The sequence below is a fragment of the Rhinopithecus roxellana genome, chromosome 7 (genome assembly GCF_007565055.1).
Source record: "Rhinopithecus roxellana isolate Shanxi Qingling chromosome 7, ASM756505v1, whole genome shotgun sequence".
NCBI lineage: Eukaryota > Metazoa > Chordata > Mammalia > Primates > Cercopithecidae > Rhinopithecus > Rhinopithecus roxellana.
Genome location: NC_044555.1, coordinates 15185111 through 15257199, shown reverse-complemented (window position 1 = coordinate 15257199; position 72089 = coordinate 15185111). Strand labels below are relative to the sequence as shown.

General features: G+C 41.0%; 3 protein-coding genes across 3 annotated transcripts; all 3 read left to right on the top strand.

Moving 5' to 3' along the window:
- The first annotated feature begins 17762 nt into the window (after positions 1-17762).
- On the top strand, positions 17763-19726 carry LOC104657003 (melanoma-associated antigen B6-like). The gene has a single exon (XM_010356714.2). The coding sequence runs from the start codon at positions 17763-17765 to the stop codon at positions 18858-18860; it is 1098 nt and encodes a 365-aa protein (XP_010355016.2). The 3' UTR covers positions 18861-19726.
- A 24037-nt stretch (positions 19727-43763) lies between these two features.
- On the top strand, positions 43764-46222 carry MAGEB6 (MAGE family member B6). Its single transcript, XM_010356711.2, has 3 exons — positions 43764-43850; positions 44802-45319; positions 45446-46222. Exons 2-3 carry the CDS (start codon positions 44842-44844, stop codon positions 46189-46191), a joined length of 1224 nt encoding a protein of 407 aa, XP_010355013.1. The 5' UTR covers positions 43764-43850; positions 44802-44841; the 3' UTR covers positions 46192-46222.
- Positions 46223-68989: 22767 nt separating this feature from the next.
- Positions 68990-71088, top strand: MAGEB5 (MAGE family member B5). The gene is made up of 2 exons (XM_010356713.2): positions 68990-69019; positions 69909-71088. Exon 2 carries the CDS (start codon positions 70126-70128, stop codon positions 70846-70848), a length of 723 nt encoding a protein of 240 aa, XP_010355015.2. The 5' UTR covers positions 68990-69019; positions 69909-70125; the 3' UTR covers positions 70849-71088.
- Positions 71089-72089: the final 1001 nt, after the last annotated feature.

Below are 72089 nucleotides of genomic sequence, written 5' to 3'. Positions count from 1 at the left end.
GTAGGGGCTGCTGTGGAAGTCTCCACAATGCCTTCAAGGCCTTTTTCCCAGGGTCTTTCTTGGCTATTAGCACTCGGCTCCTTTTCACTTATGCAAATTTCTGCAGCCTGCTTGAATTCCTCCCCTGAAAATAGGCATTTGTTTTCTACCACATGGCCACGCTGCAAATTTTCCAAACTTTTATGCTCTGCTTCCCCTTTGAATATAAAGTTCCAGTTTTACATCATTTATTTGATCACATATATAAGCATATATTGTTAGAGGCAGCCAGCTCACATCGTGACTGCTTTGCTGCTTAGAAATTTCTTCTACCAGGTAACCTAAATCATCACTCTCAAGTTCAAAGTTCCACAGATCCCTAGGGCAAGGGCACAGTGCCACCAGGTTCTTTGCTAACACATAACAAAAGTGACCTTTGCTCTGGTTCCCAGTACATTTCTTATTTCCATCTGAGACCTCCTGAACCTGAACTTCATTGTCCATTTCACTATCAGCATTTTGGTCACAACCATTTCACAAGTCACTAGGAAGTCCCAAATTTTCCCTCATCTTCCTGTCTTCTGAGTCCTCCACAACCTTCCAAACTCTTCCCATTACCCAGTTCCAAAGCTGCTTCCACATTTTCAGGTATCTTTACAGCAGTCCCCCACTCCTCAATACCTTGGGCAGCCCTTCTTTTATTTATAAATGATCCAGTCTCAGATATTTCTTTATAGCAAAGCCATTATATTGTTCTAAAGAAATACCTGAGACTGTGTAATTTATAAAGAAAAGAGGTTTAATTGGCTCACAGTTCTGTAGGCTGTACAGGATGCTTCTGCTTCTGGGGAGGCCTCAGGAAACTTGCGATCATGGCAGAAGGTGAGGGGGAAGCAGGCACATCTTACATGGCTGAAGCAGGAGGAAGAGAGAATGGAGAAGTACTACACACTTTTAAACAACAAGATCTCGTGAAAACTCAGGACAGTACCAAGGGGGAAATCTGCCCCCATAATTCAATCACCTTCCACAATGCCCCACCTCCAGCCCTGGGGATTGCATTTCAACATGAGATTTGTAGGAGGACATAGATCCAAACCATAAGAAGGCCTAAAGAAGGAAGGTAAAGATGAGAATAAAGCATACATTTGGGATTATTTGTGGGATTCATTTTCTGAGGATCCTCCTGTCCCAAGCCCAAGGTTTCCTTGAGAGTAGATTCTGCCCAAGTGCTGGGACATGAGTCCTGATTCAGCACTTTCTTACATTACAGCACCTTTCCCCTAAGTATTCCCCAGTGTGCCTTCATGTACAAAATGGCACCTTGTCTTCTACCGAGCTCTTCACTGCCTTCTCTGAAGACTGCACCCCTGTTTTCTGTGATATGGACAGACCAGAATCACTTGCCTGCCTCTAGACTTAGAGAATTCTGCTCTCTGCAGATGCCCCTTGGAGGCCCCATCCCTCTCAGTGGAACCTCTGACAGTGATGTTTTGATATCTGATTACCACAAACTCCCCTTCCACCCCACATCTTTAAGTAGTCTTAAAGTGTATTTCAAATGAACCAATTATTAGAGTCTGGTTCTGATTTTTCACAGACCATGTACTGGTTCTTGGGATGTAACTGAAGTGTGAGAGAAGACTTTTTAAAATAACCCAGATTTTCAGCAGGATTTTTAAAGGGTGTGCTATTTGAGACCAGCCCCTGAACAAATGCACTGATGGGTGAGCCTACCTAGATGGTCAAAAACAAAGCTACCCTCATGAGTTGGAGGTGAGGAAAGGCCAAGGAAATCACTGTGAAGCAAACATCGACTGAGGCCCAATTCCTCAGTCCTCCCCCGATCAGTCTGTCTAAGAAGAAAAAATGGCTTTTTGGCAGACATGCTGTGTTTGAACAGCAAAGACAAAAATAATTCACCATTGTTGTGCTGCCTCTTATATCAGTACTTATCCCAGAGGAAAATCCTGATTTTTCCCTTGTGCCAAATGGCACTTGTAAGTGTCCTGCATGTTCAGTCATGTCGAGGTTTGCAGAATTCATAAGTCAACATCGTTACCATGCAGAAATAGAAAGGTGCATATTCTTATCCTATTGACACTCAGTGCCGTGAGATCAGTGCAGAAAGGTGCTACTGAATGAAAAAGGAGAATTCTCCATGCTGAGATTTTACAGGGTCCTTTTGAAAATGAAATGTGATCCTGTATTTGAAAGCAACTGTCATGTAGGAGGCTGACAGAAATTGTTGAAGAACTGCAAATTTGCCTCCTTAGAAACTCCACCAAGAAATGAAGAGGGTTGTTTTCATAACAAATTCTAATAATTATTCCTTTACCAAGCACTTATTATGTAACAGTTAATGAGAGAGACTGCAAGTGCTCATCCACATGGTGTCTTACTCTCCTTTCTGGACTCATGGGAAGACTACATTACCTAGTTCACCTGTAGTTAGGAAGGATTATGTGACTTCCCTTGCCCCTGAAACATAAGCTATCAAGAGCTCATGCTGAGATGTAAAGCAACATGTTGGAGGCAGCCTGTATCTCTGGATCACCTGTTAGTGGAAACCTCTGCCTATTTACATCAGATTTTATGTGTATGAGATATGAACTTTTGTTGTTTTAAGCCATTCAGTTGCAGGTTTTGTATGTTGTATCAGCTAGAAGTTACTTTATATAAGTAATGCACAACTACTATTTTTGTGGTTAGTTGTATTAAAGTATTTTCATTACAAAGGTAATAGTACATACATTCTTGTTACCAAAAATTCTAATGGTATGGAAATCACAATCTCCCCCTTTCCTCAAAATTCAGCCCCCTCTCTGGAGGTAACCACAATTAATCTGGTATGTATCATTTTAAAGCTGATACTAGGCTTTTTCATATATAGGTGTGTTATAAAAATATATTGAATTTTTAATATACATAGGTAACAATGTCCATATTGTTCTGCCTCTTGACCTGATGATTTAATAAAATGAGTTCAGGATATTTCCATGACAGCGCATTTAGACCCACCTTACTTTTAAACTACTCTCTAGAATTACTATGTTTGTACAATAATTAATTGTTTCCTGATGGACATATGAATTGTTTACCATTTGTCACTATGATTAATGAAACTAAAATGAACATTTTTGAACATGAAATCTTGAGGAAAATGTGCACACCTTCTCATAAGAAAGACACAGAGAAGTACAAATTGGATTAAAGTGGGAAAGGTGTGAAGACTGAAATGTTTTACAAATGTTGTACTGCTAAAGTTCTGTTTCCAAAATGCTATACTGCAGTCCCTAGTCTCTTAATGTATATGAGTGCCTTATATTCTCAGAGACATTTACTTTTATCATTCTTTTATATTTTATTCAATCTTTGTGGTGAAAAATATTGTCTCATTGTTATTCGAAGCACATGGAACAGGTCTTCGGCCTTGAATTGAAAGAAGTCAACCCTATAGTCATTCTTCTTATGCCTTTATTAGGAAGCTGGATTTCCCCCAATGAGAGAAGTCTGAGTGGTGATAAGTGGTTATCTAAGACCAGTCAGTTTCCTAATAACTCTCCTGGGTGTGACCTTCTTGAAGGGCAACTGTCACACTGAAGAGAAAATCTTGTAATTCCTGAATACAATGAAGGTGCAGGATAGAAGCTAACGCTTCATCTACAGACAGCCAGAAAGCTCATTACCAGAAATTTGGTACAGGAAAAGTACCTGGAATACTGGCACATGTCCAATAATTATCCTTCACTCTATGAGTTCCTGCAGGGTGAAAGAGCCCATGCTGAAACCAGAAAGATTAAAGTCCTGGAAGTTTTGACCAAGATCAATGATACAATCTGTAGTATCTTCCCAAATCTGTAAGAAGAGTCTTCAAGAGATGAGAGAGAGCAGGAGTGAGACTGGGACTCCTATCTATGAACAGTGCATGTTCTGGGGCTACTGTCCCACTGCTTCTCCCATCTGTAATGAATAAATCTGAGTTAGTTTCTCCATTTTGTGGTTAAAGAAAGCAGTCAACAGTCTAAGTAGTGAGGGACTGGTATTGGACTAGAGGAAACACAATGTGTAACATTTTGTCTTCCTGTTTTATGTGGCAACACAGAGTTTACCTTTCTTTCTTTCTCTTTCTTTCTTCTTCCTTTCTTTTTCTTTCCTTTCCTTCTTTTTCTTACTTTCATTCTTTTATAGTTTCTTTCTTTCTAGTTCATTTATAAATGTTGCTCATTTTAACAGAAAATGTGAATAGCCTTACAAGTATATGAATCACCACTTCAATTATTCAATACATTTGTTGTCGTGTATCAGGTTTAAGAGTAGAAGTTTTCTATTTTATAAAACAAATGTGGAAATTTTCCATCTCATTTTATCATTTGGAACAGGATAACAAAGCATCAAGTAGGTGTTTCTTTGGAAATATGAAATAACTCAGTTGTAAAGTTTTGAGGCTCAAAAAATGGAGATCAAGTGAAATGTGTACAGATGTTATCCTATGCCTATCCCACCACTGTGCACCGGATGTGTTAGGACTGATGACTAGTCTCTTTCATTTCACAGGTCCACAAATAGAGATTTATTGTCCCCAGCTGGTATGCTTAATGAACTACTCTCCACACAGCCTCATCATGTGCAGTTGGACCTGATTTAGATGATGAGACTTGAATTTTGAGCTGATGTTGTAATTGAGTCAGATTTTGGGGGACCTTGGAGGAAGTTAAATGTATTTCGAATAAGGTAGGAACATTAAACAATGGGACCTAGCTGACAGAGTCTCATGGGTATCCCATGAACTCTACCTCTTGACAGTCATGCCTTTGTGTGTGACTATCCTTGAGCATTAGTAGGCTTGTGACTTGCTTCTATGTAATCAGTCATTGTAAAGATGATGAAATGACATCCTCATGATTATATTACATGTGTTGAGGAAACAGTTAGAAACAAAATATCCTGCTAATGCAAAAATACCTCTCCACAAAATATATGGCAAATAAAAAACAATTCAGACTTAGTAAGAAGAGACTTTTCTCAAAAATAATTATTGCAAGAGAGACTTTTGAAATAGGTGGAGACTACTGCAATAGGAAGAACACTGTGACTATAAGATATGCAAGTATCTCAAGAGTTAGGCAAAGCTTTTCTTTTATAGAGAGAAATAAACAAAGCTAGAAAGAACCAGGTGTGTGAGGAAGTGGGATGAAAGGCTGTTGTGACTTGATAGCTGATTAGAGAATTTTTACCCTGAGGCCAATCTATCCTCAAGAGGGGTTGCATACTGGCTTAGTTGAGAGTGGGCCAAAGTTCACGAGCGTGGAGGAAAAAGAAAATCCTAACCAAAGTTTGCCCAACAAGTATTTTGTTTTGATTGATTAGTAGAAACAAGCAGTTTATTTGTCATGTACAAGGAAAAGAAAGGGAATATTGAGGATCTTTGTCTGGGCTTGTCATCGGTAAACCAGAGAGGCTTCCATGAGTCTTGTCTAAGTCACGTGGTGAAGAGTGGTTCTTTCCAATAAACCTTTTTCTGCTAGAAAACAAAGTTGGGGATTCAAGGGGAGAAAGAAAGTTTCTTAACCTGCACTGTTTCCCAAGATCACAGGGCTTAGGTAAACGTCAATATTATATAAGAAAGAAAAACAAGTTTTATTGAATAATCATTAAACTGGAATGTGATGCACATCATAGGTAATCCACTAAAGAGATAGCAAAGACAGAAAGCAATCTCCACCTTTTATGTAGTCAAGCCGATACAACCTGTTAAATACATATTCTTCATATAAAAGATAATTAGTCCTCAAGGAAGAGAACTTGATGGCACCATTTGTCATGCAGAGTCCTTTCTAAATTCACTTAATAATTAAGGTGGCCTTCTGTGTTGGCTAATTGTTTTCATCAAAAGGGAAAACAATCCTGAGCTATAAAACTGGCAAGTGGCTTATTTAGCTTATAAAAGAAAATATTTTATATTTATAGTTTCTCTGAAGTAAATGCTCTAAGAAAAAAGGGTGGGGAAAATTCTCCTTTTTCTGTACCAGGAGAGAGGAATTAAAACAAAGTCAAAGTATCAGTTTTGTATTGCTCTTTAGTTTCTGAGGCTACCAGCAAATCACTGAAGTATTAAATAATTATAGAGTCCCCTAATGGGACAAATTACTCCAAGTTTTCCTAGAAATGGCTAGAGAAAATTGTAGGAGAGCCCTAAAGTTCTTGAGGAATCCTTTGCCATAAATACTGGACTTCTGTATAAGCAAACACAAGACTATAGACTTGTGTGCTAGAAGAACAGAAAAAGAGGGAGAATAACATCAGATCATAGATCAACTACAGAGAAAAATAAACATTGCAAATAATGGTACCAAAGTAACAAGTCAGAATAGTTGTATGATTATGGGTTAATGGAATGACACATTTATTGCTCTAAGATCTTATACAAATATATATTGTGGTCAACTCTCTTTATAACATTTACTTTCTTTCTTTACTGGAAATATGGTGGTATTATATGGAGAATGACTTTTTTCTTTTTGATTCTTCCCCCCTTCTGTGTCATTCTTTTAAAATTAGTTTTATTACTTCTAAATGAGCTCTTAACAAAAGATATGGTTTTACATATGGCCATGGCTTATTGTTTTGGTAAGCTATTTTTCACGGTTCTATATGTTTAATTAAACAAGTTTCATTTTTCTCCATAGCCCAAAGTGATGCATAGGTTTATTTCAGCTTAGAGCGCTTTTCCAGCATGGAGTGATACTGCCATATTCTGCCATACCCTTTGTCGTTCAGAAGGCACATCTTAAAATCAGGAGTCTTTTCTTTTTCCAAGGAGCTCCACAGACACTTCATCCAGTGTATAGAACATGGTAACTTTACATTTGCACAGCAGGTTTCTTAGCTCTATTGCCAACATAGTGACACAGTGAGTGAATTTAGATTTTTCTCCATTTAGCATTCAGATGAGAACACAGATCAGCTGATACCTTGAATGCAGTCAGGTAAAACTCTAAAGCAGAAACCTCAGTTGAGTTTTGCCTGGACACTTTACACACAGAAAACTGTGAGATAATAAATTTGTTTTTCTTGCCTTGCTAAATTGGTGATACTTTGTTATGCAGCAATAGAAAATGAATATAAGAAAAATAGTCTATTATATTTACCCAGATAGTAACTCTTCCTTCTAGTTTTTCTTCATTCTTTATGTTCCAAGTTTCTAAGCCAAAAGTGTTACCTGTAACAGGTAGAAATAAGTTAATGAAATGTTCGAGTAAGGAGTTGTTCTTATCGTCAAAGTTGAGGATAGCTGGAAGGAAGTATGTAGAATAGAGGTGGAAACCAGCCTTGCTCTGGGCTGGGAAGTACCCATGATTGATGAGGCAGGCAAGATAGCACCCATCCTCCTCCAGTTCCCCTCAGATTATGATCCTTTGGACCAATTTCTGGGTGACTTCTCCACATTTAAGCACAGGTTATCAGCCTAAATTCTTTCTCTCTGGAGACCCAAATACCACTTACACAGTAGAGAGTCCTCATTTAGGCACTTGCAAGGACAACCTGCCCTGTGTGGTTGTATTTGTTAGCCATTACTTTTAATGGCAAAACCACGATTACTTTTGCACCAACGTAATAGTTCACTAGCCAGAGGAAGAGGCCCTCACAACGGGATCATTCTAAGCTGCCTGCCCACTGTGGAATTAACTTGATGTTACTCCCTGCTTTCTGACCTCTTTTCATTCAGAGTAGTCCTGAAAGCAACACAGAGAAAGACTCCTCCCTTGCTCCATTAAGTACTCTAAACCCCAATTATGAGCTTCTACAAGAGGGTTTCCCAGCTAAACACAAGAATGTGCAGGATGCCTCCACTTGGACAAAAGCGGGAGAGGGCTATGCTCCAAAAAAATTTTTTTAACCTTACATCAGAAATATTGATCTTGCTGGGGAATGAGGTAGGATACCGCTCCTGTCATATGTGGATAAGTTGGCACTGCCTCTAACTCAGTAACATTTTGGTTCTCTTCAGTGTGTCTGTAATCATTCCTTAGTCACTACTTTCTATAACACTACTGTCAAATTTATACTTGTTGGGAAAGCAGAGATCCACTGGTCAGTGGGGAGACTGGTGCTGGTGTGCAGGCAGATGGAATGAACAGATCTTTGGCCCAGGTAGCTTTCTCCAAAGCCAGCAACATGTCCATCCACTACTCTTTGAAAGTAAAGGTCCATCATGGTATCAAGGACAACAAATGGTATTGAGGGGGGAAAGGGGGAATAATGGAGTTGCCATTTATTAGAAGGACTTGCCATTTCTTCTCTAGCTCACACGTTACCCAGCCAGCCCTCCTGTTATTCACTTGACTAGTGTCACCTGTCTTTCAGTACTTTACTTCCATACATCCTACTTGCCCAGTGCTGTTGTGTCCCTAGTTGAGAAAAACATATATGCAAAATTATTTTTATTCTTCTTTACTATTTTGTAAGTTTAAACATTTTTATCATGAAATATTTAAAGTAAGGGTTTAATCCCTCCTAGAATTGAGTTTTGTATAGTGTGAAGAAGTGTTCCACTTTTTTCACATTTGTATATCCGGTCTTATTTTAGTAAAAACACTCTTCTTTATCCACTTCCCTGAAATGACATTTTTAATAATCAAGAATCCATGTATAAGTAGGTCTATTTTAGGACATTCTATTCAGTTCTCCTAATCTATTTGCTTATCTCTGTAAGTATAGCATAAGTATAGCATCAATTTTTAATTACTATAGTATTTTGAAATTTATTTTACTTGGTAAAAATAATTGTGTATATTTATGAGATACAATGTAATGTTTTGTCTGTGTATACATTGTAGAAAGATTTAATCAAAGTAACATAGCCATCATCTCATCAACTTATGTTTTTTGTGGGGAAGACTTTAAAAATCCATTCTTTTAGCAATTTTGAAATGTGCGATATATTATGATTAATTGTGGTCACCATGTAGTGCAATTGAGCACGAAAACTTACCCCTCCAGTCTAACTGAAACTTTATATTCTTTGATCAACATCTCTCTATTCCCTATCCCCAACACCCTGGTTTCTAGTAACCTTTTACTCTCTGTTTCCATGAGATCTATGTTTTTAGATTCCACATATAAGTGAGATCATATCGTATTTTTCTTTCTGTTCCTAGCTTATTTCAGTTAGCATAATGTCCTCCAAGTCTATCCATGTTGTCATGAATGACAGAATTCCCTTATTTAAGGCTGTATAGTATTCCACTGTGCATATATATGTGTGTGTATATATGTATATGCATGTATATATACATATATGTATACATATATTTGTGTATATGTGTTTATATGTATATATACATATATACAGATATATGCACATATACATATATGTTTATATACACATATATGCATATATACATATGTGTTTATACATGTTACATGTATATGTTACAGTTATGTGTATTAATAGACATATATGTGTAACATATATGTATATATGTACATATATACGTATATATACATATAAACATATAAACGTTTTCTTTATCCATTCATCCTTTGAGGGGCCCTTACATCACGTCCATATCTTTCTTGGTTATTGGGAGTAATGTTGAAATGACTGATTTCAATTTCTTTGAATATATACCCAGAAGTAGGGTTGCTAGATCATATGGTAATTCTAATTTTAGTTTTGGAGGAACTTCCATAGCATTTTCCAAAATGACTGCACTAATTTACATTCCCACCATCAGTGTACAAGGATTCTGTTTTCTTCACATCATTGCCAACACTTGCTATCACTTGTCTTTTTCATAAAACCAATTTTAACAGGTGTGGGGTGATATCTCACACTGGTTTTAATTGACATTCCCCTACATATTGGCCTATATATTGAGCATTTTTTTCCTATATCATTTGATCATGTGCAAGGGCAGAGTTGAAGCCTTTGATAAAAATTCAACACAATCAAAACAATTGAATTCATGGACATGGGGAGTAGAAGGATGATTACCAGAGTCTAGGTAGGGTAGTGGGAGTTGAGGGGGATGTGGGGATGTTTAATGGGCACAAAAACATAGTTAGAAAAAATGAATAATACATATTATTTTATCACACATCAAGGTGACTATAGTCAATAATAACTTATTTGCATATTTAAAAATAACTAAAAGACTGTGATTGCATTGTTTGTAACATAAAGGATACATGCTTGAGGGGACTGCTACCCCATTCTCCATGACACTCTGATTTCACATTGCATGTCTCCATCAAAACATCTCATGTACTCCATAAATATATACACCCACTATGTCCACACAAAAATTAAAAAATAACTAATAAAAATTCAAGACAAGTACATAGCAATAACTTTTAGCAAACTTACATAGGAATGAAACTTCCATATGGTAAATTGTAGCCAAACCTTTATAACTTTGAAATTAGAAGCATTCCCAATAAAGTCTGGAAAAACACACAGAGGTATGATACCACAAATCTGGATTGGCATATATAGCCAATAAAAATCCACGCATAAAAATACCAAAATAAATAAGAGGTATGAAATGGAAAAAAATACCATTCACAACAGCAACAATGCCTAAAACATACCTAAGTTGAAACCTTACTGAAATATACAAGACCTTTATGGAGGTAATTATAAAAATTTACTGATACAGTTGGGGAAAAGGTGCCAAATACAGCAGTATTCTATGTTTATTCAGGAAAATAGACTATAGGCACACTTCAGAAATATTGTAGGTTCAGATCCAGACACCACAATGAACTGAATATTGCAATAAAGTGAGTCACAATTTTTTGGTTTCCTGGTCCATAAAAAAGTTATGTACACCCTATACTGTAGCCTATTAAGTTTTCAATTACATGATTTTTTAAAAAATGTACATACCTTAATTTAAAAAAATACTTTAATGCTAAAAAATGCTAACAATCATCTGAGCCTTCAGTGAATTGTAACCTTTTTCACTGGTGGAAGATCATGCCTTAATGTTGATGGTTGCCTATTAATAAGAGTAGTGATTGCCAAGGGTTGAGTTGGCTGTGGTAATTTCTCAAAATAAGGCAACAATGTTGTCTTAGTCCATTCTCACACTGCTATACAGATACTAACTGAGACTGTATAATTTATAAAGGAAAGAGGTTTAATTGACTCACAGTTCCACATGGCTGGGGAGGCCTCGGGAAACTTACAATCATGGTGGAAGGTGAAGGGGAAGCAAGGACCTTCATCACATGGTGGCAGGAAACAGAAGAGCAAGCAGGGGAAATGCCAGAGCTTATAAAACCATCAGATCTCATGAGAACTCATTATCAAGAGAACAGTATGGGGGAAACCACCCCCATGATCCAGTCATCTCCTGCCCTCAACACATGGGGATTACAGGTCCTTCCCTCAACACATAGGAATTACAATTCAAGATGAGATTTGGGTAGGGACACAGAGCCAAACCATATCATTCCGCCAGCCCCTCCCAAATCTCATGTCTTTTCACATTTCAAAAGCAATCATGCCTTCCCAACAGTCCCCCAAAGCCTTAACTATTTCCAGCATTAACCTGAAAGTCCAAGTCCAAAATCTCATCTGAGACAAGGCAGGTCCCTTCCACCTATGAGCCTGTAAAATCAAAAGCAAGTTAGTTACTTCCAAGATACAACTTGGGTACAGGCATTGTATAAATGCTTCCATTCCAAATGGCCAAAACAAAGGGTCTACAGGTCCCATGCAAGTGTGAAATCCAGTGAGGCAGCCATTAAATCTTAAAGTTCCAAAATGATCTCCTTTGACTCCATGTCTCACATCTGGGGCACACTGATGGAAGGTTGGGCTCCCATGGCCTTGGGCAGCTCCTTCACGGGTTGGCATTGAGTGCCTGCTGCTTTTCCAAGCACATGGTGCAAGCTGTTGGTGGATCGACCATTTTGGGGTCTGGTGGATGGTGCCCTCTTCTCACAGCTCCATTAGGCAGTGCCCAGTAGGGACTCTGTGTCGGGGATCCAACCCCACATTTCCCTTCCGAACTGCCCTAGCAATGGTTCTACATGAGGGTTCCACCCCTGTAGCAAACTTCCAGGCATTTCCATGCATCTTCTGAAATCTAGGTGGTGGTTCCCAAACCTCAGTTCTTGCCTTCAGTGCACCCACAGGGCCAACACCATATGGAAGCCACCAAGGCTTGGGGCTTGCACCCTCTGAAGCAATGGCTCAAGCTGTTCCTTGGCCTCTTTTAGCCATGACCGGGCCAGGGGCAGCTGGGAGACAGGAAAATGAGTCTGGAGGCTGCACAGAGGGGCCCTGGGGCCCGCCCTCAAAACCAATTTTTTCCTTCTAGGCCTCTGGGTCTGTGATAGGAGGGGCTGCCACCAAGGTCACCTAAATGCCCTGGAAACATTTTCCCCATTATCTTGGCAATTAACATTTGACTTCTTACTACTTGTGTAAATTTCTGCAGCCGACTTGAATTTCTTCCCAGAAAGTGGGTTTTTCTTTTCTTTTGCATCATCAGGCTGCAAATTTTCAAGCTTTTATGCTCTGTCACATCTTGAACACTTTGCTGCTTAGAAATTTCTTCTGCCAGATACTCTAATCATCTCTCTCAGGTTTGAAGTTTCACAGATCTCTAGCACAGGGGCAAAATGCTACCAGTTTGTTTGTTAAAGCATAGCAAGAGTGACATTTGTTCCAGTTCCCAATAAGTTCCTCATCTCCATCTGAGACCACCTCAGCCTGGACTTCATTGTTCACATGACTATCAGCATTTTGGTTAAAACCATTCAACAAGTCTCTAGGAAGTTCCAAACTTTCCCACACCTTCCTGTCTTCTTCTGAGCTCTCCAAACTGTTCCAACCTCTGCCTGTTACCCAGTTCCAATGTTGCTTCCACATTTAAGTATCTTTATAGCAGTGCCCCAAACTCCTGGTACCAATTTATTGTATTAGTCCTTTCTCACACGGCTGTGAAGATACTACCCGAGACTGGGTAATTTATAAAGAAAAGAGGTTTAATTGATTCACAGTTCCACATGGCTAGGGAGGCCTCAGGAAACTTATGACCATGGTGAAAGGTGAAGAGGAAGCAAGGACCTTCTTCAGATGGTGGCAGGAGAGAGAAGAGCAATTAGGGGAAATGCCAGACACTTACAGAACCATCAGATGTCATGAGAACTCACTCACTATCATGAGAACAGCATGGGGGCAATTGCCCCCATGATCCAATCACTTTCCTCCCTCAACACTTGGGGGTCACAATTCAAGATTAGATTTGGGTGGGGACACAGAGCCAAACCATATCAAAGGAAATCTGCCAACATTGATTGATTCTTCCTTTCACAAAATATTCCCTGTAGCATGCCATGCTGTTTGAGAACATTTTACCCACAGTAGAACATCTTTCAAAACTACAGTCAATCATCTCAAACCCTGCACCTGCTTTATCAACTAAGATTTTGTAAGATTTAAAATATTGTGTTTTCATTTCAACAATGTTCACAGCATTTTCACAAAGAGTAGATTCAATCTCAAGAAACTACTTTATTAGCTCATACATAAGAAGCAACTTCTCATCCATTCAAGTTTTATCATGAGATTACAGCAATTCAGTCACATCTACAAGCACCATTTCTAATTCAATTCTCTTGCTATTCTACCATATCTGCAGTTACTTCCTCCACTGAAGTCTTAAACCCCTCAAAATCATCCGTAAGGGTTAGAGTCCATTTTTTCCAAGCTCCTATTATGTTGATATTTTGACTTCCTTCCATCAATGACATGTACAATGGTGAATCCTTTCCAGAAGGTTTTCAATTTACTTTGCAAAGGTACATCATAGAAATCACAATCTTTGGCAGACTTTTAAAATGTATTTCTTAAATAATAAGACCTGGCAGTGAAAATGACTTCTTGTTCCATGGGCTGCATAATGGATGCTATGTTAGCAGGCATAGAAACAACATTAATCTCTTTGTGTAGCTCCATTGCAGCTCTTGGGTAACTAGGTACATTGTTAATGATCTGTTAATGAGCACTCATATTTTGAAAGGAATCTTTTTTTTTTTTCCTGAGCAGTAGGTCGTGACATTGAGCTTAAAATTTTCAGTAAGCCAAGCTGCAAAAAGATGTGATGTCATCCAGGCTTTGTTGTTCCATTTATGGAACACAGACTGAGAAGATTTAACAAAATTCTTAAGGGCCTTAAAATTTATGGAATGGTAAATGAGCACTGGCCTCAAACTAAAATCAGCAGCTACATTAGCCCATAACAACAGAGTCAGCTTGTCCTTTGAAGTTTGGCACCAGGAACTGACTTTTCCTATCTAGCTACGAAAGTCCTAGATGGCATCTTCTTCCAATATAAGGCTGTTTCATCTGTTTTTGAAAATCTTTAGTGTAGTCATCCTCATCAATGATCTTAGCTAGATACTCTTGATAACTTGCTGCAGCTTTTCCATCAGCACTTGCTTCATCTTGCACTTTTATGTTATGGAGAGAGCTTCTTTCCTTAAATCTCATAAACCAACCTCCCCTGGCTTCAAATTTTTTTGTGCACCTTCCTCACTTCTCTCAACCTTCATAGAATTAAAGAGAGTTAGGGTCTTGATCTGGATCGGGTTTTGGATTAAGGGAATGTTGTGAGTGGTTTTATCTTCTACCTTCTCCAAATCAGCAATAAGGCTCTTTTGCTTTCTCATCATTTGTACATTCACTGGAGCAGCATTTTTAACTTCCTTCAATAACTTTTCCTTTGCTTTGACAATTTGGCTAATTGTTTGATGCAAGAAGCCTAGCTTTCAGCCTCTCAGCTTTCAACATGCCTTCCTTACCTAAGCTTAATTATTTTCAATATTTGATGTAAAGTGAGAGGCATTTGAGCCTTTCTTTCACTTGATGACCTAAAGCCCATTGTACAGTTATCAACTGGCCTAATTTCAATATTTTTGCACCTTAGAGAAGAGGCAGGCCCAAATAGAGGGAGGAAGGGGAATGGCTGACCAGTCGAGCAGCCTGAACACACATAAGAGTTATCAATTAAATTTGCTATCTGATATGGGTGCTGTTCATGCTTCTCTAAAACAATTACAATAATAACATCAAAGATCACTAATCACAGATCACCATAATAATAGTCATGAAAATGTTTGAAATATTGCCATAAATACCAAATGTGACACGAATATACAAAGTTAGCACATACTGTTGGAAAGATGGCACTGAAGGACTTGCTTGAATCAACGTTGACACAAAGCTTCAATTTGTAAGAAAACACAATAACTGTGAAGTATAATATATCAGATTGCAATATAATGAGGTATGCCTATATTGCAAAGATATCCATTCTCCTTAGGTTATTTACAGATATAGTTTTTATCTACAGCTTCCAAGATGACAACCAAGCTAGTGCTTCTTTCCCATGCCCAAAATTAACCATGGGAAATCTAAAGAAAAAATAAAGAACAATGCCATAAACATCAGCAAAATAACAAAATGAGAACCCTGAGAGACAATAAGTCTCTGTTGAACCAGTGCTTATATGGTGGCCCGCCCTGAAGTGAAAACAGATCCATAGCCTGCAGTAACAAACATGACAGCATTAGTTGCAGGAATTATTTTAAAGTTCTGCCTTTGCTTCTTTCTGCGTGCCTGGGACAACGATTTTCTACAACTTCATTTACAGAATCTGAGGCAACATCTCAGGTGCCACATGCTGGAATCATGGGGTAATAACAAACATTTGAGTTGGTTAAAGCAGTATGAGTTCAGACATTGTGGTAATAACCACCTAAAATCTCTATAGTGAATGAGGGCTGATTTTTTTAATGATCATTATAATAGAATATAAAACATATACTAAAATAGAAGTGTCACAGTGAAGCACATGTAATAAGAATATTAATATACTCCTGAAACATTTGATGATGCTGATGTCAGCCAAGAGAAAGCACTGACAAAGCTGCCATGATAAGGAGTCCCCTTATTTTCTCCTTGTTGATTTTTGAAGGCTATGGTTGGGAGAAAGGGATGAATTCATAACAAAAAAGGGAAAAATCGCAAGGCCTGACAGCAGTCAGTGAGTGGACCTTAATTGACTGCTGAAAGACCGCACATCTTAGAAAAGAAGAGGGCTCAGCATGTCTCCTCCTTTGCCCTAACTCCACAGCATAACTAACTGGCTGCAGCTAGGTCTAGGAGGCCCCAGGCAGTAGTGCAGGTGAACTGCACATGAGGAGTCTCAGGAAGTTGAAGTTTAGTCTGAGAGGGTGTCCTCAAGTCAGTAGAGGGAAGGAACATGGCAAGAATGAAGTGATGACACTGAGTGAGGGCTGAGGGCAAAGTCCATTCCGGGAAAGGGTGTCCCACAGAGCCCCATCCCTACTGTCAGTCTTGGAAGAACCTGGCATGGGTTCCCGGCTCAGGCTCCACCTTACTTCCTACTCAGGACTCTCAGGGAATGAGATCCTCCATCTCCTGTTGACTGATTCAGCTCAGCAGACAGAGAAGTCTAAGGGTCCACGAAGAGCACCGGAAAGAATTTTATGTGAGTTTTTCGGCAGCCACCCAGTCCACAGAACACATGGTGAGTGACAAAGCCCCACCCCTGCTGTTATGCTGGGAAGGCCAGGTGGGCATGGCCGGAAGTGGTTCCTCCTGACTTCCGCGTAGAAAAGCGGCCAGGCAGGAGGCCTTGGTCTTAAAAGTGCTGCGTCAGGTCAGCGGAAGGGGGCATCCCAGATCTTCTCAGGTATCTTAGTGGGTATCTTGACCTAGAACTCGGGGGACATTCCCCAACAACTACAACCCTCTACCCCCTAAAAAAGGGCAGCTTCAGAGAGCCCTGCCCCATCCTGCTCCTAAGATGGTAACTGAGGAGTCCCGAAGCATGGCTGTTAGGCCTAAAGTCCATTCGCTTTTTCTGTGGGGTCGAAGAGCGTAAAGTCCTCAGTCGAAGGCTGGTGGACTCAGGTCAGTAGAGAGAGAAATCTCAGGCACTGCGTAGCTAAGAGGAATACTCTGCTTAAGACTGAAGGGACTCCATGCCGCAGCACGGGTTGCACTGAAATACGCCCCTGATGTCAGCCTGGGGGTCCGGGCAGGTCTCTAGAGAGAGGTGCATTCTCTCTTTGTCCCCGTGAGAGTCAGAGAGGTAGGTCCCTGGTTGTAAGAAGGTGGCAGCAGGTCAGCGAGGGTGATTTCCAGGTTGTGGGAAGAGTCTGGGTGCTGAGTCTGATTACCATGGGGACCGTTCTCAATATAATAGCAAGAGCACTCAAATGCCTCCGCTGCTGTCAGCCCTAGGCGGTCTGGGTGTCCCGGAAAGAAGTGTTGGGCAGGAGTGCTTCTATATTTCTTCCTCGTTAGTGCTGTAAAAATTCCTAGTGTCAATTTCAGAGCGGCAGAGGGGAATGGGCCTCTGGGACTTGACTGCAATTTTTATGATGATCCAGAATAAAAACGGAGAGGACCGCACCTCTGAACAGAGGGGCCCCCACTGCCCGTCCCTGCTGTCACCTCAGTAAGCCCCAAAATGGGCTGTCATGCTATAGTCTAACACTCACTCTTAACTTCCTCCTAAGTTCGAAGGAGACAAACAGACCAGGAGAACAGGAGTCCTGCGAGTTCCTGGAGCAATTGTTTCATGGAAACCTCCAGAAGGGACCCTGGTTAAAGCCAGGATAGTTGCTCTCTGCCGAAGGTGTTGACATGATGTCACTCTCTCCCGTCCAGGTGCCAACCTTGCCAACCTTCATGTCCACACTCCTACCTGCTGTCATAGGCCACAGCCACCATGCCTCGGGGTCAGAAGAGTAAGCTCCGTTCCCGTGAGAAACGCCGAGAGACCCATGGTCAGCCGCAAGATCTCACGGGTCCCCAGGTCACTGCAGAGAAGGAAGAAGAGTCTCGCTCTTCCTCATCCTCTTCTGCTGTTTGTCGGGGTGCTCGTCGTAGGTCTTCTGATTCCTCTGTTCCTCAGGAGTCTCAGGGAACTTCACCCACTGGCTCTCCTGATGCAGGTGTTTCATGCTCAAAATCTGATGTGGCTGCCAAGGGTCAAGATGAGAAAAGTCTAGGCACCTCCCCTGATGCCTCCGTTCCTCCAGAGACTCAGGGAGCTTCACCCACTGGCTCGCCTGATGCAGATGTTTCAGGCTCAAAATCTGATGTGGCTGCCAAGGGTCAAGAAGAGGAAAGTATAAGCCCCTCCGTGAGAACTGCGTTTTTTACAACCACAGACCGAGATCCTCTAAACAGGAAGGCGAGCAAGATGGTGCAATTCCTGCAGGAGAAGTTTGAGAAGAAAGAGTCCATTTTGAAGGCAGACATGCTGAGGCGTGTCCGCAGACAGTACAAGCCTTGCTTCCCTGAGATCCTCAAGAGAACCTCCGAACGTTTGGCGGTGGTCTTTGGCGTTGAATTGAAAGAAATGGATTCCAGCGGCGAGTCCTATACCCTTGTGAGCAAGCTGGGCCTCCCCAGTGAAGGAAGTCTGAGTGGTGATAATGCGCTGCCGAAGTCGGGTCTCCTGATGTCGCTCCTAAGTTTGATCTTCATGAAAGGCAACCGTGCCACTGAAGAGGAGGTCTGGGAGTTCCTGGGTGAGTTGAGGATATATGATGGGATCCTGCACTCAATCTATGGGGATGCCCGGAAGATCATTACTGAAGATTTGGTGCAAGATAAGTACGTGGTTTACCGGCGGGTGCACAACAGTGATCCTCCACGCTATGAGTTCCTGTGGGGTCCACGAGCCCATGCTGAAACCACCAAGATGAGAGTCCTGCGTGTTTTGGCTGAGATCAATAAAAGCAGTCCCGGTTTATACCCACATCTGTATGAAGACGCTTTGATAGATGAGGTAGAGAGAGCATTGAGACTGAGAGCTTAAGGCAGGGCTGGCACTATTCCCTTGGCCAGGGCACCTTATGGGGCCACATCCTACAGATCCTCCCATTCTGAAGTAGAAATTTTGCTTTATGTTAGAAGAGAGTAGTGAGCTTTCTAAGTAGTGCAGTATAGTAGAGGCTGGAGGGAACAAGATATGTCTCTTTCTTTTGTCTTGTTATACATGAGTAACTTGTAGATTTATGTTTTATTTCTTTGTCAATTTTCAAGATTGTTCCTGTTAAGTGAAAGTTTATTTTGCTTCAGATTATACAATTATCAAAAACGTAGCTCTCACATTCATGGTTGTTTAACCAATTTGAAAGTTACAGTTTGGGTATTAATAAAACAAAATCACACAACATATTTTCGTTGTAATTCAGAACTAGATAACATGGTAATAGAAAATGGATTTTGATATGAATCTTAAAGAACTCCACAATAAAATAGTTGACATCATAATATGATGAGAAAGAAAAGGAAAAACAGAAATGTAAAAGTTGTTTAATTCTTGGTTTGCCTAATTCCTTTTCCTATTTCTTTTAGTATTAATAAAGGATACCTGGATTTATTTAGGTTATTAAGACTGCCGTTTGTTTTGTTCTAGTGCACTTCATATTCTATGTTATCTACTGCATCAAAAAGCCTTTCTGATTGCAGGGTGGTATTTTCTGGGTTTAAAATAATCACATGAAATGCAGTGATCAATAGAAGCCAGAATGAGTTCACTAAAAACCTTCTTGAAAAAAGGCGGCTACATTCAAAGAACTTGCATAGGCTTAAATTCTCCCAAATAGTTTCAAGATGTGGTGATTTTGTTTCTTAATACATCTTTAGGAAAATTAAAAATTAATAATTTATGTAAAAACACATATTATGGTAACTGTAATTTATGACAGACTCAGTATTTCCTACTTAGTATGCCATATTTTTTATGGACAGTACTTATACCCCCAAATTCCTACAAGATGGGGTTTAGCAGACTCACTTCAAAATGAATAAATTGCACATTTCTAAAAGCTCACAAGCTTATGATCGACAGAGCTGGGATTAGATCTCTGGTCTGGATTCATCTAGAGCCCACATTTTCCAATCCTCTCAGCCTGAGCCAGACTTTGTGTCTTTTAATTCATTTTTCCTCTCACTGCCCAAAATGCTTATCAGAGCATTAAAAGGACACCGTACCCAAAGCACTTCTTTGGAATATACAACTAGAGTAATCACAATGCTGAATAAATGAGTAGTATGAATTACTAAAAGAAAAAATAATACACAGTGACAGTATGATCATCTAGATATGCAATATCAGATAATCCAATAAGATCAGGAGCTCCCCAAATCATCCTGCTCTGCCCTTTCCCCATAGAAATTAAATATCCTCAAAGCAAAGTACATAATAGGCTAAGTCTAGATGGCAAAGCAAAGAATAGATCAGTGTGCTTTTTTCACTGACAGCCCACCACCTGTCTGGAGCCTCCTGCCTCGTGGTACAGCTTCCCTATCTCATACAGAACCTGAGACAGGGAGCCATTGTCTGCAAGGTTCGCAGTAGGGAACCTGCTCAGTTATTTGCAGGTGTGTGACATTTCCCAGCAGGCTTAAAAAGGAGGCATGATGAGAACCCCCATAAATGAGGATTCTGGAGATCACTGCCTCAGAATATCGGGTTCACTGAGAGACCAGGCCCTGCCTACTCTCAGATCTAGAAGGCCCAAGCTATAGCAGCAAGCTAAAATTTCTCTATTTATTCAAGGTTCTCAGGTACATAAGAGTCCTGGTCTAAGGGTGGTGTGCTCTGGTTGTTGGAAGGAGGATCTCAGCCTCTGAAAACTATCAAGAAGAGGACTCTGAATGAGAAATGAGGAATGATCCACCCAGAACAGTAGGGGCTCTTAAAGCTTTATCTTGCTTTCTGCCTTGGGTGGCCATAGGCAGGGCTATCTGGTTGAGGCTCCTCCTCATTTTCTCTAGGGCTTCTACTGGTGCCCCAGGGAGATAAAGGCTTTGATCTCATGGCAGTAGCTCCGATTCTGCCCATGAAGGAGATCCTCACAAGCCTGGATTGGATTTAAGGTGAGGACACTGGGGTAGCCAAGGAGTAGCACCCTGACTTCCCCCTCTGGTTTCTCAGTAAAGGAAAAGCTTTGGCTTGAGGCTGGCAGACTCAGCTTAGTAGAGGAAGGAGTTCCACATCCCCAAATCAATGTTAGAAACCTGAGTGAGAACTGAGGGAGCCACTGACTCCAAAACAGTGGAATCTTGTCGGATTCTGACCCTGCTATTATTCCTCAGAGGATCCTCAATAACTGTGGCCAGATGTGGCTGTTCCTGACTTCCAATTGGGAGATTCCAGGAAGATATGGCCTTGGTCAGAGGAGTGCAGCCTCGAGTCAGTGGAGGGTGGAGTTTCAGATTTCATTAGCTAGGAGTCAAGGTAAAGATGCTGAGGCAGGATAGAGGAGACCACTCACCCAAGAACAGTGGGAATGCACAGTGTCCTGTCCCTATTGTCAGCCCTAGGAGGACCAGGGCAGAACTCTCAGGCTGAAGTGCCCCCTCAGTTACTCTGGGAGTGGTCTCAAGGAAGTGAGAGCCTTAGTCTAATGGGAACAACCCTATTCAGCAGAGGATGTTTAATAGGAGTCACACTGCTGACCCTAAACAGGGATGATGGTACTCCTCCCAGAACAGGTGGAGCCACACGAAGCCCTGCCATTGATGTCTCTCCCTGGCAAACCAGGAAATTCTGAGATGATGAGTCCCACTCATTTCCTTTTAAGGCATCTCAAGGAGGTAAGGCACCTTCTAAGGGGTCAGCCTGAGGTTACCACAGGGATAAATTCCAGGTCATGCAAACAGTTAAGCTGAGGACCGTGAGGATGGAAGGAACCACTCAAATCATAACGGTACAGACAACGCAGAATCCCTCAGGTACTGTCAGCTGTAGGTCACCATTTGGTATATTAGGGAATTAAAGGCCGTATATGAGCAGACAGGCCTCTAGGTGTTGGGAATGTTCATTGTGAGGACCCTGAGCAAGGACTTAGGGGAGCAACCAACCTAGAAGAGAAAGGAACCTACATAGCTCCACCCCTTTCAGCCCTGGAAATCCCCAGGCACGAATAACCGGATATGTCAGCCACTCTCTCCTCGCCCTGTAGGTCTCGCATCACTAGAGGGAGAGGTCAGAGATCCTGGCTGAGTGAGGACTCAAGGAGTCGCAAACCCTTGAACAGAGAAGTCCCATGCAGTCTTTTCTTGCTATTAGTTCTCAGAATCCCCTAATAGCTCCAGCGTGATCACTTTGACTTCCATATCTGGGGACTCTAGGTGGTGAGGAACTTGGTCTGAGGCTGGCCATCTCATCATAGAGGACATTACCAGGTTGAGCCAGGAGTCAGGGTGAGGATCATGAGGATAGAGCAGAACATGAAACGTATAACAACAGAGGCAGCATATAATCTCTCCCCTACTGTTAGTCCTGGGATATTCAGGGATAAATGTCAGGCAGAGCAGAGGCGCCCCTCAATTCCTCCTCAGGGTGACAGAGAAATGAGGCCCTTATTCTGAGGGAGATGGTGACAGGCCACGAAAGGGAGAAACTGTGGGCACTGTCATGAGTCAAAATGAAGAATCTGGGTGAGGGCTGGTGAGACCAATCCTCATGAGGCCCAAAAGTGCCTGCCACAGTTTTGTGCCTCTGGAGACTACAGGCAGGTATGGCCCAATAAGGCTGCCCTCCCTTCCTCTACTAGGTCTCAGGGAGTTCTGGGCCTCGCTGTGAGGAGATGCCTTCAGATCAAACAACAGAGGAGCTGCAGGTCCTTCTAGGAGTCAAATTGAGGACTTCTGATGAAGACTAAGTTGATCATATTCCTTCCCCCAATAGAAGGGACAACATAATGCCCAGCCCTCACTCTGGCTTTCAGCATTTGAAAACCCAAAGCAGGACTGCCAGGGAGAGGCTGCCCCAATGTTTTATATTGGGTCTAAGGGAGGTGATCTCCTTAATAAGAAATTGAAGCCATGACACAGCAGAAGAGGGGGTCCCAGGCCCTACACGGAGCCAATATGAGAACTCTGAATAAAGACTGAGTGTCCATTGATCCCAAGACAGAAAGGATCTCCCAACGTTGTCACCCCATTCAAGTGCGAAGTCAGGAAACAACTGATGACCCTGCTTGAATGAAGTAATGAGGGAGAAATTTTCTCTTATTCAAGGAAAAGTTATTGTTTTTGTCTTTCAGGCCTTCAACTGATTGAATGAGGCCCATACGCATTGGGGAAGGCAATATGCTTTACCCAGTCTACTGATTCAAATGTTAATCTCATCCAAAAACAGCCCTACAGAAACACCCAGAATAATGTGTTTGAGTAAATATTTGGGCACTCCATTGCTCAGGCAAGTTGACATGTAAAATTAACCATCACAATACTAATAATGAATACACATCCTCTAGGTTTTTATTGTTGCTTTTGTTTTTTTAATATTGGTCAACCTCTTGCCTGACTCTATTCAGCCTCTGGTTTACTTGCTGTTTTTCTAACTAGAGGAAAACATTAAAAGCTAAGTATAGGCTATGTCTATTCAACCAACTTGAAAGACTCCCTGCAGAAAAAGTTTCAAATTATATTTTAAAAGCAGAAATTATATTTACAGATTGTCTCCAACTTATGAGGTTCAACTTATGATTTTTTTGGTTTTACAGTGGGTTTATCAGGATGTAACCCATTGTAAGTGGTATTAAATGCATTTTCAATTGATATTTTTGACTTATGATGTTTTCTGGAATGTAGTCCCATCATAAGTCGAAGAACATCTCTGTATCTAAAACATAGGCTCCTTGACATGACTGGATTCAATATTTATATGAAGGACTTCATGCAGCTAAACTTTTTATTGTGTCTTCAATCTCGTTACTTGTTATTCGTCTGTTCAGGTTTTGAATTTCTTCTAGGATCAAACTTGGTAGGTTGTATGTATCTAGAAATTTGTCCATTTCTCCTAGATTTTGTAATGTATTGGCAGATAGTTGCTTACAGCTGCCACTAATGATCCTTTCAATTTCCTGAGCATCAGTTGTAATGTCTCCTTACAAGCTGTTTCTGCTTTATGGAGCATCCCAAGCCCAGTAACCTTGTGATTCTTGCAGACTCATAGAGGTACTGCCTTGATGGTCTTGGACAAAATCCAAGATAATTCTCTGGATTACCAGGCAGAGACTCTTGTTCTTGTCCCTTAATTTCTCAGAGACATACAGAGTCTCTCTCTCTCTGTTCTGAGCCACCTAAAGCTGCAGGTTGAGTGACACAAGCACCCCTGTGGCCACCACCACTATGATTTCACTGGGTTTGACCTGAAGCCAGCATAGTGCTGACTCTCACCCAAGGCCTGTGTAACAATTCTCTGGGTACTGCCCATGTTTGCTCAAAGCCTTGGGGTTCTACATTCAGCATGTGACAAAGTCAACCAGGCCTGTGTCCTTCCCTTCAGGGCAGCAAGCTGCCTCAGGCTCCATGTGGGTACAGAAGTGCTATCTGGGATTCAGAGGTTAGAGCCAAAAACCTTAGAAGTCTACTTCATATTTCATTGTATTGTGGCTGAGCTGGCATTCAAACCACTAGACACAGTTCTTCCCACTCGGCAGTCCCCTTTGCAAAGGCGGATTAACCTTACCCCATAGCCACCACCACCCCTGGCCATGAGCTGTACCACCATACTAACACTGATGTTCTCTTAAGGCCTAAAGACTCTCAAGTCAGTTTGTGGTGAATGTTCCTGAGCTGGGACTCTTCAGAGCAGTGGGCTCCCGTCTGGCCAAGGGCAGGTCTAGAAATGCCGTACAAGAACCAAGTCCTGGAACTGAGGACCCCAAGAGCCTGCTTGGGGCTCCACGCCCTTGTGATGGTGCTGGTACCTAAGGTGCAAGACAAAGTTCCCTTTACTTCTCCCTCTTCTTTTCTCAAGCAGAAGGAGCTTTTCCCCATAGCCAGCACAGCTGGTAAGGTTCCAAGTCTAACATGAAGCCCACAAGTGTCAGAGGCTCACCATGGCCCTCCATGTAGTACCTGGGTATTACCACTGGTTATTCAGGGCTTCAGGGCTCTTCAGTTATCAGGCGACGATTGCTGCCAGGACTGAGTCCTTTTCTTCAAGGCAGCGGGTTCCCTTCTGGCCCAGCGTGTGTCTAGAAATGTCACCTGGGAGCTAAAGCTTGAAATGGGGGCCTCACAACTCTCACCAGTGCCCAATTCTGCTGTGGCTGAGCTGGTATCCAAGATGCAAGACAAAGCCCTCCCCACTCTTCCTTCTCTCCTCAAGTGGAAGGAAGGGGTTTCTTTAGGAGCTGTGAGCTGTGCAGCCTGGGTTTAAGTGAGGGGCAATGGCAGGGTAGCACTCCCTTGGCTGCCCCAGTTGATGTCTCAGTATGTTTTGTGCCCCCCGTCCACTGTCTATGGCCCTAGTTCAGCCTTGGTATTCACCTAAGATTTGCAGTCATTGTGGCCTAGACTGCCTTTCAAATTTACCTGGAGACCCAGAGTGCTGTAGTCCTCTGTGGCGAGGTTTCCACGCGAGTTTGGACCACTGGGAATGGTGATTCCCTTCCGGCTAGGGTTGGTTTAAATGCTCCCTCTGTGGGAGGGCGTCAGCTGAGTTTGGCCTGGTTTTCCTTTCTGCTCTAACAGAACAGCTGAGTTCAATGCCTCACAATTGCTGTGTTCGCCCTCCCCCAGCACCCAGAGATGCTCTCTGCACCATGCCACTGCTGAACAGCTGAGTTCAGTGCCTCGCAATTGCTGTGTTCTCCCTCTGCCAGCACCCAGAGATGCTCTCTGCACCATGCCACTGCTGCCCAGGGGTAGGGGAGGGCTGGTGTGTCAATGATTCAGGACTATTTTTGCTATCTCTTCAGTGCCTCTTTCAGCGATGTGAAGTTAAAATCAGGTACTATGAGCACCCGCCTGATTTTTGGTCCTTAACAAGGGGTTTTTTCTGTGTAAGCTGTTGCTAACTTTGTGTCCTTGTAGGAAGGGGGTACAATCGGTGAAGTTTTCTACTCCACCACCTTGCTCTACCTCTCCCTCAGGTTTTGGTTTTGATAAAGGACAATTTATGTATGCTTTTTTTAAGGATCTAATTTTAGGTTGAAAAATGCTTTGTGGTAGAGGGAAGGAGCATATCCTGAAGTTGAGGTTGTTCTACAGTCTGCAATAGAAGATGTATGACAAGATCAGTTGGACAAAAGGTTTTCAAAAATTCTGCCCTTGTTTCTCCCCAGTGTGTCTTGGAACATTCATTTCTACTGCTTCCCTATAGGAATCTGAGACAACACTTCAGACCACAGGTTACAGTACCATGCGTTTATATAATGAAGCACAGAAGTTTGTATGGTTGAGGCACTGTGACTCCAGAGGATATACTAATTAACACATGAAACTCCTTTAGAGGTAAGTCTTGGAATTCTTTATTATCTTATAAAGTATACCTAATGGACTAAAAGTAGAATAGTAAATATTAGAATGAATCACACATAGATAAGCCAGGTAATTTTGCATGGAACTTTGATTACATGTATGTACATACAAACTCCAAATCACTAACACGTTTGGTAGATATTTCTTACTATTATACTATATTGGAGGTTAAAAATAAAGGTCCCTGCACTGGACTATGCAATGTTACATACAACTTGGAAAGATTAGGGGCTTACAAAATCTTCCAGGTCTGCCTCTTCCCCGTAGAAATGTATCTTTTTTGATCAGAGGATTCATAGAGACAGTCTGGCTGGCCAAGGGAAAGAATAGGTCAGTGTGTTTTTTTCATATCCCATATGAAGACCTGTGTGAGAGAAGACTGAGGTGACCACAAATTTCAGAACATAAGGATTAACACATTCTTACCTCTGCTTTCAGCCATGAGAGACACCGGGCAGCTGTGTCTCACATATTTGCCTGAGGTGGTACCCAGAAACTAGGGAAAGTGGGGAAAATTATAGGCCGCTGCAGTAGAAGGATTATTTTTCTGAGTATTCTTCAGACTTTGCTGGTTGTTAGGACACACAGCTCTCCCTAGGCCCCTCAGATCACCCCGTTCGCCACGCAGAGTGCTGTAGATGTTTCATGTACGAAAACTGATGAAGGGGTAAACAGCCACGAGGATGAAAATCCAAGCATTTCACAAGCCCCACCTGCCCCTGAAAACTCATGCAAAGACCTTCTAACCAAGGAGGTGGCTTTGTTTATGCACAACCTCATATGTTTACTTTGCTCAAATATAAAATTAGACTTTTATCATGAAAGCACACATTCTAAAAAATGACCGCAGAAAGTATAAGGACCACATCTCCTTGTCAGCAAATTGGAACTCATCAATGATGGGAGTTGGAGTGCTCGTAGGGGTTGCCAAAGAGAAGACTGTTGATGATTCTTCTTAGTGTGACCTTCATGAACAGCGACTGCACCACTGAAGAGAAGGTCTGAGAGTTTCTAAATATGCTAAATACATATGCTGGGACAAAGCATTTCATCTGTAGGTAGTTCAGAAAGCTCATCACCAGAAATTTTACATAGGCAATGTACCTGGAGTACCAGCAAGTTCCCAGTAGTGATCCTACATGCTATAAATTCCTGTGGTATCGAAGAGCTCACACTTAAATCAGCAAGAATAAAAGTCCTAAAATTTTTGTCCAAGGCCAATGATATGTCACTGTTTCTTTCTATTCCTGTGTGAAAAGTCATTGTGAGATTAGTAAAAGAGAGCCCAAGCCAGAGTTGCAGCCAGGATTGGCACTATTACTATGGCTAGGGCATGTTCCAGGGCCATGTACAACAGCCTTTTATATCCCTAGTAAAGTCTGAGGTAGGTTCTTCTATTTCCAATTAAGTAGAGCAAACAACTTTCAAGTAGTAGAGGCCATTATTGGGCAGGAGGAAACACACTGTAGATGTATCATTTTTGTATTTTGTTTTACCAAATAACAAACATTTTTCTTCCTTCCTTCCATTATCTTCTTCTTTCTGAATTCTTTCCTTTTTTCCTAATTCTCTTTCTTTCTTTTCAGTTAATTTCTAAATGTTACTTTTTAAATCGAAGGTTTAAATTGCTTCAGAATATAAGTTTATGAATTCTCACTTGGATTGTACATTTATTGCTGTGTATTAGGTCTAAAGGTAGGAACTAAGGTGTTTTGAGAAAAAAGGAAAATCTTCTATCATATTTCATGATCTGAAACAAGATAATGTGGCAATGAATTAAGTGTTTCATTGGAAATATGAAATAATAGTAAAATTGTTTGGCTCAAGAAATGGAGACAAATGAAGTGGAAGATGTTCAACTTTTAGATTCTCTAAATTGTCAGTGTATTGTTCTTTGAAATTTACATATACATACATACATATATACATAAATTTACTTAGCTCATTCAAGAATGCAGGAGAAATTAAATCTTAATAAATACAGACAGATGAAGGCCCCTGGTTTGCAAATGGCTGTCTTCTCATGGTATCCTCACATGGCAGAGAGCAGAGAGAGAGAAAGCAAGCTTCCTCATTTATTTTTATAAGTGCACTAATCCCATTCACAAGGGCTCCACCCTCATGGTCTAATTACTATTCAAAGACCTTGCCTGTTAATACCAACATATTGGGAGTTGGGATTTCAACATACATATTTTAGAGGGACACAAACATTCAGTATATAACAATGCTCATTTATTCTCTAAATATTAATTGAATATCCACTTTTTGGAAAATACCATGTTATTGTTGGAGATCCTAGGATTTCTGTTATAGGAGCAGTAGAAGTTGGTAGCATCTAAGGTAGCCAGGTGGGATGATTTAAAAGAAGGAGTGAGAAGGTGGGAATCAAGGCAAGAGCAATTAAATGTAAGCATCTTGAGATAAGTCTGTTTGGATATTTGAAAAACAGTATTTATTCACTGGTACTGATGTTTAGGTTTCTCCCTGTGGTTGGTGAGGTAAGGCTCTGGGAGTGACGAACTGGCACCAGGGCCTCAAATGGTGTGTCTCAGGGTCTATTAAAGCTTAGAATGCAAAATGGCTCTTAGCAATTATTCTTGAATCCTGGATAAACTAAAGCAAAATTTTCCAGAGAGAAGATAGGTGTTCCCTGTACTTGACTCAGTGTATTTGATCATAGTTTGGTAAATAATTGTTCTGCATACTAAACTGCAAACATATGCTACCTTCCATTAAAAAAGAAAGATCACATAGAAGGTACAACCAAGAACCCACAGGATGGAGCCACTACCCAAGAAAATTATTCTTAGGCTTTGAAATCTAATCAAGGAACAGATAACTTTTGTTCATTGGGATTTCAGAACTGCTATTTTCTAGATACTCTTTTGTACCTCCAATTATGCCTGTTTTTACATAAGCATGTCGATAGCTGTTATCCTATGCCTATCTCATCATTGTACATTAGGTGAGTTAAGACGGACAACTTGTTTCTTTTGTTACAGAGATCCACATATAAAGGTGTATCTTGCCCAACTGCTATACTTAACAACTACCCCAAGAGCCTCTTCATCTGCAGATGGACCTGATTTAGATGGTGCAATTTGAATTTGGAGCTGATGTTGTAGTGAGAACAGACTTTTGGGGATCTTTGGAAGGGATGTATGTATTTTGCATAAGGTAGAGATCGGAAACAATGGGTTCTAGTGGGCAGACTGCAACAGAAAAAAAATCTTATGTGTCCCCAAAGAGTCCCACCTTCTGGTGGTCATGACTTGTGTACTCCTAACTTTTATGTAGGTAGGGCACATGATTTTATTCTAAAAAATAGATTATGACAAAGGTGATGGGATATCACTCCAGCAATTACATTAGATGTCAGAGTAGAGATGACACTCGTCTAATAACGGATACTATGTAAGACACTATTTTGCTGTCAGATAGGCTCTTGCTATCCTACTTGTCTTGAAGAAGAAACCTGCCATGTTTTGAATGGCCTGTAAAGAGGAAAATGTGGCATGAAATTGCAGGCTTTGGTTAGGACTGAGGTTGGTCTCTAAGCAAGAGCTTAAAAAACACTCTTAGTCCTATAGAGAAAAGGAAATTAATTATGCAAAAAAACCGGAGTGAGCTTGACAGTGGATATTTTCTTGTCCACTTTCAGTTTCCAGTCCAACATGTAAGGAGCTTAGACATATGTCACTTCCATCCTACCAATGAGAAAAAAGTTGAACAAACTGAAAATCAACCACCTTTCTTAGACCAGTTAACTGAGGTCACAGAGCAAATGGCTGTCCCCACAAAATGGAGACAGGCTAGAAGATACAGAGCATCCACAGCTCACTGGAGCAGAACCCCAGGAGCAGAAACCACTGCTAGAGCTGGTACCAGGATAAGAAAATGTAAGCTATGTTTGACAAGTTACTGAATCTTCAGTGTAGACTAGCTTCACAGTTAAAAACTCTACTGGGGCCCAGTATATTAGGGGGCCTTCATATTCTTGTGAGTTTTTCCTCCGGTGGTCCTAATAGGTTCTTACAGTGAAGATTGGAGATCAGATAAAAATGCTCTCATCCTTTCAGCAGGGTGAGGAAAAAAGTCATTTTGAAACATGCCCAGAGCAACCTGTTCCTTATAACAAGGCCTGCTTAAAGATAAACCTATCTACCAGAAAGGGTTAGACTAGGGCCTAAACAACTTGAAAAAAGGGAGTCTCCGTTCCAGCCCCCTCTATATCCTTGTAAGTGGAGGACGAGAAATACTCATTTACAGGTCCTCTTGACTTCCTGTTTCCCCTAAGGGGTGAAAAACCTGAAGTACTTGTGAAGTCATAGCTTACTGGACTGGGAAAGTCTCATCAAAAGACTGAGACTTAACTCCAGGATCATAGGATGCTTCCCCTCACCCCATACATTACCACTACATCAGCAGGGCTCCTATATAAGAACCAAGGATTATAACTGAAAGAACTGCACATTGCTAAGACCTTATTTAAGAAGAACAGGGGAGACAAAAACAAGGGCATTCAAAGAAATGATGGAATTTAACACCTACAGCTATAGCAAGTGGTAAACACAGACTTATTCCTGGCCAGAAAAATATGAAAACTCACACTAAAGGTCTACTGACCTTTGCTCCTTTTACCCAGTGTATTATGCTTGGTTTTCAACAAAAAAATTACAAGTCATACTAAAACACAAAATACACAGTTTGAAGAGACAGATCAATCATCAGAACCAGACTTAGATATGGCAGACATTTTGGAATTATCAGACCAGGAATTTGAAATAATTATGATGAATATGCTAAGGCCTATAATGGAAAAAGTACACAACATGCAAGAATGGTAGGTAAACAGAAAAATGAGAGAGAAGAGAGTTAAAGACAAACTGTTAAAAGAAAAATACAACCTAGAATTATATATTCAGTAAAAATATTCTTCAAAATGAAGGGGGAGAAAAAACTCTCTCAGACAAATAAAAATCAAAACCTGAGGGATGTTGTCACCAGTAGACATGCCTTGCAAGAAAGGTTAAAAGAAGTTTGTCAGAGAGAAGGAAAATTATATACATCAGAAACTCACCTCTACATGAAGGCGGGAAGAGTGTTACAAAATAAATGATGGTAAAAGACAGTATTTTCTTATTCTTGGTTGATCAAAGTGATAACAGTTTGTTCAAAATAATAATAGCAATAATGTATTCATTGATTATACCTTATGAACAAGTAAAATAAATGACAGTAGTGTTATAACAGACAGGAAATATGTATTGGGAATATTCTTCTATAAGGTACTTGTGCTACTTGTGAAGTGGTGGAGTATGTTTTGAATGTGGACTTGAATTAGTCGTGATTATATTTCAAACTCTAGGGCAACCACTGAAAGAACTAAAAACATAGAAGTATGATTGATGTGCTAAAACAGTAGAGAAAATGGAACTGTACAAAATACTCAAAACCAGAGAAGGCAGCAAAAGAGTGGAAGACCAAAAATAACATAAAATAAAATAAAAATAAAAGAGCAGTGGTTCTCCCAGCACGGTGTTTGAGCTCTGAGAACAGACAGACTGCCTCCTCAAGTGGGTCCCTGACCCCCATGTAGCCTAACTGGGAGACATCTCCCAGTAGCAGCTGACTGACACCTGATACAGCCAGGTGCCCCTCTGAGAGGGAGCTTCCAGAGGAAGGATCAGGCAACAAAATTTGCTGTTCTGCAGTATTTGCTATTCTGCAGCCTCCGCTGGTGATACCCAGGCAAACAGGGTCTGGAGTGGACCTCCAGCAAACTCCAAAAGACCTGCAGCTGAGGGAACTATTAGAGGGAAAACTAACAAACAGAAAGGAATAGCATCAATATCAACAAAAAGGACATCCACACCAAAACCCTATCTGTAGGTCACTATCATCAAAGATCAAAGGTAGATAAAACCACAAACATGGGGAGAAACCAGAGCAGAAAAGCTGAAAATTCTAAAAACCAGAGCACCTCTTCTCCTCCAAAGGATTGCAGCTCCTTGCCAGCAATGCAACAAAGATGGACAGAGAATTACTTTGATGAGTTGACAGAAGTAGGCTTCAGAAGGTAGGTAATAACAAACTTCTCTGAGCTAAAGGACAATGTTCGAACCCATTGCAAGGAAGCTAAAAACCTTGAAAAAAGATTAGACGAATGGCTAACTAGAGTAAACCGTGTAGAGAAGACGTTAAATGACCTAATGGAGCTGAAAACCATGGCACGAGAACTACGTGACGCATTCACAAGCTTCAGTAGCCAATTCAATCAAGTGGAAGAAAGGGTATCAGTGATCGAAGATCAAATGAATAAAATGAAGCGAGAAGAAAAAAGAGTAAAAAGAAACAAACAAAGCCTCCAAGAAATATGAGACTATTTGAAAAGACCAAATCTACATTTGATTGGTGTACCTGAAAGTGATGGGGAGAATGGAACTAAGCCGGAAAACACTCTTCAGGATATTATCCAGGAGAACTTCCCCAACCTAGCAAGGCAGGCCAACATTCAAATTCAGGAAACACGGAGAACATCACAAAGATACTCCTCGAGAAGAGCAACCCCAAGACACATAATTGTCAGATTCACCAAGGTTGAAATGAAGGAAAAAATGGTAAAGGCAGCCAGAGAGAAAGGTCAGGTTACCCACAAAGGGAAGCCCATCAGACTAACAGCAGATCTGTTGGCAGAAACCCTACAAGCCAGAAGAGAGTGCAGACCAATATTCAACATTCTTAAAGAAAAGAATTTTTAACCCAGAATTTCATATCCAGCCAAACTAAGCTTCATAAGTGGAGAAATAAAATCCTTTACAGATAAGCAAATGCTGAGAGATTTTGTCACCACCAAGCCTGCCTTACAAGAGCTCCTGAAGGAAGCACTAAACATGAAAAGGATCAACTGGTACCAGCCCTGCAAAAACATGCCAAATTGTAAAGACCATCGATGCTAGGAAGAAACTGCATCAACTAACAGGCAAAATAACTAGCTAACATCATCATGACAGGATCAAATTCACACATAACAATATTAATCTTAAATGTAAATGGGCTAAATGCCCCAATTAAAAGACACAGACTGGCAAAGTGGATAAAGAGTCAAGACCCATCAGTGTGCTATATTCAGGAGACCCATCTTATGTGCAGAGACACACATTGGCTTAAAATAAAGGGATGGAAGAAGATCTATCAAGCAAATGGAAAGCAAAAAAAAAAAAAAAAAAAAAGGAGGGGTTGCAATCCTAGTCTCTGATAAAATAGACATTAAACAAACAAAGATCAAAAGAGACAAAGAAGGCTATTACATAATGGTAAAGGGATCAATTCAACAAGAAGAGCTAACTATCCTAAATATATATGCACCCAATACAGGAGCACCCAGATTCATCAAGCAAGTCCTTAGAGACCTACAAAGAGGCTTAGACTCCCACACAATAATAATGGGAGATTTTAACACCCCACTGTCAATATTAGACAGATCAACGAGACAGAAGGTTAACAAGGATATCCAGGGCTTGAACTAAGCTCTGCACCAAGTGGACCTAATAGACATCTACAGAACTCTCCACCCCAAATCAACAGAATATACATTCTTCTCAGCACCACATCGCACTTACTCCAAAATTGACCACATAGTTGGAAGTGAAGCACTCCTCAGCAAATGTAAAAGAAGAGAAATCACAACAAACTGTCTCTCAGACCACAGTGCAATCAAACTAGAACTCAGGACTAAGAAATTCAAAACTGCACAACTACATGGAAACTGAACAACCTGCTCCTGAATGACTACCTGGTAAATAACAAAATGAAGGCAGAAATAAAGATGTTCTTTGAAACCAATGAGAACAAAGACACAACGTACCAGAATTTCTGGGACACATTTAAAGCAGTGTGTAGAGGGAAATTTGTAGCACTACATGCCCACAAGAGAAAGCAGGAAACACATAAAATTGACACTGTAACATCACAATTAAAAGAACTAGAGAAGCAAGAGCAAACAAATGCAAAACCTAGCAGAAGGCAAGAAATAAGTAAGATCAGAGCAGAACTGAAGGAGATAGACATACAAAAAACCCTTCAAAAAAAAAAATCAATGAATCCAGGAGCCAGTGTTTTGAAAAGATCAACAAAATTGATAGACCACTAGCAATACTAATAAAGAAGAAAAGAGAGAAGAATCAAATAGATACAATAACAAATGATACAGGGGATATTACCACCGATCCCACAGAAATACAAACTACCATCAGAGAATACTATAAACACCTCTATGCAAATAAACTAGAAAATCTAGGAGAAACGGATAAACTCCTTGACACACACACCCTCCCAAAACCAAACAAGGAAGAAGTCGAATCCCTGAATGGACCAATAACAGGCTCTGAAATTGAGGGAATAATTAATAGCCTGCTAACCAAAAAACGTCCAGGACCAGACAGATTCACAGCTGAATTCTACTGGAGGTACAAGGAGGAGATGGTACCATTTCTTCTGCAACTATTCCAATCAATAGAAAAAGAGGGAATCCTCCCTAACTCATTTTATGAGGCCAACATCATCCTGATACCAAAGCCTGGCAGAGACACAACAAAAAAAAGAGAATTTTAGACCAACATCCCTGATGAACATTGATGCAAAAATCCTCAATAAAATACTGGCACATCAAAAATACCAGCAGCACATCAAAAAGCTTATCCACTAAGAACAAGTTGGCTTCATCCCTGGGATGCAAGGCTGGTTCAACATATGCAAATCAATAAATGTAATCCATCACATAAACAGAACCAAAGACAAAAACCACATGATTATCTCAATAGATGCAGAAAAGGCCTTCAACAAAATTCAACAGCGCTTCATGCTGAAAACTTTCAATAAACTAGGTATTGATGGAACGTATCTCAAAATAATAAGAGCTATTTATGACGAACTCACAGCCAATATCATACTGAATGGGCAAAAACTGGAAACATTCCCTTTGAAAACTGGCACAAGACAGGGATGCCTTCTCTCACCACTCCTATTCAACATAGTGTTGGAAGTTCTGGCCAGGGCAATCAGGCAAGAGAAAGAAATAAAGGTATTCAATTAGGAAAAGAGGAAGTCAAATTGTCCCTGTTTGCAGATGACATGATTGTATATTTAGAAAACCCCATCGTCTCAGCTCAAAATCTCCTTCAACTGATAAGCAACTTCAGCAAAGTCTCACAATGCAAAATCAATGTGCAAAAATCACAAGCATTCCTATACACCAATAACAGACAGAGAGCCAAATCATGAGTGAACTCCCATTCACAATTGCTTCAAAGAGGATAAAATACCCAGGAATCCAACTGACAAGGGATGTGAAGGACCTCTTCCAGGACAACTACAAACCACTGCTCAAAGAAATAGAAGAGGATACAAACAAATGGAAGAACAGTCCATGCTCATGGATAGGAAGAATCAATACCATGAAAATGGTCATACTGCCCAAGGTAATTTATAGATTCAATGCCATCCCCATCAAGCTGCCAATGACTTTCTTCACAGAATTGGAAAAAACTACTGTAAAGTTCACATGGAACCGAAAAAGAGCCCGCATTGCCTAAGCAAAAAGAACAAAGCTGGAGGCATCACACTACCTGACTTCAAACTATACTACGAGGCTACAGTAACCAAAACAGCATGGTACTGGTACCAAAACAGAGATATAGACCAATGGAACAGAACAGAGGCCTCAGAAGTAACACCACACATCTATAACCATTGATCTTTGGCAAACCTGACAAAAACAAGAAATGGAGAAAGGATTCCCTATTTAATAAATGGTGCTGGGGAAACCTGCTAGCCATATGTAGAAAGCTGAAACTGGATCCCTTCCTTACGCCTTATACAAAAATTAATTCAAGATGGATTAAAGACTTAAATGTTAGACCTAAAACCATAAAAACCCTAGAAGAAAACCTAGGAAATACCATTCAGGACATAGGCATGGGCAAGGACTTCATGACTAAAACACCAAAAGTAATGGCAGCAAAAGCCAAAATAGACAAATGGGACCTAATTAAACTAAAGAGCTTCTGCACAGCAAAAGAAACTATCATCAGAGTGAACAGGCAACCTACAGAATGGGAGAAAATTTTTGCAATCTACCCATCTGACAAAGGGCTAATATCCATAATCTACAAAGAACTTAAACAAATTTATAAGAAAAAATCAAACAACCCCATCAAAAAGTGGGTGAAGAATATGAACAGACACTTCTCAAAAGAAGACATTTATGCATCCAACAGACACAACAAAAAATGCTCATCATCACTGGCCATCAGAGAAATGCAAATCAAAACCACAATTAGATACCATCTTACACCAGTTAGAATGACAATCATTAAAAAGTCGGGAAACGACAGACGCTGGAGAGGCTGTGGAGAAACAGGAACACTTTTACACTGCTGATGGGACTCTAAACTAGTTCAACCATTGTGGAAGACAGTGTGGTGATTGGATCTAGAACTAGAAATACCATTTGACCCAGGGATCCCATTACTGGGTATATACCCAAAGGATTATAAATCATGCTACTATAAAGACACATGCACATGTATGTTTCTTGTGGCACTATTCACAATAGCAAAGACTTGGAACCAACCCAAATGTCCTTCAATGATAGACTGGATTAAGAAAATGTGGCACATATATACCATGGAATACTATGCAGCCATAAAAAAGGATGAGTTCATGTCCTTTGTAGGGACATGGATGAAGCTGGAAACCATCATTCTTAGCAAACTATCGCAAGGACAGAAAACCAAACACTGCATGTTCTCACTCATAGGTGGGAACTGAACTATGAGAACACTTGGACACAGGGCGGGGAACATCACACACTGGGGCCTGCTGTGGGGTAAGGGGATGGGGAGGGATAGCATTAGGAGACATACCCTAATGTAAATGACAAGTTAATGGGTGCAGCAAACCAACATGGCACATGTATACATATATAACAAACCTGCACGTTGTACACATGTACCCTAGAACTTAAAGTATAATTAAAAATAAATAAATAAATAAAAATAAAAAACACACAACAGCCACAAAGTTAAAACCGAACAAATATGGTAGATATTAACCCAACTATACCAATAATAACTTTTAAAAACAATGATTTAAATGCACCAATAAAAAGACCAAAACCAGAAATTGTCAGAGGAGATTAAAAAACAAAAAACAAAAAACTTAATGTTGTCTACAAGAAATCTACCTTAAACATAAAGATATAGATAGATTAAAAGTAAATGAACTGGAAAAAGATATGTGATTCTACCGCAAATGTACAGAAAGCTGGAGTAGCCATGTTTGTTTCAATCAAAGCAGAATTCAAGTCAAGGAAAATTATGAGGTATAAACAGGGGCATTTCATAATGACAAAGGGGTCAATTCTCCAAGAATATATACCAGTGCTTATTGTGTATGCACCAAAAAACATGGTGTTAAAATGAGTCACATAAGGCAAATGCTGATGAGACAAATCCACTCTTAAAGTTGAAGACTTCAACACACCTCTATCAGTAATGGACAGACACAGCAGCCAGAAAATCAGTAAGGGTATAGTTGAACTGAACAGCAGCATCAATTAACCACATCTAAATGACTTTTATATAATACTTAACCAAATGATAAAATGCACTTTTTTAGGCTCACATACACCAAGATAGAACACATTTTGTCCCATAAAAACACACCATCAAGGGATGGAAAGCATACAAAGTATGCTCTAAGTTTACAATTGAATTTACCTAGAAACTGAAAACATAATGATAGCTGGAAAATCCCCAAATATATGTAGATTGAACAACATGCTTCTAAATAACACATGGGTCAAAGAAGGCATCTCAAGAGAAATTTTAAAAATACAACTTTTCAAAATGTGTGAGGTGCAGAAAAAGTAGAACTTGCAGGGATATTTATATCATTGACTGCATATACTAGCAAAAGGAGTATCTAATATAATAATCTAACCTTCCACCTTAGAAAACTACAAAAAGAGTGAATTAAATCCTAATAAAGTTAAAAATAAATATTAGAGAAGAAATCAATAAAACTGAACACATCAATAGAGAAAATCAGCAAAACTAAAAGGCAGTCATCACTCATCAAATCTTCATTTGATAAGATTCATAAAATTAATAAACCTCCAGTTACATTAACTAAGAAAAGAAGAGAGAAGACACAAATTGCTAATGTCAAAAATGAAAGAAAGGCCATCACTGATTATTCTATTGACATTAAACAGATAGCAAAGGAATATTATGAACAATTCTAGGCCCACCAATTTGGTAACCTAGATGAGATAGACCAATTCCTTGGAAGACACAATCCAACAAAACTCACACAAGGAGACAGAGATCATCTTAATAGGCCTATATCTATTAAAGAAATTGAATCAATGATTGATAACCTTCCAAAAGAGTAAACAACAGTCCCAAATGAGCTCACTGGTGAATGCCGTCAAATCTTTAGGAAGGAACGATATCAATTCTCTACAAACAAGCACAAAGATGAAAATATACTTAATATCATGGATCATTAGGGAACTGCAAATTAAAACAATCAGATATCACTACACATGTATTAGAGTGGATAAAATCCAAAACACTGACAAGACCACATACTGGAGAGGATGTGGGGCAATAGAACCTCTCATTCAGTAATGATGGGAGTGCAAAAATGGTACAGCCTCGTTGGAAGACAGTTTGTCAACATCTTACAAAATTAAAAATACTCTTGTCATATGATTCAGCAGTTGCTCTCCTTGGTATTTAGCCACATGGGTTGAAAACTGATGTCCACACAAAAACTTGAATACAAATGTTCAAAGCAGCTTTATTCTTAATTGTCAAAACTTAGCAGAAACCAACGAGAATTAAGTGTCCCACAAGCATACAATGAAATAGTTTAGTGATTAAAAAGTGTGTTATTAAGCTATGAAAAGACATGCAGGAACCTAAATGCATATTGCTAAGTGAAAGTAGCCTATTTGAAAAGGTTACATGCTGTAGGATTCTAAGTATATAACATTCTGGAAAAGGCAAAATTATGGAGACAGTTAAAAAAAAGGGGGTTCTGGGGGATGGGGGAATAAGGGGAGCACAGTGGATTTTTTTTTAGTATGGTGAAACTGTTCTGTATGATGCTGTCATAGTGTATACATGTCATTCATTTTTAAAAACCCATAGGATATATAACAGAAAGATTAAACCCTAATATAAACTGTTGACTTTAGTTAATAAAAATGAATCAATATTAGCTCATCAATTTTAACAAGTATACCACATTAATGTACGATGTTAATAATACAAGAAACTGTGTGTGAACCGATGAGAGGGTATATGAGAATTCTTTGTACTTACCACCGAAGTTTTCTGTAAACTTGAAAACTGCTCTGCAAAATAAAGTATGCCCATTAAAACTCCATCCCTGCGTTATATATTTAGAGTAGTTTGTTTTCCCGGAATAACCCATGAATATTTGCAGTTAGCTAATTATTTGTATTGATTTTCTCATCTGAAACTTTCACTCCTTAAGAAAACAGCCATTCTGTCACTAGTAGTTAAATTTGCTCAAGTGTCTTCTATCATTAAGTAAAATATAACACAACACAACACACCATGGCTCTTTAAACCTCCTTTAAATAATTCTGTTTCTGTCCTAAATAAATTTTACACTCTCTAGATTTTGTATGCATAAACATACACACAAAATGCATACATATATTTATATTTATATATTGAAAATATTATAGAGCATTAAGAGATATATGTTCAGCTTGTAAAAAAATTGAGCTCTACACATAAAGTTCTATTAGCATAATTGTTGAAAAGTAGCCCAAGCAGTACTTACAGGGATATTTATTGCATTAAATAGATTTACTATAAAAATGTTTGAAACATTGTAACAATTCAAGAAGCTAGAGAATGAATAGCATATTAAACACAAAGAAGAAGGTAGGAAATAATGAAGATAAATTCAAAAGTGATAAATGAGAAAATAGTTGAACCAACTAGTAAAAGCCAGTTCTTTGAAAGGATTTATATAACAATGTGTATGAGTATGATCAATTACAAATGAAAAAAGCAGAAATAAATGATATTAGATAAGTAAAATTATATAAAACTTAGGTGTAGAAAAGATGTAATGCTAATAGGGAACACTGTAAGTATTATCTGTATCTCAGGATAACAAATGATGGACAAGGAGAAGGTTCTATCTGAAAAATTTTGGGTAATAAACTCAAAAGAATTTTGGAATCAGAGAATTACCATCTTGTAACCCGTGACAGATAAAAGGATAAAAGTGATGGCTGCCAACATCATCACAAAGGAAATAATAGAAATTATCTATCTCTTAATGAAACTGTACCGTATCACCTCTGGGGTGCACTTGCCAATAAACTTTAATATGAATAATATTCTACTTATAAAAATTGAAGATTATTCATGACAAATCTTAGCTAATTGAGTTCATTATTCTATTCTCTGTACTATTGCATATATTTGAGAATTTCCATAACAGGATTTTATTTTGAATATAATGCTTTTAAATATGAAAACCTAAGTAAAATGGAACAATTTTTAGCAAAATGAAAATGACTAAAATGACCGATAAAATTACAGAACTCTTTGAATGCACAGTAGAAACTGAAACTATAGTCCAAACCCAAAGTACCATCAGACTGTTTTAGGACCAGCCAGGTTTAGAGACCTATTACATCAAATGGTGAAGAAGAAACTAGTCACCACTTCATGTAAACTCTTCCAAACAACACAAAAAGATTGGGAGAATTACTCCATCATTTTCACAGGCTTGCTTTCTTTGACACAAAGACCAGATGAAGATATTCCACTAAAATAACATTTGAGACAAGTTCATTCACATAGAGACAAAATATTCTCAATAAATTCATAGTATATCCAATATAGGCATATCCAATATAGCAGTGAATTAATGAATAGCCTGTATCCAAGAAATGAAAAGATGATATCATATTAGAAAATACTATCAATTGGAAATCACTGTTACCAAAAATGGTGAAAAAGCATGTGATCGTGTGCAGGGGTAAAGAAAGAGCCTTAAAAAACCCTCAACACCAGTGCATGATAGTAACTTTTAGCAAACTTACATTAGGAGAGAATTTCCGTCTTGTAAAATCTATAAATTGACATATTGAATGTGAAACATTACAAACATCCCAAAAAGAGTCCAGAAGAATATACACCTGTACAGTATAAACCCTACTGCTGATAATTGGATGAAAATACATCTATAGTCCACAACCATAATAATACCGAGTAAATTAGAGGTAACAATAACAAAAGCAGATAATTGTGATAATATAATCTCCTATTTAAAAAAAAAAAACACAAAACAACGTAATTGGTGCAAAAATATTTAAATGTATAAGGAAATTAAGAAAATGTGTGTACAAAAGATCACTATAGGTAAGTCAGGAGTATAGTCACACAAAATCAATAACTAATTATAACATGTAATGTGAAATATGCCTTTCACAACAGCAACAATATCCAAAATATATCTAACAGAAAACCAAATAGAAATGTACATGTTCATTAAGGAGACAGCTATAAAAATTTACTGAAAGACTTAGGAAAAATAAGTCTCCAATAAAGCAGTATACTATGTTTATTTACTGTGGAGGAGATATTGTAAAGATGTTGATTCTCCTTAAAATGTTTACAGATTCACTGCCCTAGCCATAGCTGTGAAGATGACAACCAAACCTGGGCGGTTCTTTCCCATGACCAAACTCAACCATACAGAAGTTAAAGGAAGAATTAAAAAAAAAAAAAAAAGGCAATATTAACAACAGCAAACAAAAATGAGAACCCTGAGAGACGGTCAGTTTATGTTGAACAAGAACTGGTGTGTGGGCAGGTAGGGGCATGCACTGAAGTAGAGACAGGTCTGTAGCCTACAATAGAGGCAGATAACGGAATTGGCTAGAGAAAAAACTTTAAAACTTTGGTCTTTGCTTCCTTTGCTGTGCCATTGGACAATGCATTTTTTTTCTGCTTATCTAAAGGAAATTCAGTCAGGAACTCAGACCCTATGTGCCAGTTCCATGGGGTAATATTGGGACAGCAAAAACTTCTGGGTAGGCTGAGGAAGTATGAATCCAGACACTATGCTAATAACCACCTGAAACTTCTTTAGTGGAAGCGGACTGGCCTTTAAATTCGTATTATTTTAATACAATATAAAGAATTGACTAAATTAAGATAGCAAAGATTGCAGTGAGTCACACAAGATAATGGTAGAAATTCACTCATGAAAGTGTTGAATACAGACACCGATGTCAGCCAAGAGAGGAGTCTCAGACATAGCTGTCAGGCTAAGAAGTCCTCTCACTTTCTCCTTATGAATTTTACAGGATCTAGTCAGAGGAAGGGGATGAATTTACATCAGAAAGTGGAGAAAACTGAGACACTGCCAGAAGTCAATGTGAGGACCCTGAGTGAGGACTGAGGGGCTCCACACATGAGAAGAGACAAGAGTGCCCCCCAAATCTCCCTTCATTCCCCGATCTTGCATCACAACTTAATAGCCGCAGCCAGGTTTAGGAGGCCCCAGGCAGTAGTGGCCAGGTGAGGTGTAACTGAATTTCACATGACGAGTCTCAGGAAGTTGAAGTCTAGTCTGAGAGGGTGTCCTCAAGTCACTAGAGGGGGCATGGCAAGAATGAAACCACAGGCCGGGGGCGGTGGCTCAAGCCTGTAATCCCAGCACTTTGGGAGGCCGAGACGGGTGGATCACGAGGTCAGGAGATCAAGACCATCCTGGCTAATACGGTGAAACCCCGTCTCTACTAAAAAAAAAAAATACAAAAAACTAGCCGGGCGCGGTGGCGGGCGCCTGTAGTCCCAGCTACTCCGGAGGCTGAGGCAGGAGAATGGCGGGAACCCGGGAGGCGGAGCTTGCAGTGAGCTGAGATCAGGCCACTGCACTCCAGCCTGGGCGACAGAGCGAGACTCCGTCTCAAAAAAAAAAAAAAAAAAAAAAAGAATGAAGCCACGACACTGAGTAAGGGCTGAGGGCAAAGTCCATTAAAAAAAGGGAGTCCCACAGAGCCCCACCCCTACCATCAGTCCTGGAAGGTCCCGGCATGGCTTCTGGGCTCAGGCTGCACCTTACTTCCTACTCTGAACTCTCAGGGAATGAGAGCCTCTGTCTCAGGTTGACTGATTCAGCTCAAGAGATAGAGAAGTCCAAGGGTCCACGAAGAGCCCCGAAAGAACTTTATGTGAGTTGCCTGGAATCTGCTGCACCCACAGAACACAAGGGGGAGTGACAGAGCCCCGCAGCTGCTGTTACGCTGGGAGGGCCAGGTGGGCGTGGCCGGAAGTGGTTCCTCCTGACTTCCACCTAGAAAGGGGTCTGAGCAAGACGCCTCAGTCTGAAAAGTGCTGTGTCACGTCAGCGGAAGGAAGCATCCCAGATCTTCTCAGCTGTCTTGGTGGGTATCCTGACCTAGAACTGGGGGGGCATTCCCCGACTTCAACCCCCTTCCCCCTAAAAATGGCGGCTCCACAGAGCCCTGCCCCAACCTGCCCGGAGCTGGTCCCGGAGGAGTCCCCAAGCATGGCTGTTAGGCCCAAAGTCCATTCATTTTTTCCATCATGTTGTAGAACATGAAGGCCTCAGTCCAAGGCTGGTGGACGTAGGTCAGTAGAGGGAGAAATCTCAGGCCCTACATAGTTAAGAGGACCCTCTTTAGGATTGAGGGAACTCCATGTACCATAACGGGTTGCACCAAACTCTGTGCTTGACGTTAGCCTGGGGGTCTGGGCAGGTTTCTAGAGACTGAAGTGCGTTCTCACTTTGTCTCTGCGAAAGTCGGAGAGGTAGGCCCCTGATTGTAAGGAGATGGCAGCAGGTCAGTGAGGGCGATTTCCAGGTTGTGGGAAGAGTCAGAGTGAGGAGTCTAATTACCATGAGGACCGTTCTCACTATACAGGAAGAGCATTAAAATGCCTCCCTAGGCGGTCTGCGTGTCCCCGGAGTGAAGTGTTGGGCAGAAGTGCTTCCTTATTTCCTCCTGGTTAGTATTGTAAAAATTCCTAGTGTCAATTTCAGAGCGGCACAGAGAAATGGGCCTCTGGGTCTTGTCAACAATTTTAATGATGATCCTGAATGTAAACAGAGAGGATCCGACAGCTGAACAGAAGGTCACCCACTGCCAGCCGGTGCTGTCACCTCAATAAGCCCCAAAATGGGCTGTCATGCTAGAGCCTAATACTCTAACTTCCTCCTGAGTTCGAAGGAGACAAACTGACCAGGAGAACAGGAGTCCTGTGGGTTCCTAGAGCAGTTGTTTTGCAGAAACCTGCAGAAGGGGCGCTAGTTAAAGCCAAGATGGTCGCTCTCAGCCGAAGGCATTGACGTGACATCACTCTCTCCCATCCAGGTGCCAGCCTTCCCAGTCTTCTTACCCACACTCAGCCATCATGCCTCGGGGTCAGAAGAATAAGCTCCATGCCCGTGAGAAACGCCAAGAGACCCATGGTCAGCCGCAGGATCTCACAGGTCCTCAGGCCACTGCAGAGAAGCAAGAAGAGTCCCACTCTTCCTCATCCTCTTCTCAGGCTTGTCTGGGGACTCGTCGTAGGTCTTCTGATGTCTCTGTTCCTCAGGAGTCTCAGGGAGTGTCACCCACTGGGTCTCCTGATGCAGTCGTTTCATGCTCAAAATCTGATGTGGCTGCCAAGGGCCAAGATGAGAAAAGTGCAAGCACCTCCCCTGAAGCCTCCATTCCTCAGGAGTCTCAGGGAGTTTCACCCACTGGCTCTCCTGATGCAGGTATTTCATGCTCAAAATCTGATGTGGCTGCCAAGGGCCAAGATGAGAAAAGTGCAAGCACCTCCCTTGAAGCCTCCATTCCCCAGGAGTCTCAGGGAGCTTCACCCACTGGCTCTCCTGATGCAGGTGTTTCATGCTCAAAATCTGATGTGGCTGCCAAGGGTCAAGATGAGAAAAGTCCAGGCACCTCCCCTGATGCCTCCACTTCTCAGGAGTCTCAGGGAGCTTCACCCACTGGCTTTCCTGATGCAGATGTTTCAGGCTCAAAATATGATGTGGCTGCCAAGGGTCAAGATGAAGAAAGTGCAAGAGCCTCACAGAAAGCCATCATTTTTAAGCGCTTAAGCCAAGATCCTCTAAAGAGGAAGTCGTGCGCATTGGTGCAATTGCTGCAGGAGAAGTTTGAGAAGAAAGAGTCCATTTTGAAGGCAGACATGCTGAAACGTATTGGCAAGCGTTACAAGCACTACTTCCCTGAGATCCTCAACAGAACCTCCGAACGTTTGGCGGTGGCCTTTGGCGTTGAATTGAAAGAAATGGATTCCCGCGGCGAGTCCTACACCTTTGTTAGCAAGCTGGGTCTCTCCAGTGAAGGAATTCTGAGTGATGCTAACGGGCTGCAGAAGTCGGGTCTCCTGATGTCGGTCCTGGCTGTGATCTTCATGAAAGGCAACCGTGCCACTGAAGAGGAGGTCTGGGAGTTCCTGAGTTGTTTGGGGATCTATGCTGGGATGACACACGCAATCTATGGGGATCCCCAGAAGCTCATTACTGAAGATTTGGTGCAAGATAAGTACGTGGTTTACCGGCAGGTGCCCAACAGTGATCCTCCATGCTATGAGTTCCTTTGGGGTCCACGAGCCCATGCTGAAACCACCAAGATGAGAGTCCTGCATGTTTTGGCCAAGAGCAATAACAGCAGCCCTGGTTTATACCCACATCTGTATGAAGATGCTTTGATGGATGAGGTAGAGAGAGCATTGAGACTGAGAGATTAAGGCAGAACTGGCACTATTCCCTTGGCCAGGGCACCTTATGGGGCCACATCCTACAGATCCTCCCATTCTGAAGTAGAAATTTTGCTTTATGTTAGAAGAGAGTAGTGAGCTTTCTAAGTAGTGCAGTATAGTAGAGGCTGGAGGGAACAAGATATGTCTCTTTCTTTTGTCTTGTTATACATTAGTAACTTGTAGATTTATGTTTTATTTCTTTGTCAATTTTCAAGATTGTTCCTGTTAAGTGAAAGTTTATTTTGCTTCAGATTATACAATTATCAAAAACGTAGCTCTCACATTCATGGTTGTTTAACCAATTTGAAAGTTACAGTTTGGGTATTAATTAAACAAAATCACACAACATATTTTCGTTGTAATTCAGAACTAGATAACATGGTAATAGAAAATGGATTTTGATACGAATCTTAACACAGTAAAATAGTTGACATCATAATATGACGAGAAAGAAAAGGAAAAACAGAAGTGTAAAAGTTGTATAATTCTTGGTTTGCCTAATTCCTTTTCCTATTTATTTTAGTATAAATAAAGGATACCTGGATTTATTTAGGTTATTAAGACTGCCGTTTGTTTTGTTCTAGTGCACTTCATATTCTATGTTATCTACTGCATCAAAAAGCCTTTCTGATTGCAGGGTGGTACTTTCTGGGTTTAAAATAATCACATGAAATGCAGTGATCAATAGAAGCCAGAATGAGTTCACTAAAAACTTTCTTGAAAAAAGGCGGCTACATTCAAAGAACTTGCATAGGCTTAAATTCTCCCAAATAGTTTCAAGATGTGGTGATTTTGTTCCTTAATATATCATTAGGAAAATTAAAAATTAATAATTTGTGTAAAAACACATAGTATAGTAACTGTCATTTATGACAGACTCAGCATTTCCTACTTAGTATGCCATATTTTTTATGGACAGTACTTATACCCCCAAATTCCTACAAGATGGGGTTTAGCAGACTCACTTCAAAATGAATAAACTGCACATTTCTTTTTTTTTTTTTTTTTTTTTGAGATGGAGTCTCGCTCTGTCGCCCAGGCTGGAGTGCAGTGGCTGGATCTCGGCTCACTGCAAGCTCCGCCTCCTGGGTTCACGCCATTCTCCTGCCTCAGCCTCCCGAGTAGCTGGGACTACAGGCGCCCACCACCTCGCCCGGCTAGTTTTTTGTATTTTTTAGTAGAGACGGGGTTTCACCGTGTTAGCCAGGATGGTCTCGATCTCCTGACCTCGTGATCCACCTGTCTCGGCCTCCCAAAGTGCTGGGATTACAGGCTTGAGCCACCACGCCCGGCCAATTGCACATTTCTAAAAGCTCACAAGCTTGTAATTGACAGAGCTGGGATTAGATCTCTGGTCTGGATTCATCTAGAGCCCACATTTTCCAGTCCTCTCAGCCTGAGCCAGACTTTGTGTCTTTTAATTCATTGTTCCTCTCACTGCCCAAAATGCTTATCAGAGCATTAAAAGGACACCATACCCAAAGCACTTCTTTGGAATATACAACTAGAGTAATCACAATGCTGAATAAATGAGTAGTATGAATTACTAAAAGAAAAAAATAATATACAGTGACAGTATGATTATCTAGATATGCAACATCAGATAATCCAATAAGATCAGGAGGTCCCCAAATCATCCTGCTCTGCCCTTTCCCCATAGAAATTAAATATCCTCAAAGCAAAGTACATAATAGGCTAAGTCTGGCTGGCAAAGCAAAGAATAGATCAGTGTGCTTTTTTCACTGACAGCCCACCACCTGTCTGGAGCCTCCTGCCTCGTGGTACAGCTTCCCTATCTCATACAGAACCTGGGACAGGGAGCCATTGTCTGCAAGGTTCGCAGTACGGAACCTGCTCAATTGTTTGCAGGTGTGTGACATTTCCCAGCAGGCTTAAAAAGAAAGGAGGCATGATGAGAACCCCCATAAATGAGGATTCTGGAGATCACTGCCTCAGAATATCGGGTTCACTGAGAGACCAGGCCCTGCCTACTCTCAGATCTAGAAGGCCCAAGCTATAGCAGCAAGCTAAAATTTCTCTATTTATTCAAGGTTCTCAGGTACATAAGAGTCCTGGTCTAAGGGTGGTGTGCTCTGGTTATTGGGAGGAGGATCTCAGCCTCTGAAAACTATCAAGAAGAGGACTCTGAATGAGAAATGAGGAATGATCCACCCAGAACAGTAGGGGCTCTTAAAGCTTTATCTTGCTTTCTGCCTTGGGTGGCCATAGGCAGGGCTATCTGGTTGAGGCGCCTCCTCATTTTCTCTAGGGCTTCTACTGGTGCCCCAGGGAGATAAAGGCTTTGATCTCATGGCAGTAGCTCCGATTCTGCCCATGAAGGAGATCCTCACAAGCCTGGATTGGATTTAAGGTGAGGACACTGGGGTAGCCAAGAGTAGCACCCTGACTTCCCCTCTGGTTTCTCAGTAAAGGAAAAGCTTTGGCTTGAGGCTGGCAGACTCAGCTTAGTAGAGGAAGGAGTTCCACATCCCCAAATCAATGTTAGAAACCTGAGTGAGAACTGAGGGAGCCACTGACTCCAAAACAGTGGAATCTTGTCGGATTCTGACCCTGCTATTATTCCTCAGAGGATCCTCAATAACTGTGGCCAGATGTGGCTGTTCCTGACTTCCAATTGGGAGATTCCAGGAAGATATGGCCTTGGTCAGAGGAGTGCAGCCTCGAGTCAGTGGAGGGTGGAGTTTCAGATTTCATTAGCTAGGAGTCAAGGTAAAGATGCTGAGGCAGGATAGAGGAGACCACTCACCCAAGAACAGTGGGAATGCACAGTGTCCTGTCCCTATTGTCAGCCCTAGGAGGACCAGGGCAGAACTCTCAGGCTGAAGTGCCCCCTCAGTTACTCTGGGAGTGGTCTCAAGGAAGTGAGAGCCTTAGTCTAATGGGAACAACCCTATTCAGCAGAGGATGTTTAATAGGAGTCACACTGCTGACCCTAAACAGGGATGATGGTACTCCTCCCAGAACAGGTGGAGCCACACGAAGCCCTGCCATTGATGTCTCTCCCTGGCAAACCAGGAAATTCTGAGATGATGAGTCCCACTCATTTCCTTTTAAGGCATCTCAAGGAGGTAAGGCACCTTCTAAGGGGTCAGCCTGAGGTTACCACAGGGATAAATTCCAGGTCATGCAAACAGTCAAGCTGAGGACCGTGAGGATGGAAGGAACCACTCAAATCATAACAGTACAGACAATGCAGAATCCCTCAGGTACTGTCAGCTGTAGGTCACCATTTGGTATATTAGGGAATTAAAGGCCGTATATGAGCAGACAGGCCTCTAGGTGTTGGGAATGTTCATTGTGAGGACCCTGAGCAAGGACTTAGGGGAGCAACCAACCTAGAAGAGAAAGGAACCTACATGGCTCCACCCCTTTCAGCCCTGGAAATCCCCAGGCACGAATAACCGGATATGTCAGCCACTCTCTCCTCGCCCTGTAGGTCTCGCATCACTAGAGGGAGAGGTCAGAGATCCTGGCTGAGTGAGGACTCAAGGAGTCGCAAACCCTTGAACAGAGGAGTCCCATGGAGTCTTTCTCCTGCTATTAGTTCTCAGAATCCCCTAATAGCTCCAGTGAGATCACTTTGACTTCCATATCTGGGGACTCCAGGTAGTGAGGAACTTGGTCTGAGGTTGGCCATCTCATCATAGAGGACATTACCAGGTTGAGCCAGGAGTCAGGGTGAGGACCATGAGGACGGAGCAGAACATGAAACCTGTAACAGTAGAGGCAGCACATAATCTCTCCCCTACTGTTAGTCCTGGGAGATTCAGGGATAAATGTCAGGCAGAGCAGAGGCACCCCTCAATTTCTCCTCAGGGTGACAGAGAAATGAGGCCCTTATTCTGAGGGAGACAGTGACAGGCCATGAAAGGGAGAAACTGTGGGCACTGTCATGAGTCAAAATGAAGAATCTGAGTGAGGGCTGGTGAGGCCAATCCTCATGAAGCCCAAAATGCCTGCCACAGCTTTCTGCCTCAGGAGACTACAGGCAGGTATGGCCCAATAAGGCTGCCCTCCCTTCCTCTACTAGGTCTCATAGGGTTCTGGGCCTTGCTATGAGGAGATGCCTTCAGGTCAAAGAACAGAGGAGCTGCAGGCCCTTCTAGGAGTCAAATTGAGGACCCTTGGTGAAGACTAAGTTGATCATATTCCTTCCCCCAACAGAAGGGGCAACATAATGTCCAGCACCCACCCTGGCTTTCAGCATTTGAAAACCCATAGCAGGACTGTCAGGGAGAGGCTTCCATGTTGTTTTATATTGGGTCTAAGGGAAGTGATCTCCTTAATAAGAAAGTGAAGCCATGATAGAGCAGAAGAGGGGGTCCCAGGCCCTACACGGAGCCAATGTGGAGCCAATATGAGAACTCTGAATAAGGACTGTGGGTCCAGTGATCCCAAGACAGAAAAGATCCCTCAAAGTTGTCACCCCTGACAGGGGTGGTGGGCTGAGGCACTCTCTCGCTTTATGTGGGTTCCAGGGGCTTCCAAGCATCAACTTCTGAGCAGAATAGGAAAGAGGTACCAGGCTCTGTCAACAGTTAGCATAATGATGTGGAATATCATCTGAATGTACTCCCCAACCCCAGAACACAGGGAGTTCCACAATTAGTCTCTGCTGCCACGCTAGTAGGCCCCAAGCTGAGTTGCCAAGCTACAGCCTATGACTCACTCTAAGTTGCTTTACCGGGTTCTCAGGGGACAGACTGATGGGAGAACAATTGCCCAGTAGATTCCTGGAGCAGTGATCTCAGAGAAACCTGCATTGGCAGCCTTGGTTAAAGCCAAGGTGGTCTCTCCCTGCTGACGGTGCTCACACCATTTCATTCTCCTTCCACCAGGTGCCCATCTCACCTGTGACCCTAGTCACACTTCTGTCTGCTGTCCCTGCCCATAGTCATGCCTTGGGGTCAGAAGAGGAAGTTCCACACTCATGAGAAATGCTACCAGGGTGCTCACGTCACTGCAGGAGAGGAAGAGTCCCTCTCCTCTTTTTCTCCTGTTTTGGGGAGTGCTCTTCAGAGCTCTGTTTCTACTGGCATTCCCCAGGAATCTCAGAGAGCCCCCCGTATCATCACTGCTTCTGTAGATGTTTCATGCACAAGATCTGATGAACATGCCAAGAGCCAAAATGAGGAAAAACCAAGCACCTCTCCAGCAAGAGCCTCCACTGGAGCTCACACAGAGACCTTCTATTCTGGAAGGGAAGTTTGGTAATAGAATTTCTGCTGAAGAAGTGTAAAATTAAAGATCCCATGACAAAAGCAGCATTGCTGAACATTGTTAACAAAAAGTGCAAGGACCATTTCCCTGAGATCCTCAGGAGAATCTCTGAGTACATGGAGCTGCTCTTTGGCCTTGAACTGAAGAAGTTGACCCCAGCAGTGATGTCAATGCTCTTTTCAGTGAACTGGGTGACCCCAGCAATAGGAGTCTGAGTGGTGATAATGCATTGCCTAAAAGTGGTATCTTGATGATGCTCCTGGGTATAAGCTTTACGAAAGGTAATTGCACCACAGAAGAGGAGATCCAAACATTTCTGAGTAAGATTTGGGTCTATGCTGGGAGAATGATTTCATATATGAAGAGTCAAGAAAAAAGTTTGGTACAGGAAAGAACCTAGAGTACCAGCAGGTGTCCAACAGAAGTCCCCTACACTATGAATTCCTGTGGAATCCAAGTGCCCATGCTGAAACCAGCAAGAGGAAAAACTGGTGACTTTTGGCCAAAGTCAATGATACCATCCTGAAGTGTCTTCCCATCCCTTTATACAAGGCACTGAGACATGAGGAAGAGAGAGCCTGAGGTATAGCTGCAGCCAGGACTGAGGCTAATGCCATGACCAGTGCACATTCTGGGGCTACAAACAGCAGTTTCTCCCATGTCAAGTGAAGGTTGAGGGAGATTCTTTACCCTTTTGAAAAATAATGCAGTTAATGTTCAACTTAGTAGAGGACCTAAGCAGGAGTGGAAGAAATATAGTTTATATCTTCTTTGTGTTTCTGTTCATTGTGAATAACTTGATTTTTTTTTTTGTTTTGTTTTCAAATATTTCTTTATTTTTTTTTTCTTCCAACTTTTATTTTAGGTTCAGGGGGTGCAAGTGCAGAATTTTTACATGGGTAAATTGCAACTTGCTGGGGTTTGGTGTACAAATTATTTCATCACCCAAGTAGTAAGTATAGCACCCAACAAGTAGTTTTTGATCCTCACCCTCCTCCCACCCTCCACCCTCAAGTAGAATCCAGTGTTCCATTCCTTGTGTCTTTGTATACTCAATATTTAGCTTCCACATGTGAGTGAGAATGCGTGGTATTTTGTTTCCTGTTCCTGTGTTAATTTGCTTAGGATAATGGCCTTCAGCTGCATCTATGTTGCTGCAAAAGGCATGTTTTTATTCTTTTTTATGGCTGTGTAGGATTCTGTGATGTATATGTGCCACATTTTTTTTTATCCCACTCACTGCTGCTGGGCAGTAAGGTGAATTCGTCTTGGCTACTGTGAATAGTGCTGTGATATACATATGTGTGCATATCTCTTTATGGTAGAATGTTTTATATTTCTTTGGGTGTATACCCAGTAATGGGATTGTTGGATGAAATGGCAAATTCTGTTTTAAGTTCTTTGAGAAATGTCCAAACTCCTCTTCACAGTGGCTGAACTAATTTACATGCCTACTAGCAGTGTATAAGTGTTGTCTTTTCACCACAACCTCACCAACATTTATTTTTTTCACTTTTAAATCACAGTCATTCTAACTGGCATCAGATGGTATCTCATTGTGGTCATGATTAGCATTTCTCGAATGATTGGTGATGTTGAATGTATACAAATCAATAAATGTGATTCATCACATAACCAGAAGTAAAAGCAAAAACTACATGATCATCTTAATAGATACGGAAAAAGATGCTGATAATATTCCACATCCCTTCATGGTAAAAGCTCTCATCAGACTAGGCATTAAAGGAAGATACCTCAAAATAATAAGAGCCATCTATGACAAACCCACAGTCAACATCATACTGAATGGGCAAAAGCTAAAAGCATTCCCTTGAGAACTGGAACAAGACGAGGATGCCCACTCTCGCCAGTCCTATTCAATATTGTTCTGGAAGTCCTAGCCAGAGCAATCAGGAAAAAAAAAGGAAGAAAAAGGCAACCGAATAGGAAGAGAGGAAGTTAAACTACCTCTCTTTGCAGATGACATGATACTATACCTAGAAAACCCCATAATCTCTTCCAAAGGCTCTTAGATCAGATAAACAACTTTAGTCAAGTTTTAGGATACAAAGTTAATGTAGAAAAATCAGTAGCACTTCTATATATCAATAACGTCCAAGCTGAGAGTGAAATCAAAAATGTAATCCCATTCGCAATAGCCACAAAAAGAATAAAACACCTAGCTATACATCTAGCCAGGGAGGGGAATGATCACTGCAATGAGAATTATAAAACACTGCTCAAAGGAATCAGAGACAACACAAACAAATGGAAAAACATTCCATATTCATAGGCAGGAAGAATTAATATTGTTAAAATGGCCATACTGCCCAAACCATTTCACCAATTCAATGATATACCAACAACAGTTTTCACAGAAGTAGAAAAAACTATCCAACATTCATATGAAACCAGAAAAGGGCCCGAATAGCCAAAGCAACTCTAAGCAAAAGGAACAAAGCCAGAGTTCTCCCACTATGTGACTTCAAATTATACTACAAGGCTACAGTAACCAAAACAGCAAGTTGCTGGTAGCAAAACAGACACGTAGACCAGTGGAACAGGTTAAGGAGCCCAGAAACCAAGTCGCACACCTACAACCATGTGATCTTCTGCAAATTGTACAACAACAAGCAATGGGCAAAGGACTCCTTATTCAATAAATGGTGCTGGGATTACTGGCTGGACATATGCAGAAGAGTAAAACTGAACTCCTTCCTTACACCATATACAAAACTCAACTCAAGATGGATTAAAGGCTTAAATGTAAAACCTAAAACTATAAAACCCTTGAAGAAAATCTAGGAATTACCATTCTGGACATAGTCCCCAGCAAACATTTCATGATGAAGACACCATAAGCAATTGTAACAAAAATAACAACAACAAAAAATAGACAAAAAAAAAAAAAAATAGAAAAATAGACAAAAACAAAAAAAAGACAAAAATAAATAAAAAAATAGACAAAATACCAAAAATAGACCAAAAAAAAAAAACAAACAAAAAAACAAAAATAAACAAGTGGGGCCTAATTAAAGACCTTCTGCACAGCCAAGGAAACTATCAACAGAACAAAGAGACAACCTAAAGAATGAGGGAAAATATTTGTAAACTATGCATCTGACAAATGTCTAATATCCAGAATCTAAAAGGAATTCAAAGAAATTAACATGCACAAAACAAACAACTCCAATAAAAAATGGGCAAAGGACCTAAACAAACACTTCTCAAAAGAAGACATACAAGTGGCCAATAAATATATAGGAAAAAAAATGCTCTCTTGTGTATTTATTTATCAGTTAAAAATATCTTTAACTTACATCAAAGCTTTATTTGCTATTTTCACAGTCTGCATGCAGTATCTTTGTACATGCAAAAGTCATCTTGTTTTATTGCAGCTAACTTGATTTCCAATTGCTCTTTTGATTTTCCAACTGTGTATTTTAACGTTTTTACAATTACAAATTATAAAAAACACATACGATAATGTGTGGGGTCCATAAATCCTCATTTTTTAAACATTAAAAATATAGGTTTTTTTAGATGAGTGGGGCTGGATAAAGTGCCTCTTGCTTGTTCTCCTCAAAACTCCTAGAGCTTGTGAATACATAAGGCAATTTCCAGAATACCAGCAGGCAGAAAGCTCAAGTTTCCCACACACAGAACTTGAGTTCCTTTTCTATCATCACTCAAACAGGAAGCTCAGGAAGGAATTCACAAGAAAGTTTAGAAAAATGTATACTCTGTGTGTGTGTGTGTGTGTGTGTGTGTGTGTGTGTGTGTGTGTGTGTGTACATAAATATTATATATATTACACATATATATAACATTTCTATTCCCCTCATCCCATCTTACAAAGCATTTTGAAGATCATAATAATCTGGGAAGTGCATGACTTCTAAGATATTAGTATGATTTAGGAAACAACACTCTATAAAGTATCTGCCATGACAGAAGATATTATCTTTGTGATCCCCCTATTTACAGGATCTATAAGGTTATAGATTTAATTTAAAAGCTCAAATTCCTTTGAAAGCAGCATAACTTTTAGTAGGTGGGATGCTACCAGGGTTGTCAAGAAAGTGCCAGTAAGAGTCATGGAAGACGTTACAGCATCAAGTGCAACAGTAACTACGTAAGAAGACTCTGGAAAGGCAAAGGGGAGAGACTGAGAAGTGTTGATTTTAAGGATTATCTGGCCAGAAATCTCTGGCTGACTTCCCAGAGCAAAGAGACTGATTTTCTGTCCTCCTCCCTGCAGGAACTCATCCAGACAAAAGAGAAAACTCTAAAGACTGGTGGGGACAAAAGGAAACACAGACTGGCTAAGACCCAGAACAATCATACCTACTGCCTTTCTATCTGGCTTTAAGCTACCAGAGGCTTGGCTGGCCCAGAATTCCAACAGGATTCCTAGCAGTTTCTGAGAACAGAGCAGAGGTCTTCTACTCCCAAAGGGCATCTGATCCAAGGCACATCCCCTTCCTGATGTAGAGTGGGTTCTGCTTGCTTCAGGTGGCTTCCTCCACCTCAGTACTGTTCCTCTTACCCAATGGAATCATGGTGCCATAGGACTTCTAATGTAATGTTTTAGCACAGAGCAGAGGGGAAAGGTGCATTCAGAGCCTATAGGATGTCTCTCTATCACTGCCAAGATTTGTCATGTTTTCAACATATAAATTGTGGGGGAAGGTAATTTCCTAGTGGATAGAGCATTTCTTTTACTTTCCAACGCTCCTGAAAGTTCACCCTGAAATGCCAGTTCACACAAAGACAACAATTAATCTGGCTTCCTGTTTTAAAGAACAGGGCTGGGTGATTGGGACTGCAGAAATCCAGTGCGACAAGAAGAAATGAGGAAGGAATAGATTTATGTGATAGCCCTCTTCCAGGGTTGGACAGTCTTCCACACAGGTCTGGGGGACCTTTAAGAAGTGCTTGGTTTGGGAGGTGAAGCAACTGTATATCTGTGGATTTTTACTTTGTTATTGCTGTTGTTTGAGACAGGGTCACTCTTCTGTCACCTAGGCTGGAGTGCAGTGACTTGATCATGGCTCACTGTAGCTTCAGTTTCCTGGACTCAGGTGATCCTCCCATCTCAGCCTCCCAAGTAGCTGGGACTACAGGTGCATTCCACCATGCCTAGATAATTTTTAAAAATATTTTTAATAGAGACGGGGTTTTGCCATATTCCCTAGGCTGGTCTTGAACCCCTGGGCTCAAGAGATCCTCCCAGCTCCGCCTACCAATGTCCTGGGATTACAGGCATAAGCCACACTGCCCAGTTGGATTTCTACTTTTGAAATTATTCTTAACTTCCAGAGCAATCTCGGGACATCATGATGAAACTTTTATAATTTTTATTTATTTATGTGTTTGTTTTAGAAACAGGGTCTCACTCTGTGGCCCAGGCTGGAGCACTGTGACAGGATTATGGCTCACTGCAGCGTCCGACTCCTGGGCTCATGTAACCCTCCTGCCTTGACCTTTCGGGTAGCTAAGACTACAGGTGGATGCCACCATGACCACCTAATTTTTATTTTTTATTTTCTGTAGAGGTGGGGTCTTTGTTGCTCAGTCTGGTCTTGAACTTCTGGTCTCAAACAATCCTCCCACCTCAGCCTACCAAAGTAATGAGATTACAGGTATAAGCACTGAGCCTGGCCTGAAAATTTTAAAAGAATATATCAACAAGGCAGCTTTCAGCACCAGGTAGGAGTAGCTGAAGACTACTTGAAAGAAATCAGACTGAGGATTTTTCCCAAATCTCTTGCTCAGCCTCTTAGGTTTAGAACCTCAGACTTACGCCTACTTCTATCCTCACTCCTTACCAATATCCAAAGTCAGCTTCACTTCCCCAGCTGCACAAAGGAAAACTCATTTGTCTGAAGGCATATGTCTTGGCGTGTCCTCTAGAAATATATTCTCAGTTCATTGTTATTTTCCTGAGTCCTGGAAAACCTGAAGCTGTCAGGTCAGCTTCACTCAAAATTCCCAACATCCCAAATACCACGAGGTTTCTCTTTTACCAGAATTTCTGTTGGCACTGAGTAATTGTCCACAACATTGATTTTTGAGGGCTCACCTTAGAATTTCACAGGCCAATGGTCTCTAGTTCCTTAAAGAGCCATGAAGAAGGGTATCCGCTGGGGAGGAAAACAAGACAGATATACCAAAAGACCTGCTGTGCAAAAAGGGGAAAGAGATATCGTACATGCATAAGATTCTGTACTCTGTGTAAGATTTTCATTTAAGGTGATCCAAAGGCCTATGGGAGAAGGATTGGATAGAGAGAAAGTGACTTCTTTGTGCACAAAAGGTTAATAAAGCATATTAAGTTAAAGTTTTCCAAAGAGTCCTTCAAGCAAACATGAGAAACTAGAGTATAACTTAGCCTCAAGCACCTCACCCAGTTTAAAAAGAGGGTAAATAAATAACCTATTTGCCTAGCTACCTTCAAAGAATCTCAAGCATCAGTCACTTCATACTTCATTGTATTAATCATAATAAGCAGGACTCAGAGGATCCTGCATTATGAGGGTCATTCCTGACTAATATGGTTTTAATGTGTTCCTCGAAAATCATGTGTTGGAAACTTAATCCCCAGTGCAACAGTGTTGGGAGATGGGGCTTAGGGGGAAGTAACTAGGCCATGAGGTTTTTGCTCTCATGAGTGGATAAATGCTGTTATTTCAGGAGTAGGTTCCAGTGGGCTCTTTATCATGGAAATGAGGTCCTTCTGTCACCTAGGCTGGATTGCAGTGGCTTGATCACGGCTGACTGTAGCTTTGACTTCCCAACTAGCTGGGACTACAGATGCATGCTGCCACACCTGGCTAATTTTTTGTATTTTTAGTACAGACAGGATTTTACCATGTTAGCCAGACTGGTCCTGAACTCGTGACCTCAGGTGATCCTCCCACCTCGACCTGCCAAAGTGCCGGGATTACAGGCATCAGTCACCGCACCAAGCCTGTTTTCATTTTTAGATCCCACAAATAAGTGAGAACATGCCATGTTTCTCTTTCTGTGCCTGCTTTATTTCACTTAACATAATGATCTCCAGTTCCATCCATGTGGTTGCAAATGACAGAATCTCATTCTTTCTTAATGTCTGATTGTTATAAACAATCCAGTTATACTCAAAATCATTCTTAAATGTACAGTTAAGGTACTATTGACCATAGTCGACTTGTTGCGCTAGCAAATATGGCTTATTCATTATTTTTAACTATTTTTTGTACCCGTTAAGCATCCCAACCTTCCTCTTACTCCCCTTCCCTGTCCGTGGTAATCATGCTTCTACGCTCTATCTCCATAAGTTCAATTGTTTTCATTTTTATTTATTTTTGTTTTTATTTTTTGAGATAGAGTCTTACTCTCGCCCAGGTTGGAGTGCAGTGGCACAATCTTGGCTCACTGCAACCTCCGCCTCCCAGGTTCAAGCGATTCTCCTACCTCAGCTTCCCAAGTAGCTGGAATTACAGGCGTGTACCACCACGCCTAGCTAAATTTTGTATTTTTAGTGGACACACGGTTTCACCATGTTCACCAGGCTGGTTTTGAACTCCTGACCTCAGATGATCCCCACATTTTGGCATCCCCAAGTCCCAGGATTACAGCCTTGAGCCACTGCACCTGGTCTGTTTTAATTTTTAGATCCCACAAATACGTAAGAACTTGCCATGTTTGTCTTTCTGTGCCTGCTTTATTTTACTTAACATAATGATCTCCAGTTCCATCCATGTGGTTGCAAATGACAGGATCTCTTTCTTAATGTCTGAATCGTACTCCACTGTGTATATGTAACACATTTTCTTTGTCCATTTATCTGTTGATGGACACTTAGGTTGCTTCCTAGTCTTAGCTACCGTAAACAGTGCTGCCACAAATGTAGGCGTTCAGATACATCTTCAATATATTGATTTCCTTTCTTTTAGGTATATACCCAGCAGTGGGATTGCTGGATTAAATGGTAGCTTAATTTTTAGTATTTGTGAGGAAACTCCAAACTGTTCTCCATGGTGGTTGTACTAATTTACATTGCTACCAAGAGTGTACGAGCCTTCCTTTTCCCCACATCCTCGCCAGCATTTAATACCTGTCTTTTATATATAAGCCATTTTAACTGCGGTGAGATGATACCTCATTCTAGTTTTGATCTGCATTTCTCTGTTGATCAGTGATGCTGAGCACCTTCTCATATGTCTGCTTGCAATTAGCCTGTCTTCCTTTGAGAAATGTCTGTTCAAATCTTCTGCCCATTTGTAATGGGATTATTAGATTCTTTCCTACAGAGATGTTTGAGCTCCTTATATATTCTGTTCATGATTTGCTTGTCAGATGGGTAGTTTATTTTCTCCAATTCTGTGGATTGTCTCTTCACTTTTAAATATTTTATTTTCTGTGCAGAAGCTTTTCAACTTGATGTGATCCTATTTTTCCTTTTTTTTTTTTTTTTTTTTTTGGCTTTGCTTGCCTGTGCTAATGGGGTATTATGCAAGAAATCTGTGCCCAGACCAATGTCCTGGAGAGTTTTCCCCATGTTTACCTGTAGTAGTTTCATAGTTGGAGGTCTTAGATTTAAGTCTTTCATCCGCTTAAATTTGACTTTTGTATATGATGAGAGATAGTGTTCTAGTTTCATTCCTTTGCATAGATATCCAGTTTACCCACAACCATTTATTGAAGATACATTAACTTTTAATGCCATTGTCTGCTCTTGTTATCTATGTCATTTCCTGATGAATTTTAATCCATTGATTTTTAAAATCTATTTTTTATTGACAGATAATAATTGTGTACATTTATGGGATACAATACGATGTTTTGATGTATGTATTCTCCCTAGTGGACATATTCTCCTGTTTCTTTGCATGTCTGGCAATTAGATTGTATGCCAAGTATTGTGAATTTGGCCTTGCTCACATTTGTACAGCATAAGTGTGCTGGATATTTATTTTTTTAATAGATTCATATTCTTATACTTTGTTCTATGACTCAGTTAAGTTTGTTCAAAATGCTATGGTCCTGATAATTCTTGCTTTTCAAGTTTCTTAGGTGTGACCAGAGCTTCATAAATCTAGGACTAATCTCACATCGCTACAGAGATTAAGCCCTTCTGAGTATCTGAGTACACACACACACTCTGTCTCTCTCTGGTCTGTCTCTCTCATGTTCTAGGCATGACATGATTTTTACATTGGCTGGTGAGAACAGGAACCCCCTAGGTAGGCTGGAATTCTCTCTGAAACTCTCTCCTCTCAGATACTTTGTGCTAGGAACTCTAGACATCGGATCCTCCTCTCACCGTCAGCTTCATCTCCTCAACAACAGACGGCCAGGTTTCACCTGAGCTACCCCTCCCTGAACTGCAGGCTTAAGGCAGCAAGCTGGGGAAGTTATAGGCTTACCTTCTTTTCAGTCTCACAGGAATCACTGTCTTTTGTTGCCGGATGTCCAATATATTAAAAATTGACATAGATATGTTGTCATTTTTGTCTGTTTTTTAAAGTTGTTTTAGGTATGTAGTTAAATCTATTCCCTTTTATTCTTCTTTTCCAGCAGCATAAGTAGTATAACCCAAATTTAAAACCTAAATTATTATGGCATGTAAATGTCCCCAAACTGCAAGCTAATCAACAGTGGAAGAACATTAGAATAAAAACTTGAGTACAGAGATTGTGAGCCACACACACTCATACCTACATATATGTAATATGTATGTATGTTTGTGTGTATACCTATATATTTATGTAGATGGATTAACATATAAGTAGGAGAGTATAAACCAGCAGTTTATACTTCACTGTGACAGGGCAGCACCAAATTCAATGTAAAATCCTCCAGTCACTGTGTTCTCTCCCCACAGTGCACAGATTCTCTCTCTGCACTACATGGCTACCGTGGGGAAGTGTGAGGGGTGAAAGAGGCTGGGTGAGGGGTAACAGTGTTTCAGGACTCTCTCTTCTGCTTTCCTCAATGCCCCTTTCAGTGATAGGAATTTAAAACCAGGTATTGTGATTGCTCACCTGATTTTTGGTTCCAGACTATAAACTGCTATAAGCCAGTTTATACTCTGGAATAACTGTTATAAAGGAATATCAACAATGTTCCTTTTCTGATCATGTAAATTTGTGATTAATTATTTAAGCTTTCAAGATTTTCCAAAAGAGATGAAACGTATAGACTTTGATTATAAAATGCTATAAATATTCAAAATATGATATAGATATCTCTATTAGTAAGAATTCTCTAGAAAAACAGAACCAATAGTAGATAGATAGATAGATAGATAGATAGATAGATAGATAGATAGATAGATAGATAGATAGATAGATAAATGGATAGACAGATATTCTATTTGGTGGTTGGGTATTTGAGGGTGATTAGGTCATGAGGGCAGAACCTTCATGATTGGAATTGGTGCTCTTATAAAAGCAATCTCAGAGAGCTCCTTTGTCCCTTCTTTCTCGTGAGGAGACGGTGAGAAGATGGTCATCTATGAACAAGGAAGCATGCCTTCACCAGAAACCAAATCTGCCAGTGCCTCTATTTTCTACTTCCCAGCCTCGAGAACTGTGGGAAACAATTGTCCATTGTTTTAAATCACACCATCTATGCTATTCTGTTATAGCAGCCAAAATTTATTAAGATAAATATATATAGATAAATACATACATTTGGAAAACATAGATGATAGAGATGACATAGATATAGGTGATATAGATACAGATATATCAATAGACATAGACATAGATAGGCTCACTTGATATGGATCCTAATGAAAAGTTCAAGATATGCAGGATCAGTCAACATGGTGGAGACCCAGGAGTGCCAATGATGTAGTTCCAGTCCAATGGCTTACAGGCTCAAGACCCAGGAAGAACTTATGGTTTAGTTCAAGTGTGAAGTCAGGAAACAACTGATGACCCAGCTTGAATGAAGTAATGAGGGAGAAATTTTCTCTTATTCAAGGAAAAGTTATTGATTTTGTCATTCAGACCGTCAACTGATTGACTGAGGCCCATACACATTGGGGAAGACAATATGCTTTACCCAGTCTACTGATTCAAATGTTAATCTCATCCAAAAATAGCCCTGCAGAAACACCCAGAGTAATGTGTTTGAGTAAATATTTGGGCACTCCATGGCTCAGGCAAGTTGACATGTAAAATTAACCATTACAATACTAATAATGAATACACATCCTCTAGGTTTTTATTGTTGCTTTTGTTGCTGTTTTTTAATATTGGTCAACCTCTTGCCTGACTCTATTCAGCCTCTGGTTTACTTGCTGCTTTTCTAACTAGGGGAAGACATTAAAAGTTAAGTATAAACTAGGTCTATTCAACCAACTTGAAAGACTCCCTCCAGAAAAAGTTTCAAATTATATTTTAAAAGCAGAAATTATATTTACAGATCGTCTCCAACTTATGAGGTTCAACTTATGATTTTTTTTTTATTTTACAGTGGGTTTATCAGGATGTAACCCCATTGTAAGTGGTATTAAATGCATTTTCAATTGATAATATTTTTGACTCATGATGGGACTACATTCCAAAAAGTATCATAAGTCGAAGAACATCTCTGTATCTAAAACATAGGCTCCTTGACATGACTGGATTCAATATTTATATGAAGGACCTCAAGCAGCTAAACTTTTTATTGTGTCTTCAATCTCGTTACTTGTTATTCGTCTGTTCAGGTTTTGAATTTCTTCCAGGATCAAACTTGGTATGTTGTATGTATCTAGAAATTTGTCCATTTATCCTAGATTTTGTAATATATTGGCATATAGTTGCTTATCGTAGCCATTAATGATCCTATGAATTTCTGCAGCATCAGTTGTAATGTCTCCTTACAAGCTGTTTCTGCTTTATGGAGCATCCCAAGTCCAACCTTGTGATTCTTGCAGACTTGTAGAGGTATCGCCTTGATGGTCTTGGACACAGTCCAAGAGGAATCTCTCAATTACCAGGCAGAGACTCTTGTTCTCTTCCCTTACTTTCTCTTTCTCAGACATACAGAGTCAGTCTCTCTCTCTCTCTCTCTTTCTCTCTCTCTCTCTCTCTCCATTCTGAGCCACCTAAAGCTGGGAGTTGAGTGACACAAGCACCCCTGTGGCCACCACCACTATGGCTGCACTGGGTCAGACCTGAAGTCAGCACAGCACTAGTCTCACCCAAGGCCTGTGTAACCATTCCCTGGCTATTGCCCATGTTTGCTCAAAGTCTTGGAGTTCTACATTCAGCATGTGGCAAAGTCAACCAGGTCTGTGTCCTCCACATAGCCCTGCCCCAACCCATCCCTGAGCTGGTCCCTGAGGAGTCCTCAAGCATGACTGTTAGGCCCAAAGTCTGTTCACTTTTTCCATTGGGTTGAAAAACGTGAAGGCCTTGGTCCAAGGCTGGTGGACTAAGGTCAGTAGAGAGAGAAATCTCAGGCACTCCATAGTTAAGAAGAGAACCCTCCTTAAGATTGAGGACTCCATTTCCCAGAATGGGGTAACACTGAACTCTGCCACTGATATCAGCCTGGGGGTCCAGGCAGGTCTCTAGAGACTGAGGTGCATTCTCACTTTGACCCCATGAGTCAGAGAGGTAGGGCCCTGGTTGTAAGGAGATGGCAGCAGGTCAGTGAGGGTGATTTCCAGGTTGTGGGAAGAGTCTGGGTGCGGAGTCTGATTATCGTGGGGACTGTTCTCACTGTAACAGCAAGAGCACTCAGGTATCTTCGCTGTTGTCAGCCCTAGGCGGTCTGCGTGTCCCCAGAGTGAAGTGTTGGGCAGAAGTGCTTCCTTATTTCCTCCTCGCTAGTATTGTGAAAATTCCTAGTGTCAATTTCAGAACAGCAGAGGGGAGTGGGGCTCTGTGTCTTATCAACAATTTTTATGATGCTCATGAATGTAAACAGAGAGGATGCAACCCCTGTCAAAGGTGCCCCCACTGTGAGCCCCTGCTGTCACCTCAGTAAGCCCCAAAATGGGCTGTCATGCTGTAGTCTAATACTCTAACTTCCTCCATTCCAAGGAGACAAAGTGACCAGGAGAACAGGAGTCCTGTGGGTTCCTAGAGCAGTTGTTTCACAGAAACCTGCAGAAGGGGCCCTGGTTAAAGCCAAGATGGTTGCTCTCCACTGAAAGTATTGACGTGATGTCACTCTCTCCCATTCAGGTGCCAACCTTGCCAGCTTTCCTGCCCACAGTCCTACCTGCTGTCACAGGCCACAGCCATCATGACTTGGGGTCAGAAGAGTAAGCTCCATGCCCGTGAGAAATGCCGAGAGACCCATGTCAGCCCCAGGATCTCAAGGGTCTAGGGTGTTAGGCCACTGCAGAGAAGAAAGACAAGTCTCACTCTTCCTCTTCCCTTGTTTGTCGGGGTACTCACCACAGGTCTCCTGATGCCTCCATTCTGCAATAGTCTCAGGGAGCTTCACCCACTGACTCTCCTGATGTAGCTGCCAAGGGTCAAGATGAGAAAAGTGCAAGTACTTCCCAGGAAGCAGCCTTCATTCAGAGCACATACTGAGATTCTCTGGACAGGAAGTTGAGCATGTTGGTGCAATTCCTGCTGGAGAAGAAAGAGTCCATTGTGAAGGCCAATTTGCTGAAGCTTGTCAGCAGAAAGTACAAGCAGCACTTCCCTGAGATCCTCAGGAGAACCTTTGGTCTTTGGTGTTGAATTGAAAGAAATGGAATGCGGTGGTGACTCCTACACTCCTTTTCAGCAACCTGGACCTCTCCAGTGAAGGAAGTCTGAGTGGTGATAAGTGGCTGCCGAAGACAGGTCTCCTGATGTAGCTCCTGGGTGTGATCTTCATGAAAGGAAAACATGCCACTGAAGAGGAGGTCTGGAATTTCCTGAATGTGGTGAGGATCTATGCTGGGAGGAGGCACTTAATCTTCAGGGAGCCCCAGAAGTTTGTCACAGAAGATGTGATGCAAGAAGAGTACCTGGAGTACTGGCAGGTGCACTACAGTGATCCTCTGTACTATGAGTTCTTGTGGGGTCCACGAGCCCATGCTGAAACCACCAGTTTTGGCTAAGATCAATGACACTCTCCCCATTTCCTTTCCAAATCTGTATGAAGAGGCTTTGACAATGAGGTAGAGAGAGCAATGAGCCTGAGAGCTGCACGCAGAGCTGGCACTGTTCCCTTGGCCAGGGCACTTTATGGGGTCACTTTCTACAGATCCTCCCACTTCTAGGGAGGTCTGAAGTAGAAGTTTCACTTTATGTTAGAAGAGAGTAGTGAGCCATTTAAGTAGTGCAGTATAGTAGAGGCTGGAGGGAACAAGATGTGTATCTTTCCTTTGTCCTGTTATATATGAGTAACTTGTAGATTTATCTTTTGCTTTCATTATTACTTTAAAAATGTTCTTTCTTTTAAGTGAAGATTTAAATTGTTTCACAGTCTAAGTTTCTTAATGTCATAGATCACACATTTATTTCTATTTGTCAGGTTTAAGACTAAAAGTTTTGTTATTTTAAGACAAATTGAAAGATCTTAAACATTTTATTTTTAGTACAGAATAAGGTAACGTGGCTTTGGAATAGGGATTTTCACGGAAATGTGAAAGAACCCCACAGCAAAATAGTTGAGATTGCAGAATAGTGAAACAAAAGTAGAGTAGTTCATTTGTGGTGTTTCCTAGTCTTTTTGCTCTTGCTTGTAATATTAAATTATATAAACCTGTATTTGCTTTGCTTATTGAAACTGCATGAGAAAATAAAATAATAAATTAGACTTATTGCTTACTGTTTTCATTATTTTTTAATTATTGTTTCCCAACCAGTAATCGAGTGCCTGCTGTTTGGAAGGTTCCCTGATAGTACTGGTGATGGTAAGCAAAAGGAGATCCAACTTCTGCCTGTAGAATTTTAGAGTCAAGCAGCAACTAACATATAAGGAAGATGATGAGATATCATCTAAGACACAAATGACAAGTAAAAAGAGGGGATAAGGAAGAGATTTCACATTAATGAAGGCAAATGTAAATTATCTGATGAAGGCAGTTCAGAGTCTTAGAAAACTGCAATTCTCTCCATGGGAGTTAAAGTGAAGCTGCAGGTTGGGCTAGATGAGGCTGTGGGAGTCGTGAGCATGGGCCAGGCCCTCAGATGGTGCCTCTCAGAGTTGAGAGGCTGTCCCTGAAAAGGGAAGCAAGTCTTAAAAGTTATTTTGACATTGTAGGTATACCAGAAAGAAATCCCCAACTGGGATAGGAAGGCAAAGAGACCTGTGCAGGTGCCCCAGTTCACAAACTGTGTCTTCTGAGCACATGATGTCCAGGGAGTATCTGAGCAACATGAGTGATACTCCCTTTACACAAAATGCCAAGAAACCACTGAACCATCACCCCTATCATAGACTGGGAGAGCCAGAGTCTGCTCCATTAAAAAGACATTTGAATTAGGTTACTTTGAGTGTAATTTGTCAAACTCTAAGGGAGGGTTTGGTTTTTGGTGGTGATGAAGTGAATGAAAATAGGGGCGGTTTGGATGGAAAAGTGACCTGGGAAGTTTTTGTTCCCTAACACAGAATAAGAACTTTGAGTTGCCTCCAGCTGAAGATGACAACTCCACAGCCAAATAACAGATGCTTTAATGAGGAAACACTACTCAGTTTTACTGGCTTGGCAGCATTTCAGCAGATGCGGATTTCTATGTTATTTGGAGTAATCTCGAATATATTCTGGAAATAAAATTCTGTAAGGGAAGATTGTCATCATTTTGGGTCAAACTAAGTTTAGTAATAATTACCATTCATTAAACATCCAAAGTTTACCTAACACTGTGTCAGGCGATTTACACAGAAATATATATATATATATATATATATATATATATATATTATATATATATATATATATATTATATATATATATATATATATATATATACACACACACATACACACACACATATATATACACACCTAAATACTATAAGATGGTGTTTATCGAATTGACTTTGCAGGTTAAAAGCTTGCAATTTTCTCAAGTTCACAAGACTGGCAAGCGATAGAACTAGACTAGACCCTGGCTCTGAATTTCTCTAGAGTCCACAACTGCCCTACTTCTTCCAGCCTGAAGCAGACCTTGTGTTACTTATTTTCTAGTCACTACTTCAAAATATATCTCAGGTGATACAAAGCAAGACTTCAAACCCCAAATACTGTTTTGGAATACACAGCCCAAGGAATAAGCAATAAAAATACCAAAATAAATCCAAGTTGTGAATAAAGAAAGATATTTGTTGACAATATCATTATCTGCAAAGTCAGTGTCAGAAACCTCAAAAGACTAGGGACTCACAAAATCATTTGGCTCAGCCTCTTCGCTGTAGCAAGTGGATATATTTGAACAGAAGTTACATAAGGAGCTAAGGCTGCCTAGTGACAGGAAGGTATGTATAAACAATGGTTTTCTTTCTTTTTTTTTTTTTTCTTTCTCTGAAAGCTCACCTGTCCAAGGCTTTCTGCTTTGTGCTTCAGATTTCCCATCTCACATCATCCTTAGGACACATCCTATTCTCTGCAACATTTGCAGAGGGAAAACTAATGAAGAGTTTGGAATGACATGGCATTTCTCCAGAAGCCTCTCATAGAAAGTTTAGAAACCAAGATGAAGACTGATGAATGAGAACTAAAGAAACAAACACTCCATAGTAAATGGAGTAACAGAGATCAGACTGTGTCTACTTTTAGACCTGGAAGACTGAAGCAGGGCTGTTAGGCTACTTCTCACTTACTGTTCAGTGTTCTCGGGAACATAAGATCCTTAGTCTACATGAGTGACTTAAAGTTGAAAGAAGAAACTCAAGGCCTGCAAAGAGTCAAGGTGAGGACCCTGAGTGAGGACTGAGGACAGACCTCTATCCTCCACAGAGATAGCCCCAAGGAACCTGAATATTGATGTCATCCCTGGGAGGGCACAGACAGGTGGCATTTCCTGTTTTCATTCTGGGACCTCAAGGAGTGGGAACCTTGTTCTAAGGTTTTGAGACTTAGACAGTAGAGGCAGATGTTCCATGCCCTGCCAGGAATCAAATGCAAAATCATGAGTGATGACTGAGGGGACCACAGACCCTATAATAGGGAGGTGGCACAGAACCTCCCCCTGCCATCAACCCTGGATGGCCTTGGGCAGGGCTGTCAGGCTGACTTCTGCAAAAAGAGTTCAGACATATGAGGGCTTAGTCTGAGGGTAGGGTCCTCAAGTCAACAAAAAGAGTCCAAGGCCCTGCCATGAATCAAGGTGATGGTCCCTAGTGAGGACTTAGGAAACCCTCTACCCTCAGAACTAAGAGAACCACACAGAGCCCCACCCTTACTGGCAGCCCTGGAATACATGGGCATTGCTGACATGATGTAACATACTTCCTCGTATGATGTCACAAGGAAGGAAGGAAGTTGGTCTGATTGTGAATTAAGGTCAGCAGTTAGAGGATTTCCAGGTTTCTCCAGAGGCCACAGTGAATATGCTAATAACTGAGGGCACCACATACACTATGAGTGGGAACACCACAGAATTCAACTGTTACTCTCAGCCTTGGGACAACGAGGACAGGTAAGAACAAATGAGAACATATGAGAAGACTCTCACATTCCTCATAGGGCATGTTCCAGGGTCGTTTTCTCTTTAGTATGAGGGGATAGGCCTTAGGACAAGGGAAGGAGAAGTTCCAGACCATACCAGGGGTCAAAGCAAGTGCTAAAGGAACCATCTACCACTAAATAGAAGAGTTAAAAAAGAATCTGGCCCTACACTGGTTTCAGTGCTTGAAGGGCCAGGGCAGGGTTGTGAAGTTGAAGCTCTCTACCATCTCTTTATGTCAGGTCTATGGGAGGTGAGATCCTTAGTCTGAAGGTGCAGTAGTCACCATTCAAATGAAGGAAGTTGGGCTCCTAGGCCCTATATGCCAATGTAAGGACCCAAGGGTGGACTGAGGATCCCAGAAAGGCCAGGATGGAAAATTACCTACTCAACAGTCAGCACTGTGGGCACATAAACAGCAGTGATAAGCTGAGGACCCCCTTCATATCCTTCTTTTGGGTCCCAGGGAGGTTTGTGATATAACTTCAGAGGAAATGGTTCTCATGACCTGCCACCAGTTGGCATGATTGTCTTGAATGTGAAGTCAAAGGACCCCTCAACTTAGAAGACTGGCAGCCACTATGTCACCTTAGTATGCCTGAGGCAGGGCTACCAGGCTAAAGCCTATGGTTCAGCCTAACCTCCTCCAAAGGTTTCCCAAGGGGGGCACATTGATCAGGATAACAGAATCTCAGTGTGTTCCTAGAGCAGTTCCTTCATGGAAAACTGCAAATGTTGTTTTTATTATAACCACTGTAGAATTTCCACGTTGAAGGTGCACAGACCCTCTCAACCTTCCTCCTCCAGTAGACTCTCTTGACCTGTTCTCCTACTCATTCTCCTGCCTGCTATCCTTTATCAGAGTCAACATGTCTCAGGATCAGAACAGTAAGCCTCACATTTGTGAGAAACACTACCAGATCCAAGATGACTCTCAGGTTCAGAGTGGAGCTCAGGTCAGTGAAGAAGTGGAAGACGAGCCCCTCCCCACTTCCTCTCCTGTTCTTGGGGATATTCCCCAGAGCTCATCTGCTGCTGAGTCAAGTGGCACTTCTTAGGAGCCTTGCGAATCCAGTACCATGACTTCTGCAGGTGTTTTTAACACAGGATCTGACGAAGGGGCTAACAGTAGAGATGAGGAGTACTCATGTTCCTTAGAGGTCTCCCCCTTCACTGAGAGTTCATGCAGCAATTTCATAAATATAAAGGTGGGTTTGTTGGAGCAGTTCCTGCTCTACAAGTTCGAAATGAAACAGTGTATTTTGAAGGAAGATATGCTGAAGATTGTCAACCCAAGATACCAAAACCAATTTGCTGAGATTCTCAGAAGAGCTTCTGAACACATTGAGGTTGTCTTTGCAGTTGACTTGAAGGAAGTCCACCCAACTTGTTACTTATATGACCCTGTCAGTAAGCTGAAACTCCCCAACAATGGGAGGATTCATGCTGGCAAAAGGTTACCCAAGACTGGTCTCCTCATGACTCTCCTGGTTGTGATCTTCCTGAAAGGCAACTGTGCCAATGAGGAAGATATCTGGAAATTTCTGGATATGATGCAAATATATGATGGGAAGAAGCACTACATCTATGGAGAGCCCAGGAAGCTCATCACTCAGGATTTCGTGAGGCTAAAGTACCTGGAGTACCACTGGGTGCCCTGCAGTTATCCTGCATGCTATAAATTCCTTTGTGATCCAAGAGCCTACACCAAAACCAGCAAGATGAGAGTCCTAAAATATTTGGCCAAGGTCAATGATATTGCTCCAGGTGCCTTCTCATCACAATATGAAGAGACTTTGTAAGATGAGAAAGAGAGCCCAAGCCAGAGATGCAGCTGAGACTGGCACTACTGCAGTGGCCAAGACTGTCTCAGGGCCAAGTTCAGCAGCTTCTCTCAATTCTATTGAAGTCTGAAGCTTTTTTCATCCAGTCAAGCAAATATAACATCACCAAAAGGCATTTTTTTTGGAAATACCAAAGAACCCCCAGTAAAATAATTGAGATAGTGAAATAGAAAAAAATAATAAAACATTATCTTGGTTTTCTTCATTTCTTTCAGTCTTTTGTTTTGTAAAATTAAATCATTTATCCCTTGATATGTTTAGCTTAACAATATAGGAGAAATTAAATTTAATAAGTTAGATCTCTTGCTGTCTCTTATATTCCCCAAACATCATTTGAGTATCTGCTTTTTGGAAGGCTCTGTAACAGTACTGGAGCTGCTCAGATAAAGGCCCAGCTTCTGCCCATAGAATCTTTGAGGTTAAAAGCTGCAGTCATATAAAGTAAATGTTGAGTCACCCTCTATGACTTATAGGAAAGCAGAAAGGATGGATGAGAAGGGGCATTCCAGTTGAGAGCAGTAAAGCATAAATTTCATGAGGCAAGGCAGTTTGAGTTTTAGGAAACTGAAAGTCAATGTGTTGTAACTTTTAAATTAGCTGCGTGGGGGTGCTAGATGAGGCTATGAAACTGGTAAGCAGAGGTGAGAACCCTCAGATGATGCATCTCAAAGTTGAGAGAGAAAACCCTTTAATGGAAAACTGAACTGTAGTGTAAAGCCCCAAATTAAGGCCTAATACTATATACTGCTGGGCAGGCTAAGAGCTCCCCTTCCAATGCCGCTTGTCTAAGACAGAGTCCCATAGCTGTAGTGTATCCCTTGTCTTTTTTCCTATCTATTGGAAGTGGGGCTCAGGCAAAACCTGTTTCCTCTTTGTTATTTTGGCCTGGTGATAGTGGGGCTGAGGGATAAGGAGGCAGTAAGGTAGATGACGGTTCCTCTTCCCTCCCCTTTTTAGGCTCTTCTGTGTATAACGGGACAAAAGCCGCCCTAACTAAAGCCCATAATGTTAAAGATGTTACTGGGACCCGTTGCACTTACACATGATATTGTTTAAGATTTCTCCCCACTTGTTCCCAGAGCTCTACGTCTAGCATACCTTCTTCTGGGAACCATGGGTTATGAGATACAACAGTTTGCATTAGGTCCCTTAATTGAGCCTGTGAAACTGAGGCTCCACTAGCTTTAAGCAGCTGATTC

Coding starts and splice junctions, on each gene's coding strand:
- MAGEB6 (XM_010356711.2), top strand. CDS start 44,842: ATGCCTCGGGGTCAGAAGAATAAGCTCCATGCCCGTGAGAAACGCCAA. Junction 45,320..45,445: donor CACTGGCTCTCCTGATGCAG/GTGTTTCATGCT, acceptor TTCCTGATGCAG/ATGTTTCAGGCTCAAAATAT.
- LOC104657003 (XM_010356714.2), top strand. CDS start 17,763: ATGCCTCGGGGTCAGAAGAGTAAGCTCCGTTCCCGTGAGAAACGCCGA.
- MAGEB5 (XM_010356713.2), top strand. CDS start 70,126: ATGACTTCTGCAGGTGTTTTTAACACAGGATCTGACGAAGGGGCTAAC.